The sequence below is a fragment of the Helicoverpa armigera genome, chromosome 1 (assembly GCF_030705265.1).
Source record: "Helicoverpa armigera isolate CAAS_96S chromosome 1, ASM3070526v1, whole genome shotgun sequence".
Lineage (NCBI taxonomy): Eukaryota > Metazoa > Arthropoda > Insecta > Lepidoptera > Noctuidae > Helicoverpa > Helicoverpa armigera.
The window spans coordinates 5,857,993-5,930,081 of record NC_087120.1 but is presented as its reverse complement, the minus strand read 5'-3'; the positions used below and the strand labels follow the sequence as shown (position 1 = coordinate 5,930,081).

The 72,089-nt window shown below is 35.9% G+C and overlaps 4 protein-coding genes across 6 annotated transcripts; 2 read left to right on the top strand and 2 right to left on the bottom strand.

Annotated features, from left to right (window-relative positions):
• The first annotated feature begins 24,886 nt into the window (after positions 1-24,886).
• LOC110377808 (tyrosine 3-monooxygenase) lies at positions 24,887-31,987 on the top strand. Its single transcript, XM_021336826.3, has 8 exons — positions 24,887-25,158; positions 28,633-28,744; positions 29,056-29,169; positions 29,258-29,299; positions 29,384-30,203; positions 30,798-30,924; positions 31,115-31,344; positions 31,434-31,987. The coding sequence occupies exons 1-8, from the start codon at positions 25,093-25,095 to the stop codon at positions 31,606-31,608; spliced, it is 1,686 nt and encodes a 561-aa protein (XP_021192501.1). The 5' UTR covers positions 24,887-25,092; the 3' UTR covers positions 31,609-31,987.
• Positions 31,988-33,701: 1,714 nt separating this feature from the next.
• LOC110377809 (myosin-9) lies at positions 33,702-42,956 on the bottom strand. The gene is made up of 10 exons (XM_021336827.3): positions 42,660-42,956; positions 42,391-42,519; positions 42,106-42,177; positions 41,216-41,362; positions 40,610-40,741; positions 40,251-40,361; positions 37,064-37,216; positions 36,663-36,802; positions 34,911-35,160; positions 33,702-34,125 (listed from the first exon to the last, which is right to left on the bottom strand). Exons 1-10 carry the CDS (start codon positions 42,738-42,740, stop codon positions 33,958-33,960), a joined length of 1,383 nt encoding a protein of 460 aa, XP_021192502.1. The 5' UTR covers positions 42,741-42,956; the 3' UTR covers positions 33,702-33,957.
• Positions 42,957-43,506: 550 nt separating this feature from the next.
• Positions 43,507-63,804, top strand: LOC110377795 (endoplasmic reticulum mannosyl-oligosaccharide 1,2-alpha-mannosidase). 3 transcript variants are annotated; one of them, XM_049852466.2, is made up of 12 exons: positions 43,507-43,600; positions 44,161-44,357; positions 45,065-45,205; positions 46,684-46,789; positions 47,236-47,421; positions 47,853-48,001; positions 49,277-49,465; positions 51,836-52,023; positions 53,519-53,627; positions 57,949-58,128; positions 58,574-58,747; positions 59,225-63,804. In XM_049852466.2, exons 2-12 carry the CDS (start codon positions 44,202-44,204, stop codon positions 59,438-59,440), a joined length of 1,794 nt encoding a protein of 597 aa, XP_049708423.2. In that variant the 5' UTR covers positions 43,507-43,600; positions 44,161-44,201; the 3' UTR covers positions 59,441-63,804. The 3 variants fall into 3 exon arrangements, with proteins under 3 accessions (XP_049708423.2, XP_049708432.2, XP_049708418.2); XM_049852475.2 differs by having other exon boundaries at positions 43,541-43,771; positions 58,607-58,747; XM_049852461.2 differs by having other exon boundaries at positions 43,542-43,771.
• A 50-nt stretch (positions 63,805-63,854) lies between these two features.
• LOC110377794 (uncharacterized) lies at positions 63,855-70,091 on the bottom strand (the record flags this gene model as incomplete). Its single annotated transcript, XM_064036857.1, has 4 exons — positions 63,855-65,367; positions 66,259-66,466; positions 67,891-68,291; positions 69,921-70,091. Coding segments are annotated over 4 exons (1,038 nt in total), but the record flags the coding sequence as incomplete, so codon positions are not given.
• Positions 70,092-72,089: the final 1,998 nt, after the last annotated feature.

Here is a 72,089-nt window from a genome sequence, read left to right as displayed (position 1 = left end):
CTCAAAAGATATAAAGTCTGAAAATGCAATTAATATTTAAATTATTTTTTATTCTATTAAGTATTCGCAGAATTCACGTGTATAAGCAGTTTCTCATTGCCATTTAGAAGTAGGGGAATTTTATTTTTAGGGTTTTCTATGTAAGTTGTCGTATGTGTAACTTTAAACAAACGATAAACAAAATAATCATCCGTTTTGATCATTTTTAGATGATTCATACTTAAACCTATTCAATAATTGATGCAAGTAACCCCTATCGTTTTTCTATTAATTACACGAACAAAACACAAAAAATAATTGAACACACGTAAAATAGTTTACCTACTACATACGCTGCTGTAAGAGAACCAAATTCTAGGGTAAGCTCGCCGTTGTACATAAACTGTCTGTATTCTTTGTGTATTTCATATTATGTGTGCAATAAAGAATAATACCAATTAATTGAACAAACCAGACTTAACGAAATAACTTAAACCAGTTTATTAGCATTTAAGCCGCGGTTTAAAGAGCAGGTTAAGTTATTATAATTAATAATAATATCGTCAGTTATTTGCAACCGATAGTTTGTTTTGCAAGGCGATAGTTCAGATCTTAGATAAGTTCAAACATGTCATATGTACAAGGCTGTATGTTACGCATGTATGTTAGTCTACGCACACACTGCAAACTAAACAGTCGGCCGACTGTTGCTCCGGTGATTAGAATCTTTAGTTTTAAGAAAATCTTTAAAGTTTTTTAATCGGTCTGATACCAGACAAGTACTTGATTGTTGTTAAGTGTACATCCATTCATCATCATACTGATGTATGAGTATAACTAAACTATCGGCCGATTAAAAGTTTGTAGTATGCGGCTACTCTTACTAGTTATATGCATTGAAGTGTAAATTAAATCAGTGTGGGAACAGTAAGAGTTCTGCGGTTCTTAATGGTTTGTTTCAAGGTTCCGTAATGCCTTAGGCCTATCTCCCATTGATGTTATCAACTTTTCATTTGCACGACTGTGACGCAGGTTTGGGCAGAGTTTTGCAATGGTAAAATTTGAAAGGTGTTTAGTTATGTCCTGTTTTTTCAACAAATGCAAAAAACGTCTCATTTTAAAAATTAGTTACGAATATATATTTTGGTAATATTAAACCATAAACGAGTGATATTGTTAGTAAATGTATCGTAGCTTTTGAGACTCCGTACTTCAGACTACTTAAATTTCCGATAATTGCCTAGATGATTCAAATTGGTTCACACTTCATTTGAGCGTAAATCCAATCACAGTTTTTTTTCAGTCTGATTCCAACTGCATACTCGACCGATGCAATCTACGTACTGTCATTCATATCTCCATACTGGATGAAGAGCCCAATTAAATCATAAAGCGACTATTAGTGTGCAAACGCTCAAATCGTAGACCGGCGAATTGGTGTAATTTCTACAGCCTTAAAATCACCCTAATCTAAAATCTTTCTGATTTCTGACATTTACGCATATATTAGACATTTGAATAAAACTACGTTGACGTATTTTATCGCGGTTACATTTCTATTGGTCTGCCTGTGACATGGATGCTGTAAAGGATCCGAAACGTCGGATTAAATAATGTTATTATAACCTCGATAAAATCCGTAACAGTAGTTTTATTTAAAACCTTGCAGGATATAAATAAGTTATAGGTACCTACTCTAAACCAAGCAGAGGCCATTCACCCTTTTAAAGAATGCAGGCACAAGCTTTCAGCCTACTATTTTGTAAGAATATAGCGGATATTAGGTTACCGGGTAAACTCCCGATGCAAACTCAATAACCTCGGCCTATCAGAATGCTTTCAGTGCTTCCTAGAGCCTGAAGCGGTTCATGTTTATTGCAATTCCATTCTCAATATAAAGTGATCAGTATACCATCTTCAGGCAGTCATTTCATAGTGTTCTGAATTGCAGGTGTAAAAACAATAGGTGTACAATATGGTCCGGTATAGTATGGTAAGTATGGTCAATAAACCATGGTCCATATACCATGGTCCGTACCCTGCTCCAGGTGCTATAGTCAAGGTACCATGCAGAAGATAAGGCAAGTCTTCCTTCTTGATTTAAGTGTTTTTACCGACTTCTCAAAACGGAGGAGGTTGTCAGTTCGGATATTTTTTACAAGATGGTATGTCACTGTTTCAGTTTCAGCGCTTTATACCTATTCAAGATTTCATAATAAAATGAGCTTTCTTTAAAATAAAATAAACTGATATACTTACCTACTGTATTAAACTTACAGTGTAGCAACTATGAGGTAGCGAACAATAAATAAAGTGAGCGAATCTGAAAATATAGTCGAGTCATCACACGGAGTCATCATCACCTTCTGAGCCTTTTCCCAACTATGTTGAGGTCGGCTTCCAGTCTAACCGGATTCAGCTAAGTACCTACCAGTGTTTTACAAGTAGCGACTGCCTATCTGACCTCCTCTACCCAGTTACCCAGGCAACCCAATACGCCTTGGTTAGACTGGTGTCAAACTTACTGGCTTCTGACAACCCGTAACGACTGTCAAGGACAGCCGGGACCTACAGCTTAACGTATAAAATATAGTCGAATCATGGTCGGTAATTAGAGAATTTTGATGAAATAATTAATTAGTTTTCCCACGTGGCTTATTCCGTATTTTTTTGTCAATCGACACATACCGCAACGGTCACAAAATGAAAATTGTATGGTTTACGAAAGAAGTTTCCTTACTCCATACTTAAATGAATGTTTTCTTTTCATATGATTAATATTATGTAAGTTGAAAAAATAGGTAGGTATAGGTAGTAGGAGAAAAAATATTCTGAATTTAAGTAGCTAGCTATATCTACTGAAACAAACTTAGGGCTTTTTTATATATTTCTGGCTAAGATGTCTAAAAATACCATTGTAAAAAGCCTCTTCTGTCAATTAGCCGTCACTGTTACATAATTGTGTTACCATAACGACTATCTACTTTAATTTTTTTGTGTAGGCTGTACACCAGTTTGTCATTGAATAAGAGTACGTATATCTATTTATAGATTACTAATTGTAATGCAAAAACTTAATCAATTATTGACAAATTATATCGAGTGTTTTTTGTTTCAAGTAAAACTACATTTGTATAGTTTTGAATTCCATTGGAGGTACATACTTTATCAATGAAACCTCAGTATCTAAATGTTATTATGGGAATTCAATATATAAGTAGACACCCATCGAGTAAACTTTACTACAAAGAAACTAATCAGCTCTACTTTCCAAATATTGATAAAAACCCACATTTCCGAAACACGTTTGCAAATCGTTTTCTAGGTAGGTGCGGACCAGACAAACTGCTATAATTATTTTTTATACATAAAAAGAAACAAAAGCCTACCAAAGTTCCCAAGAACCGAACTAATTTGGAATAATACCTTAAGGTTTCACCCATTGCGGTTTGTACATTTATTTATTTATATTTCAAGGAAGTGTTTAGCAAAATTTTTTTTCGTCCTCTCAACCGCTTCTGATTTATTGCTTGGATTAAGAAAGCAGTATTTAAAGTATGTTCACGTGTGTATGGTACATGGACCATGGTTTATTGACCATACTTGTTGTTGCGAAAGATATGAAGGAGTGACAGGTGTCCGAGAACGATGTCGTAGATAGAGCGAAGTGGAGAAGACAAATTAGGAAAGCTGACCCGACCACCATGTGGGATAAATAGCTGAAGAAAGAGAGATTAAGAAAGCAGTCTTTAAAGTATGTTCAATAAACCATGGTACATGTACCATACTTGTTGTTGCGAAAGATATGAGACAGTGCCAGGTGTCTGAGAACGATGTCGTAGATAGAGCGAAGTGGAGAAGACAAATTAGGAAAGCTGACCACCACCATGTGGGATAAATAGCTTAATTTGCAGTGGACCACGGAAGAAGAAAAGATAGTGGAGGTGGTGGAAGGTAGGTCAGGCGCCTTCTTGTAGGTCAAGTAACGTAGAGAAACGTTTCTCGTTCCCCGAACACTCGCATGTTGGCGCGCTACTTTCTTTGGTTTTGCGTTATGACATCTCCGCAAGCCTTTTATTATCCATCATAGGATAGGTTAATAGGCTCCCGTTAATCAAAAACCATACATATTATCATAAAATATCACATTTAATGTTTGATGACATGCGGATGGAGCAGCTTCAATCAAAAGCTCATTCCGAAAGTTCCTTTGGGGAAAACCAAATGAAAAATTTAGCAGAAATCATTGAATTTAATTAATGGAATATTATATTATAGCAGTTTTAGCAAGAGGAGGTAGGGACCTAGGTAGGGGAGGGTTGAGGGCAACAGACACGTAATTTTCTTTTATTATATTTATTAAGGAACTGCATGTTATTATTCTGAAATGATTTCCAGCAGGAGTCCAATTGAAGTAGTATTTTCAACAGGAATATTATAGGTTTATTTGACCTGAAAATAAAGGCATGAACCTATATCATTGCTATCTACATGAATTTAGTAAAAACTTTCCAATAATAATCACTGGTTTACAATTAGATACCATATAGTTAAACATGAACTTTACTGTGAACTTCGAAGCCATAAAAAGGAACGGAAAATTTGGCTCTAATTAAGTATGATTCGAATTTTACGAAAAAAAACGAAAGTTTATAAAAAGGTCGGAAAAAATATCGAAAGATTTTTTAATTGCTTTAAAGTGTGGCCAAATATTATACAATTTACATATTAGACCTCTTGTTTTTGCCTTTATAGAATCTTGATTGATTCGCACACGACACTACTTATCGCCGACTGTTCATGGTGATAACTGGACACTTGAAATTACATAATATCTAGGTATTATGCAAAACAAAAATGGAATTAAATGCTTTCCTCGGATAATACCTAATGAAAACCGAAACCAACCATTCCGGTCCAGACAGGAAATATCACAACAAAACATTTAAATAAATAAATGTTTAGACAAATTAACAACAAAATAATTGCGTTAACGGACACGATTCCTCTGCAAAAAGCTGAGTGATCAATCATCCAAACATTTGAATTGATAGAATTAGTGTAAACATTAAAATATTTTTGTTTCTTTTTCGTAAATATATATATTTATTTACCGCACACTAGAAACTTTTTGTTGGTCAACAGTTTTTACTATGAAGATGAATGGAAGTACATACGAAACAACGATCAGTTATTTGTCCGGTTTCAGACCGCCTTAATACTTTTTATTGAATTCGCAATTTTCTAATCATTTTTTTTTACAACCATGGACCTAGAGTGAGCCGACTGTTTAATCTGTAGAGTGCGCGTAGGCTCTCTGTAGAGGTTTTTACCGCCTAGGCAGCACCCAGGCAATTAAAAAATATTTCCCAGAATCTCCATAATGTCATGTGATATATGTTTCTGTTTATGCATAGGTATCAGAAAAGGCAAATTAAATATCTTCAATAATTTATGTTTAAGATATTACGAAAATTCTGTAACTGTCCTATGCTGGGAACTCAACAAGGCTTGAATTATGTTCAATAGGTAAAACCAATGCAATTAGAAGAACTTGCTAGAGTCAATTAACTTAATTATTACAAGTCGTTGTTAAGAATTAATAACTGACTAATCCTGTAATTATGGGATTAGGCAGAGAAGCTCGTGGGTAAGTAACAGCCGCGTGGGGCGAGTGATCATAAGGTAAGCAATGCTTGACACCGTTGCTCCGTAAATGGATGAACATCGATATAGTTATCGGCACGGATATTGAGCCCTGACCTTCACCTGCGCAGAAGCGATTTATTGGTTTATTGCCTTATGTGTACAGTGCGCAAAGCGATCCCCACTCTTCCGCCGAGAGCTCAATATCCGTGCTGGTAGCTATACCATGACGATTTCGCTCAGTTTCGGAAACTTCACCTTAATTCGGAGAGTCCCGACTGTCATTTAATCATCTTTGTAAGTCGTTACGGGTGTTAATAATTTTATTTATTTTTTCTTCTCGACAGTATGTATTTGACTACTAATTCTTTAGGTACGTGTTTTTTTCTCAGAAATATTTTATCGTCACCTGAACATACAAAAAAATAAATAGGTTACTAGAGCATCTACATAACCTACTTACATACAAACTTTTTTGTTTTCAAAATGCGAAAAAAATGTACCTATAAAAAAACAAAATTTAAAACAACCGTAACTTTATTATCATATTATAGAATTTTATGTTACTACCTACAAGGTCTAAGCTGTAATAGCGATGAGTCACAATTAATAGCTTAGTATTTTATAATTAATAAAAACTTGGCAAGCGTGGTCTGTTAGCGTATTATTGGAGATCCACAAAAATGTGGAAAATACATTTGATAACGAACTCATTATAAATATTTGTAAGTATTCTTAATTACATAATGACTGGGGCCTAGAGCTATTTTTTAAATTGCTATAAAGCAAGCATAAGACTTAAAGTCAATGGCTAAAGTTTAAAAATTATCATAAAATATACTAATAGAATCTAATAATCCTATTAGAATAGAAGATTGACCATATAACTCTTAAAAGGCCCATTGACGAAAGCTACTAAAGCTTTATCTGGATGCGTGGAATAGTTCCAGGGGAATGCCGATAAAACCGCTTGCTGAAGCTCAGAAAATTGAATGAAATGATGATGGTTTTCTGAGTATACAGAACCCTATTATATGTTAATATTGTAGTATCATGTACCGACATCGTGGTTACTATAGGAGGCCCGCTACACATCCATCATCATACCGTGTTACGTTATATTAATTATTATTGTACCTATTCAATTATTATTATGTAAATAATACGAAGATATGTTATCTACAGTCACGGACAAAAACGTTGGCACCTATTTAACAAATTCATGCATATGTATTTACAGCGATCATTATGATGGTGTCGACAATAATTGTAACATGAATTGATCATTCGTACTTAATATTTACATGCATTTTAAATGGCAATATAATCGCCTATTCATTATGTAAGATATTTAATTAGATTCAAAATGTAATTTAATACTTCTGTTGTGTCTGTTGTAGTAAAAACACTTTTGAAGGCAGGCAGATGATAGAAATTATAAGATCGTCATTTGTTTTCTCATTGATCTCCACAGATACCTGTTGGAAGCGACCTGTATCCAGCGTCTTCCAGCGACCTTTATAAGGACGTCTGTCCACCTTGTTGGTGGACGTCCTACGCTGCGCTTGCCAGTCCGTGGTCTCCACTCCAGCACTTTTCGGCCCCATCGGCCATCTGCTCTACGAGCAATATGGCCTGCCCATTGCCAATTCAACTTGCTAATCCGGTAGGCTATATCGGTGTCTTTAGTTCGTCTACGGATCTTCTCATTTCGGATCCGATCACGTCAAGTAAATAACCTGATATCTTACACGCGAGTATGTCAATAAACTTTTCATAAAACCTTTTTTACCATAGCCCCTTTTTGTAAACTTCAATGAAAATACTACACAATCGTAAACTGTTACTAATTTAACACAATGCAATGTTCAGATTAACGCAAAAAATGTTTAGAATCTTTTTTTTTTGCGGATTGTGTTCATTTTGAATAGGATAGGCTTTGTTAACAATAGGTTTATTTTTAGTTATTTTTATGTATGGGAATACAAATAAAACTGTTATTTACAGAACTGTTGTATAATTTAAACGGTATTCTTTTGTTTTTCAGAAGCCGATCTTCGACGGATTGAAGACCTTTAAAATACAAAGAAACAAAATTAGGAATAGATTTTATGAGGCAAAGAAAATATTTGTCTTAAGTATCACTAGTATATATTAACAAAAAGAAAAGTACCCATGTACACGACATAGTAGTACGTAGTACGACTAATTATTTTCGTAACACAAAACTATTATATGCCTTTCTCTCACACGTACCTTAAGGTTTTTTTTTTTTATAATAACAATGTAGACCGTAATTAACAATATTATAAAGTTGAGGTCAAGTGAGCCATATTTCAGTCAATATCAGACCCTATCTGGGTTACGTTGACACTTATAATTTATTCACAACGTATGTGGAGTATTTATTAGATTAAGGACAAGCTACCTTGACTTTACATTAGATAATATTTTTCACTAGCTGATCCTGCCAACTTCGTATCGTTTTAACCTTCCCTGGAACTCTACAAACATTTTAAAACCAAAATGAGGCAAATCGGTCCAGCCATTCTCGAGTTTTAGTCAGACTAACGAACAGCAATTCATTTTTATATATAAGATTATCTACTTCATCCTACTGAATTAATTCTTGTTCCGTGACAAAGTGTAACCAGGAATAGTTAATTGTGAACTTTAAGACCATATAATATACATTCAGGAAATATTAAATCCTTTATCCTTTTTCGTAAAAACTATGAAAGACCCACATACCTATTAGGTACGAGGAATGTTCGAGAACTTCTATTTTTAAAGAGATGATTTAAAGCTTTTATTTTAATTGCATAAGACTGCTCGAGTGTAGTATGCCACTATTAGGCAAAGGTCTTCCTGTAACTTTCCATATTTTTTCGGCTTGATGTCTGCTTATTTGAATATACTTAAATATATTAAATACAACTGTTTTACTTCTTCTACCAATTCACAAGTAATTGGATTGCCCACTTCATCATAATATTACTCTTATATCTGGCAAAAACATTAAGCCTCGTGTGCTTAACAAAAAAAAACTTGTACCTAAAGTTGTCTTTAACAGCTTACCGTATTGTTTTACGTAAAACGTGCTCTAGTTAAATGTGTAGCAGTCACAACTCGCTGCCCTTGACAGTCTGAACTAATTCGCGACACCACGTGTCGAGCAAATGTATGACTTACAATCATTAATAGTGTATTAGTTTGAAAGGCGTATAGGCATTTGTAGTATCAACGTTTTCTTATATCTAACTGCCTTGTTGGTCTAGCTGTTGCAAGCGCGGCTGCTGAGCACGAGGTCTCGGGATCGATTCCCGAGTCGGGCTGAAAACGCAATTCAACAGGTGAATTTGATCATAGAAGAAAAATATCCATTCTGAGATCTTACTTGCTAAATCATACCTACCACCTTGCTCGTTCGTCATTCATGACAGGTAAAAATATTAGCTACCTACTAATGAATGCGTCAACACAGCGTCAAAACTCTTCATGACTGAGTTATCGAATTGGGCTAGTCCCAGACACAACAAAAACTTACTAATATTACAAATATCTATTTATAAAGTACTGAGGCGAAACCACAAACAATTTTATAATTGTACAAAATAGACTAAGTAGGTAATGTAAGGTCCGGTTTCAGAGACCGAATTGGAAAATACGATGTTACATTACACCATGTTTTACAGTTTGGTGTAAGACTTTGTTTGTTGTGTCAATGACCTTGTTGACCTTTGGGAGACTCCATGTAACTGATACCGTTCATGGGTTTCTCTCATTCGATGATCAACATTTTCTTTCGTCGCTGCAGTAGAAGAAGAATATTTTGTTAACTCCCTATTTAGGAAAAACCTCTTTTGTTTTTTCTTTGTTTTTCAGCAGTACAGCAATGATTTGTTTTTATGCCAGCATCCCCCAAAAATTTGCAGAGTGTAGTCCTTATTTTTGTTAGATTTTCTCCTTTCGGTTGAGAGCTTATAGTAAAGTGGAACGGCCAGTGGATTGATATACGTATATTATTTTCTAAAAAACTAATGTAAACAGATTATGTCAATAGTTGGCTGTAGTGTTAGTAATTATTACCTATGCAAACAAGACTAATGGGTTTATTTAAAGTTAGCTGTTATACATTACAAGCTAATAGTTCCTTTAACAAAAAGGTAAATTGCATGCAGCGGAATGTCCGCGCTTATCGTTTCAGATAAATGAACCGGTACAGTAAGTATTTAAGAAATGCACTAAAATATTACGCTAAAGACGGCGATCGTCGAAGAGATTAGAATAAATTTAATTATTTTAATAAGTAATGCGTTGATCTAGGATTCGCAAAACAAGATTTGACGAAATTCTACTAGACTGGTGAGGTGTTAAATATCAGAGTATTCGTGGTTTAACTTTTGTTTTAGACGGTTTATACGGCATCCTGACACCATTTTAATCAGCTCGTGCTTCAAGGAGAACACGCAGAGTTAGAAAGTAGCAACTAAGTTCCTATGAGCAATCATTACATATGTGCACCCGTACATATTCTCCTAGAATAACTTCTGACTAGCAGCCGTTAGCGGTAGACTATTAAGTTGATTGATTTTAATAATAATAGACAAGACATGTTCCATTCATGTTCAAAATTCCGAGAATCGAGAAATAAATGAACCGCTACTACGAATACGCTGAACAAAGACTAATATCATTAGAATGATTCAGATCGTTTGTGGAAGAAAATCCCACTGAGCGCCACTTCCCGACAACCTTCTGTTACGATACCTAATTACACGGCAAATAGAACAAATTCACTTCGATTCTTTTTAGAGCGATTCACGGTATCGATAACAAAAAATCGAGACGTTTTTTTTTTTAGGTTTTCTGCTTAAATCGATAAGTAAGACGATGTTAATTGATGTGTAACTGGATATTTTGGTGATGTTTTTAGATATTATTCATTTCGATTGTGCTAAAATTTATTTGATTTATTTTTCGTGAAGTTTAAAAGGTGATATAGTGTTGAATTGCAATTTCCAGCAGTAAAAAAATATATATGAGCACCGCAGACATTGATGACTCCTCAGAAACACAAACATAAGATTTGTCCTGTTTGTTTTAATAACTTGGTACTTACAGTTGTGGTTGCGGTTTGGTGAAAATTCTAGTAAATAATAATATGTAGGAATGTTATTATGTTTATCATTTCTAGCGAGAGAAGAGTCATCATCATCTTCCGAGCCTTTTTCCCAACTACGTTATGGTCAGTTTCCAGTCTAACCGAATGCAGCTAAGTACCACTGTTTCAAAAGGAGCGACTGCCCTGCTAGACCTCCTCAACCTAGTTACCCGGGCAACCCAATGCCGCTTGGTTAGGCTGGTGTCAGACTTGCTGGCTACTGATTACCCGTAACGACTGCCAAGTATGTTCAATGACAGCCAAGACCTACAGTTTCACGTGCGAAACACAGTCATTGGTGTCCAAGATATACTTAGAAAGTACATAGGCACTAACTTAGAAAAGTTGCATTGGTCTTGTCTGACCTGGAATCGAACCCATCATACTTGAGAGATCGGTACTTTATCCAATGGGCCACCACGACTAACTAATAGATTATTACCGGACGTAAAAACGGTTCAAGTACTAACCAATTGATTCATAAGATAAGCTAATCAACACCTTTGTTTAACAAACTACTCGTTCAAGATGTAATCACGCGAACTACTAATGCGTTGTTCATTAACGACCGATCCCAATATGCTATCCGTTGCTTTGATTATTAGGATTGAACCATCCTTGGCAGTCGTTACGGGTAGTCAGAAGCCAGCAAGTCTGACGCCAGTCTAATCTTGATTAGGTACCCGGGTAACTGGGTTGAGGAGGTCTGATAGGCAGTCGCTTCTTGTAAAGCACTGGTACTCAGCTGAATCCGGTTAGACTGGAAGCCGACCCCAACATAGTTGGGAAAAGGCTCGGGAGATGATGATGATGATGCTTTGCTTATTAGGGATTGGAACTTGACATTGCTTGCATGCGGCTAATGTTAAATTGGTATATCTCTAGTAACCAAGTCAAAATATAGAATACTGAATACGGCCTTAGGAGGAAATAATTATTTTATTCATTGAACGTAATAATTAAAAGGGCCGATACATACATTTATTTATGTTATATAGGCTAATATTTTATTTCCGCGATTATTTCCGTCCTGTTTTATATTAACATTTAAATCTATTATTTTTATAGTTTTATCTACGTAAATCTTGATACTGGCAGTTAATTAGTCAATTTGTATGGAAAAATGTTAAGTATCTATTTAAACCAGATATATCCAGAAATGTCCTGTTTTTCATTAGTGTTAATTATTAAAGATTATCATTATTTTTGTATAAGGAATAATTTGAGCCTTTAATATGACCAAATAAGACATAACATTATCAGATCGTATAATTTTTCCACTAATGTAATTATATGCAACTTGTAAAACAAAACAAAAGAAGCCTAGTCTATAGCAAATAATTATTATGTTCAGAATTATCATTATTGAAAATCACAAAGCATCTTCAAGTGTACCTATGTCTATCAATCACAATTATATTAAATATTACATATAAATAGTCAATTACGTCACATTAAATAACAAACTTATTATCGGAGTCTTATTTAATACCACTTATCAATACTAATATTATAAAGTAGCAAAAAATAATTTTTGTTTGTAAGTTTGTTATGGATTTCAATTAACTCAAAAACGACTGGATTGATCTAAAAAAAATCTTTCATCATTAAAAAGCTACATTATCTGCGAGTATCATAGGTCATATATATTATCCCAATACAGGCAGCAGTTGCTACGGGTCGCGGGTGAAACAGCGGGAAAACGGCTATGTAGTTATTTACTTAATACAGCTTCATAATAATTACATAAAACTTTATTGAACTTGACCGGATAGATATTAAATCAATAGTAGCCACAACTAACGGAAAATGAAGGACAAACGTATAAAAACGAATGATCATAATACAGTAATTATAATAAAATAACTATTATTTTATAATATGTATGTAGTTTTAATCATATTTCGACAATGAGTGGCAGAATTTTAGATGTATTTTTTTATGTATTTTATGTATTACTTTAAATAGTAAAAACTTTATTTTGAAATAGAACAGATAAGATGAAACTTTAATTTAAGTTGCTTTAATTGTAAAGATTGACGCAATTTAACACGTTTAAAAAAAGCTGTGTTTTGTTATAAGCAATGATATTTACAGTGTCTAATTTTAAGTTACTATCTAACTAAACAAACACTGTTTGCAATATTAATTTCTGTTTGAATACAACAGTATCTATTAAAATATAGGTATTTTTTATACGACAAAATATGATTCAATGTTCATCTTTTTTCGTGCTCAAATTTGAGGAAACGGTGATTGTTTTACCCATTCTTGTCATTACATCAATGAAATAAGACGTACTATTTCTCACAGTAGTACATTATGAAAAAAACAACAGTAATTTATAAATATTGCCTTCATAAACTTTTTATTAAGTCCTATGATATCACCTCGGATTATTTTGCGCAGCTATTCAGCGGCTCTGTGAAGTAAATTAAATGAACATTATAACAATAGCAAAAACTTCTAGAACGATCGTCGCAATGACACTTGCATGGAGATCACAAAATTCTGCTAAGTCTTAAAAACTTATGACCTATAACTATGGATTTCAATAACCGATCCATCAGTGGTTTTGTCTAAGGAGTGGCTAAGGAACTTTTTTTTGTAGAGCTACTCTCTTGACGAGTAACGTAGGCTTTATTTTATCTCGGGACGGGCAGTAGTTTCCAATAGGGAAACGGCTAGTAATTTATATAAAGCTTATGTCAAAATTCAACCTCCAATAGCAAAACAACGGATAGATAGCTTATTAAATTCCTCAGTAAAAAGAAAAAAATGAACTAGATTGATTTCAAGGCGTGGTTGTATTCTGTAATCAGTTACATTTTAAAATACCGTGCGAAAATTAGGGCGGTTCTATAATTTTGCGTGTTACGGGCCATTGTTAAGGCATGTTCGTGACATTTCTGTAGCCTTGTAAAACGACGATACCGATAACCTATCGTGGCTTTCTGATTTTCATTACAATTGAGAGATTAACGAGGTAATAAATAATTTATGCTTCTAGCTTTAGTCAATTTATTCAGTCTCGATGATTATAGTTCGTGAAAAAAATTGCTGGTATATAGGTCGTGTTTTAATCGAAGACATTGATTCAAAGCATGTTTATATTGTCGTTTTTATTTTAGGGGAGGATTGTCCGTTCTCACCGGCTAGGCATGCGGGTTGCTGAAGATCGAGGATGACAAACCTTGGGGCAGGCTTTTGTCCAGCATGCTGCGAAAGACTTTGGATTCCTGCACACCCCTCCGCCTCTCCCCAGGAGGAGGAAGTCCACGAGGACGACTAGTCAAATGATAATGCATGAGTATATGGCAATTAATAAAAATAACATAATGAGTTTTTTTTTCTGTTCACTTCTGTTTTTACGTACAATGAGTAAACTCAGATTTCCAGGCATACGTAGATAGTATTCAGGAATTGCAGTATGTTATGTGAAAGAAATTAAACTGTCTCTTTGTTTTTACAAATGAAGAAATTAAATAAAACTATGTATATTGGTAAGTGTATGTGTAGGTATAACACACATGGTGCTTAGTTTTGTCTACAGATTAAAATAGCACATTGTTTGAAAGTTCTCATGAAAAAGAAATCTATTTGTCTACTTTTGAAACAACATACACACGAACATAGTTACTATACATACGGATAAGTCATTTATTTTTTTAAAATAAGCATAATATATACGGACTAAGTCTGTGTCTGGAAAAAAACTGAAATCTTCAGTTTTTTTGCTAAATAAGGTGAATAAATGAAAAGTCTTCTAGAGGGACACGGCTTCACAAGGGAGCATTTTAAAAAATAGAAGAAGAATCGGTTGAGGTTCAGAAATGTAATGTCCTCAAAATTCATCTAAGCGTTAGAGTCCGAAGCACCAAAATTTCGTCCTACGTAAGTAAACCTTGCAAAAAAAAAGTGCCGAAAAAAATAGGTCGGATAATCTAGACGTAATTGTTTGAAAGTAAACGTGCAAATTGAGCTATTTGGGGCTTACTCACGCTTTCGGCCATTGAATGCACTTCCTATTCGGCTGGCAGGCTCACATTGCCGTGGGTTATTGACCCACAAACAACACATACGCTTCACATGATTATTATTTTGTTATTTTAACTGTCACACGTGCTCGTTTGGATTATGTGTTTCGTAAGCTTGTTATGCTAAAAATAAAGGGATACACAAACGTTTTTGTGATGTTGACAGCTGTCAAAGGACGATGGGCGTTTTGGTACCCTGTCCAACAGTGTTGATTCTAGTACCATTGCGTAGGTCTTGGCAAGGCAAAAAATGTTTACTATGACGACTAGTCCCAAATCCTTGTCCATTTCGCGTGACATCGACTAATAGACTGTGTAATGTTCAATGAAATCGGTCCAGGCGTCTTTGAGAAATCGAGTAACAAACATAAAAAAAAATACAGCCGAATTGAGAACCTCCTCCTTTTTTTGAAGTCGGTTGAAAATCATCAACGTAGATGTAGTTCTTAAATCCAACTGTATTGAATAAAAATTGGTAAAGTAACAAAAAAACAGGAATTTGGCCTTCTTAGAATGTTTGCCTGCCGACTGCTTTAAAAAAAGGACCTAGCAAACCTTTGCAGTTCACGCAGAACTAGCTTATGTATTTGATGAAAGTCTTTCAGTATCTTCAATCAATTATAGTTGAAAAGTCAGGAGACGATGTTTATATAGTACATACTACGACTCAATCTTGCTCCTCAAGAGTTGCTGAGATAATTATGAATTTCTGCTTAAAAAAAGATGAATAGAAATGTTTTGAACTTTTGTCAAATCAGATGACGATTGTGTTTCCGTAGTATGACTCCATAGACTATTACAACCTTTAGATTATAACAGAGTATATCTCAAACAATGTAAGATGTCTAATTAACTAAACTATACGACGACTACACGAAAATATGGTCAGACTATAAGTAGTTCTCTTTTTGAAAGTCTAGCCATCCACTCTGGCTGTTTCATCCGTTGCTTCAAGTATCTGTATATAGCTGAAAATCACATGGAAATCTGTTCAATAGTTTTACCATTCATCACGATGGACTCGCAGACGCGGTGGAGAACTTTTTAGTAAGTATAGAATGAAAAGTATTATCAATACCCCTTATTTATGCCTTCAATGAAACTTCATGTACTAAATATCTTAAGTTACGGTAAAATATAGAGCACTCTCCTAGATTGTAGTGGAAATGACTGCCTAGGGCCCACTAAGAGTATATCTTATAACATAAGAGACTGATTATTACTCGATGTGATGCATACTGAAAATTGCTTTTAAAATAGTATGAATCTTTTTAGAATATTCAAAAGTAAACTTGATGTAAATACCTGCGTAATTCCCCAGGTGAGCTTTTATTTTTGTTTATTTTGCAACCCACACCTTTCCAATAATGTTTCTTCTATACTATATACTATATAATATTATAAAGAGAAAACTTTGTTTGTTTGTTTGTTTGGTTGTAATGGATAAACTCAAAAACTACTGGACCAATTTTAAATATTCTCAATCAATTTTATTCACCATTAGAAAGCTATATTATCTGCGAGTAACATTAAGGCTATATTTTATCCCGGTGCGGGCAGCAGCTCCCACGGTACGCGGGTGAAACCGCGGGAAAACGGCTAGTTTTTAATATAATTAGCGGATTTGATCGCGAAAAAAGATCCCGACGAATTGAGAACCTCCTCCTTTTTGGGAAGTTAAAATAAGTCGGTTAAAATAAGTATTAGACCGATATTGTTATTTTTTAGAAACGCTGACGAATAAACTTTGGTAAGTATATATGTCATATTAAGGGTGGGTTTAACTATCAGGTCGATAACTGTAACGATAACTAAACCATCAAATTAGATTTTAATTATACATTACATTAAAATAAGAACTTCTTGATTTAATTTATGAAAAAGCCATTGAAATATAAAAAGAAAAAGCTCGCCACTTAAGCATGTATGTAGACATCAGCTCGAAACTTAAGCAAATATCGTAGGTATAAGATAAAAACTATATATTCATCGCTATATGGTAGCCGTCTGTCGATCAGTCTATCTGATACAGCAGCTGTGTATTATACATATGTTAAATGCAAATATTATGCACACCATAAAAATTCATTGAATTAATGGTTTTATAAAAGGGTTCTGCAGCACTTATTATATAAAAAATAATGTTTATTAGTTAGTTAGGCAAAACCAGAAATACCTACTCGGACCTGAAATTTAACTTGACGTTACTTTAACTTTTGCTTTTGATGAAGAAACTGGCCGTTAGTGGTATAATAATGCTGCGGGTTGTTCGAAAGAGATACCGCGGCCCTGGTACATAAAAGGCCTATGACGGAACACGACGATTTTATTCAGTAAGAGTCTGACACTCCCTCACCGCTGCTAACCCACAGCGGGAGGGGTCATTTGATGATTTTACGTCGCTAAAAAAAAAAAAAAAAGTGGTATAATAATAATCTAGGTATCAGTTTATTAAAATCAACAGTTGTAGAGCTTTGCGGTAGGTACAACTTCAATTTACATACTACGTAGGTACATTATTACGTACGCCCACCGACATAAGTAATAAATTAACGTTTTGTCTTACATTTGCACAGAACACTAAAAAAATATTATTCATGTTTTTCCATGGGCGTAATTTCTGTAGATACCTGGCAACCGGCAATACAAATCATAAATAAAATATAATTGCGAACAATCATGAAGTATGTACTATAATAACATTTGTTGCATAGTTATAGTAACATGAATTATTGATGATATCTGTCAACCTTGGCGAGTCACACCATATACACATAATTAGTTCTATCAGGCATATACGATGCCGAAAAAGAATTATCCGCTCGAATTATATAAGATTTAGTAAGTAGTGTAAAGAACCCTCGCAATTTTCGTTGAAAGGAGTTAAAATGTGCAATTGTTAGGATAGAAGAAATGTCGACACTGTCAAAGTTCAAAGAACTTATTCACTAAACATCTATAACGCCTATAAGCTAACAAAGAAATTACTACATAATAGGTAACTGGTTTCAGTTTATGATGCCCACTAAACACAATAATGAAAGAGTAGGTACCTATGTGCTACCAACTCTATAAACGTCGTGTTTATTTTTGAAATGGCGTAAGTACAACCGTGTCCCACACCTTTTTTTTTATCATCATCAATCATCAAATGACCCCTCCCGCTGTGGGTTAGCAGCGGTGAGGGAGTGTCAGACTCTTACTGACTAAAAACCGTCGTGTTCCGTCATAGGCCTTATATGTACCAGGGTCGCGGTATCTCTTTCGAACAACCCGCAGCAACCGTGTCACACACCTTCAGAACAAAAGTTAAATTCGGATAGAAGGTTAACGAGTAATAATAATTAAGTTAACGAATAAGCTTAGTTTACGCACGTAAGACATTAGCCCGACTTAGCGAACCGGACTTCAGAAGTCCGACTTCCGTAAAGACATATTGCTTGTTACATAAAATAGCCACATTATTGATACGAGAAAAAATACACGACCTAGAGAATCATTAGTCATATCATGTCACTGTATTGTTACCTACAGGTCTTGTCTGATTGTCTATACTATAAACTTATCAATAAAGATATATAATTACCTACTTGATTGTACAGTAAAGGCTCCGAATCTACTTGACGAAAAATCTGTCACTATAAGAAGTACCTACTCTCTACTCCCGCCTGATACAGGTTTAACCGCTTAAGTATGTCCGGGTTCGGGAAATCTCTCCTAGGAGACGCGGGTGAGCCCGCAGAAACAGATGGTTAAATACTAACCTAACGGACCTGCTGGATTAATTATGAAATAAGCTGTACCTTTCTACTCGTCTGTGTGTACATAAACTGTTAAATAAATAATGAACAAAAAGTATGTACTGTGTGTACTTCATCCGAAATATAAACCAGTTCAATCTTAGTGAAAATTATGTCGGTCCATTGAATCCGTAACGTGTTCTAAGCTATACTTAGACTTAGATGAAGTTCTCGCAGACGACAATAGAATTGTTACATCAGCAGCTTGTATGCGTCGACTGCACTTTGGAAAGATAAAAATACTTTCTTGGAATTATTTACTGCAGCAATGTCTATGCGAAAATAACTGTATCTGTCTGGCGGTCGAGCTTTCATGTCAAAACTAATTTGAATGTTTGGTACTCAGTTGGCGCAGAGCCTGAGTAAGGCCATAGGGTAGCTTTACCCTATATCGTGAAGTAGTGTGCTTAGGATGTGGGTGTAACCAAGGGGAGCAGCTAACTGGAGTATAGAAAAGATATGGGTAACATTTATGACCAACCGAATAATATAAAAAAAACACACACATAATCACCATTTTTTTTTGTATAGACTTGTATATTTTTGTGGTAAGTAAAAAAAACACCAAACGGACTGTCCATCTTAGGACACCTTTTTACAGGAACATCTAAAAATTATATAAGAATATTTATTACAGAAACTTTCTGAATATTACAAATAATAAAATATTGAACAAACAAATTTTCTCAGTTTTATTTTCTTGCAAAGGACTTCAGGTCATAACCCGATCCACATTTAAAGTGAATTTTCCTCAGCACAAGAAGTTCAATAATAAATATTAGTAGGAGTAGCTTATCGAACACGATGGAGTGAAACCTCATTACTTGCAGCCTAACACGATTTAAAAACAATTTCGAGCTGCGTCACAATAAAAGTGAGGGAATACACTATGGGAATCCCGAATCGGGATCACCGAGTTTTATGTGCACTTAAATTAACAGCAAACATAAGGGAATACTTATGTATGGTGTGATAGTTACACCAATCCGCATTGAGCAAGCGTGGTGATTAATGCCCAATCCTTCTCCGTGTGAGAGGAGGCCTGTGCCCAGCAGTGGGATGATAAAAAGGCTGTAACAGTAACAGGTGCCTTAATTATAAGAGGTCGCTTCTTAATGCCATCTGAATATATCTTAATCTGACGATTACGACGACTGCTTTTTTTTCTCTCTTATGCTTTCGATAATCGCAAGTTCTAAGAACTGTCTTATAAAATTCTAGGTTCCGCCAGCGGCTTCGCCCGCGTGGTGTGTTGATAAAAAGTAGCCTATGTTAATCCAGGGTATCACCTATCTACATACCAAATTTCAACCAAATCGGTCCAGCCGTTTTTGCGTTAAAGAATAACAAACATACATCCATACATTCTCACCAACTTTCACATTTATAATATTAGTAGGATAGTAGGATATTAGTAGGATTATAAAATCAAAAGTTTGAAAGGATGTATGTAATTGTATGAGTGTCACAATGTCTGTAGAGGTAAATTAGCTAAAAAGAGACACGAATTTGACATTACTTGTCTGGGGTTCATGTCAAAATTCAATCTCTTCTGAGAAATTGAAGATAGATTATCGAAATCTATAATTAGCCTAAAATGGGGTAAACACACGTATAAAAATCTTAACTTATGATTTGAATGCAATGCGGTAAATCTTAAAGAAGTTCCATTAACCAAGCCCTGAACCCACGCAGGTACTGACTCACTATTGTTTTACTTTTATGAAGGAAAATCACAAGGCTTTCAAAGAACTGTTATATGCATCAGTGAGTAGCAGTTTTCCTTCTAAATAACCTAATTAAGAATAATTGTAGCCTTAGCGAACTATCGCTTCTTTCTTTAGAATTCGTGCACTAGAAAATCATTAAATTCCAATGGTAACTGAAAGGTATTTATGATAAGCTATCTTGATTATTGAAGAGCTGCTATATTTGCATACCTAATTATTATTTTGATTGTAAACGACACTCTGTATATGAGTTTGTACATTAGTCTACTTAATATAGCTTATATATCAGAATAGGCAACTTTTATCTATATGTGGGAAATATTCTTAAACGTGGGTGAAACCGCGGGCGGAAGCCACAAATAAATACCTAACATATTGTTATTATGACCAGGAAAAATCATAAGCCTATCTAACAATTAATTTATACCATATAAGATCAATCACTGATAAAGGAATTACTATGATTTATAGGAACCGGAAACTTATGTAAATAGAATTTTATAATTAAAGAGTTTGCAAACATAGTGGACCTTCAAGTACAATACTTTTAGATTAAACTGATACTGGTTGTTTACGTTGTCTTAGGAATGTAATTTGTCATTAAATCAAAGCACAGTTTACATCAGAAAGCTGTAATAACAACCTTTGATAAATTTTAATATTCTTTCATTGTTCCAGTTTTTTACAACCAAGATTTGTTGGTTTTCATCTTCATGTACGTAACGAAAATCTTTTATTTTCAGATAAAAAAAAATCTTATTTTTGTATCCATTTAAGGAAATAGAAACATCGCTTTTCAAACAGATCAACAAATCGCAATGCATTCATATAGGAACCTACACTAATTTAGCGTTTAATAACAAACGAAGAGGAAAACAAGAAAAATAAAAACATAGTGAGCATACGATGACATGTAACAATAATATTATCCTGACGTAGGAGAGCAAACATTTACTTATCGCAAATCGCACTTTCGCAGCCGCTTTGCGAATGACGCACTATGTGACGTAGACATATAGTCATTTTACCTCTGTGTACCGTACGGTCTCGAGCGGCCCGAGGGATTCCCCAACCAATCACTCACTAAACTTTCTGTTTAGTTTTTACCCACATGCAAACCCTCCCTGCAACGTGGGAAAACCAATTTTAATGCATAACTACTTCTTAATAGTTACGTTCATCGTTTAGTCCATTTTCACAGGCAACAAAGAGACACTCATTAAACTCAAAGGTTACGCACATAATAAAAATTAAAAATGTATGCATTCGCAATTATATACGTACTTCCGTTAATTAAACAAGTAGGTAGCTGTTAAGGTGAATAAGCCAGAGGTTGATCGTTGAAGAAATTGTCGAGTTATGACGTAACGGGGATTTTGCAAATAATACCCGACCTGCTCAAAATAAGGACATTGAACCGAAACCAAGCCATTAGAGCTCCGTGAATTACACAACTGCGATAATGAATAATAATTAGGCCGTACTTAAAAAATGAAAGGTTTGTTTCTAAAAATAGTTAACCTAGACCTCCCCTAGAGTAAGGCTGCGTTCTGAAAACAAACGTTTCGCATTTTGCAGCAGTCGCCAACGTTTCAACATAAACAGAACGAGCCAAATCTTTGTTTATTTGCAATCGCTGATTATAATAACTAAATTGGATTCGAGCAAAACTATTGCAAATATTTAGACAGCCGTCATAATGGGAATTTGTTGATTTGCTAACATAAGCGTCATAACTCACCTAATGGAATAACCTAATCGATTAAAAAAAATCGTAACACCTCACTAGAATTACCGGTATCCGGTGCGGCCTTCTAATTTTAATAAATCGATCTTGTGTGACGTAAAGACATGTTTTGGCATTGGCCGGTGTCGCGCAGTGTGTCACTCGCCTAATGGCGGTATTTGTCGATTATCGTGGTTTTTGTGATTTACCTTGGGTCTGTCATTAATTAAGTCGATTCTCCCACTCTGTGGTTACCGATGATTCTCTCATTGTACATTCTGATTGGATATTTTCTTGTTGCAATTTATAACATTTCCATTATGACTCGATATTGAAGTGATGTTTATATTATGCCGTGTAACATTTACAAACACGAAAATGTCCAAAAATATTTCAATTTTTAATTTTGGCACAGCAAGACTCGTTTGATCACTTCATTAAAGTTTTATAAGATGCAATTTTTATGCATAAGTAGTATATAATATATATATATTTTTGTCAAAGGAATTGGGGGTCTTTTTGAAACTCGTAGATTTTTCCTTTTTTCGAATATTATAGTTTAAAGCCGTTTTATAAGTGAACAATGTTGTTGTTATGAAATATCGTAAATTAATTGTAAGGAGGGCAAGGAGACGCGAAATTTCTTTGTATCTAAGTTTAATAAGTAATTGTCGAGCTATTTTTATACAATAGTTTATATTCAATAAGCGATCACGGCAATAGAGTACCTGTCCTAAACGTGACACGCGTTATCATTTTGTTAAAATATTTCAATATGTATAGAATAAAAATATCCTGTCAAAGAGAGAACTTTGGAGAGCATTAAGAATTCAATGAGATGATGCTGATTGAATCAAAACGTACCTATACCACAAATATGATGAAACTGAAAGTACTTTACAATTGTACTTTTGATAAGATAGTATAAAACAATTATATTTAAAAAAGAAGCTTAGAAGCTGTACATTTCAGATTATATTCCGCCCCCAACACCACGACAAATGTGCTTTTAAGACTTATATGAAAACAAAGTAAATAAATAATGTAAGACCCTGACCGGAAGAACCTGGATGCAGGTCGTCTCCAACAGGTATCTGTGGAGATCTAAAGGGGAGGCCTATGTTCAGCAGTGGACGTCCTATGGCTGAGATGATGATGATGATGAAATAATGTAATGTATTTTACAACCAAACTACCTTCCACCAGCGATGTCACCTACTCAAGTTCGTCGAGCGGCAACAACGTCCTCGATAAAGGGGAATAATCTGATTCTGAAAGAATGTTTCAAATTGGTTTAGCTGATCCCGAGATATATGAGTGTTCAAGCAAACAAACAATCAAGGAACCAACTTTTCAGCAATATAATATTAGTAAAGAAAACCAACATAAGGCTCATTGATATCAAAATAAATTAAGTAGTTCCATCATAATGAACACTTTTGTAGACCTAACTGTTCACGTTATAAAAAAAAGAAATGAGCTACAAAGTAAATATTTACATTAGGCACTCACCACGCGACCTTGTACGAAACCAAACGTAAATCATAGCAAACCAAGTCAATAAATTAATAATGATATGTTTCTATTAACAGCTGTTATGCTTTAATTAGTCTAATCGCAATGCCGGGTATCTTTTTTCTTTATTAAAATATCAAAATTAATCATATGTAAGCATTATTAAACAGGTTCTGTATTTTGAATTTGAGCACTTAATGCGATGTAAGTATTATGCAACGAAAATTATGTAGTTTTAATAAGATTAACGCTAGACTTCGTCTTTTATTACCTACTTAAACTTTAACACGTAGGTAATTCAAATAAGCTACAATTTCAATTCAATAAATCCAATAAGGATAAATTAAATGAGTCACACTTATATCAAAATAAAATACACCAAAATCACTCCAAAAGATCTCAAAAGATTGTTTATCAAAACATTTTAACTAGTTGGAAATTATCGTGAAACCATGTGGCGGTAACTTATACGTCTATTAAATGGTAATTAATATAAATTCATCTCGTGCGATAACGTGACCACAATGTTATCAGCAGCGTAACATCTTATCAGTGACGAAACTGGTCACACACACCATTGATGATGTCTAGTAGCTATGGAAAAAAATCTTGCAAAATCTCTGCGTGGCCAATTCGGCGGTTCCCGGGATAAGCGTAGCCCGTAGCCCGTAGCAAGTGGGGATCACTGGCCTACGTAATGCTACGCGTCATAGGTGAAACCTGTATCATATATGCTCATTCAAGTTTACCACTATGGAAAATCTCAACAGAGGTCATCAAAGTTCAAATGTCCTTAAACAAAAGAATTAGATTTATCGTAGCCAGGTATTAATTATAAATGTGAGAAAATATACTGTCTCTATGTAAACAAACATTCGTTTGATTTTCAAAACATTCAACTGGTTCCAAATGGTACAAGTTTATCTAAACGACCAAACTTAATGTCCTCTTATATTTTTTTATAAACTATTTCCCTTTTATGAACTTTATACTGTCACCGTATTATTTATTAAGTTGTTAAACATAGTGTTTTACTTCCGAGTTTAAAAGGCCATTTCCGAACAAGGATCAAAGGATGAAAATTGTTAGTTTTTTGGGGATGTGTGTTTGGGCCAGGCAGCAGTGATCATGTGACTGGGTGATGATGGATCTGATGATGCAGCCTCGCCGGGGGATGCCGGCGCGCGGCCGGGACGCGCGGGGCGCGGGCGGCGCGCGGGGCGCTCGTCATGACGCATGCGCGACGAAAGGCGCTGCGGGGTGGGAGGCGCGCGCCTAACACTATTTAAACTGTTCTTACGAACGGTCATCATGCATTGGTCTGTTTGCAATCCAAAGTTTAGTTAGCTATAGTAATACGACAGCTCGAGTCGCAGACAGACAGGCACAAAGCCCGTGGTCGAGACAAAAAGCTCTCGCAGACAATACGCTAGCTAATCGCGCAGTGAACCCTCGTTCAGGCCCTTCAAATACCAGTGGTGTGTCGTGAGAAGCCATGGCCGTCGCAGCTGCCCAGAAGAACCGTGAAATGTTCGCCATCAAGAAGTCGTACAGCATCGAGGTGAGGAGCTCGCGGCACCGGGCCTGGCCCGCCTGCAACGCGTTGCCAGCTCGTTTTATACTCTACTCATCTCACACTACACTCACTACTCTCATTCTCATTATCCTTCAGCTAAACTTTTCTCTCATCGTCCAAGGTCCAAGTCTTTTCATTGTTTTTAAATCAAACGGCCACAGAACAATAACAAAGCCATTATTTCAATTAAAACAGTTTGATTCGAAACAATCCAAAATATCACTCTGATTTACAGCCTTAAAAATTGCATCATTATGCAATATCGAATCTGATAATTTAGTGGAATTACTTTAATTCATTAATAAATCATAGTTAGTAATAATTGAGATGTCCTAAAAACTAACAATTAACTTAACCTTCTGACGGCCATATAAATAATAAAACGTACAGTTCGTAGATACAGCAATTCCTGTTTTAAATTAGTAACTTCAATGAATTAAACAAAGAAACCAATGTTAACCTTTTGTTTGAGTTTGCACGCGCAAATTATATTTTAACAATATAAAGTAACTTCAGTGTTTTATAAACTAGAGTTTGAAGAAGTGTTGATTTGCCAAAACTAATTTTAACAGTGCTTTTTTGAGGAATATCACAAAAATTTAATATTAAATATCAGTTTTAAAGTTTCAATAGAGATGTTAATCAGCTTGTCATAATAGTTATTGCCTACTTTTTATGTCAATTCGCCCTTGTACTACTCGGCAACAATGAACATGAATCTTGACGAACGAAGCAATTTTCCGACCATTTACACAAACATAGGTACATCATAAGAATAACTAAGTGCTTTTTATTTCATTGCTTTATCCATCTATTTACATTCGCAAAACTTTTAGTCGGCCCAGTGAGGAAATTAAATCGGTCATTAAATCTTTGACTATTAAACTGTCAGTTATTAAAGCCTGAGAATTGAACGGTTCTCATAACAAACAGACAGGCTATTTAAATAGTATTTAATAGACTGTTTATGTGACAAAAACACTTTCTCAGTGAAATCGCATCGTCGTGTGACAAATTGCGTAATATACACAACAATATGTTCTAAATAAGTCATTGTTCCACATAAGAGGAGTATTTACCCATTGCAACAAAAAACAACTCTAATCAATCTCTTCATTGTTTATTAGCAGATTAATTAGCATTGTGAATATGCAATGCGTCGTCAGGTCGTAATCGTTACCTCACGGCGGCTACTTTGTTTTAAATAATCACCTGTTGATTGTTTACCTTAGTTGAATGTTTCTACCGCGCTTTTACATCGTCCAAGTACATAAAGCTAAGCGAAATTTTGTTGCGAATTATATCAGAGTTTGTATGCGTTGAAAAGTAGTTCAGTTTTGTTCAATCATCTGCCTACAATCTCTGTTTGCATTGCGATAATTGGCAAATTAATGCTTGTTATTCTTGTTATACATTTTATTGCGCTTTGCGAGAAATAGGCCTATCCCTATGATGTTATTATTACCTTTATGATTGGTGGCTGAATGATTGTATTTCCTTGACCGTCGAAGGTCGGAATGCGAAGCGGTGCGACGCTCACCGACTCCGCTGCAATCAGCAGAGATCGTTAAAATTCTATCAAGTGACACGATGGCCACAATTAGCTTGTCACACCTGCTCTGATGCACTAAAATCGATGTTAGTCTACCTAGACAACACTAACAGCTCGATTTTTTTATTAAACTAGATTTGCACTCGATTCTCACTTAATGAGCCACCGTCACGCACAGCGCAGAGCCTAAGAGCTCAGTCTACAACAATCTCGAGGTCACTTAGGTATGCCCTTGACCAACGCTAGCTATTTGGTGCAATCAGATGTATCGTTCGAAGAGACTCATTATCAACTAGGCATTGTTTCGCATGTTATGGCCAAAAATACTTCCTTTCCGCATGTATCGAATATTCACTATGCATAATTATCGCTTTTGTTTATAAATCTTCCATCGAATCGCACAAAACAAGTTCGTGACTTAGATATCAAATCATTAATGGTACGATTGAGCTGAACACTCGTGCATGCCGAAACAATAAAATCCACAGATTGGATGTTCTGCAACGTCAAATTGATTAAGTGCTCATAGGTATAGAGTGCTTTGGAGGGTGGATACAGGTCGGCGGGCGGCGCACTCTGGCTTGGCTTAATTACCCGCCGACCGATTGGAATGGTGAAGTGGCCACTCGGGCACACCAAGGCTATATCAACCGGATTCCGACTCCTGTCCGCTCCAGTTAGGCGGACCTTTAAATTTACAATACAGCGCGCGACACCGTTTCCGCAATCTTGTAACACTTACTTACGCGTCGCCTTCTGTTTACTACTGTCACAGTCACACTAAATATGTTTCGGAACTCAGGAAAAAAGCTTTTAGGTCGCGCAATTACCGACTTCAGGGTAACAATAGTGAGTGATTAGCGCAACCCTTGACATACATAGTTAGGCCCGCACGGCCACTCTAGTGGAAAATGCTAGGTCTCGCCGCCCGCGCACTCGGCCAGCCAGCGCGTCAGCAGCTCCGCGACGCTACGCGACGGAAATTACGCGTCGCCGACATAACACAACAACACACGAGTTATGTCAACTTTACTGTAATACTACACTCCCGCCCTTACTGTGATCTAATCACTCATCTCTGGGTTTTTCAACGTACGATTCAGTAGTGACTAGAATTAGCTCAATGTAGTCATTAGTGAAACTCTGTCATCCATAGAGCCGTTTAAATTACGTATAAAGACGTGCAAATTAAATGTAGCATTGAGAATGAGCGCGAATTTCATACAATTAGCACCGTGGCTGGCTCGTCTTTGTTTCGCTCGAAGCTCTAAGTAAAGACATGAACGAGCGAGCGTCGCATTGTCACAGAATGACATCTTGTAGTCACAACTCTCAAGTGTATAATTGGCTCCATTTGAGCGCAGCCGACCAGAAAGTCGCGTTCCTTTGAAAGATTTCAGTCGCACGACTTCGCATCCGGGGCGACGCGCAAGCCGGGTATAATGGGAGCACTTTACACCCGGCCACACTCAGGAAATAAGCTTACGAACTTCGTAAAAGCAATTCCTGCTCTCACATGAAATATAATGCGATGTGACCGCTTTATATTTATAAGGATTTAGAAGATCAAACTGTTTTAGAGGCGAGTCCTTTGTGCTCGCTCGCTGGAGTGGAGACGTTTTCTCACCCACGCGTCAGCATTTTAAGTGTTTTCTTTAGAACGAAAGTTATAAATAAAAATAGAGTACTATTGAAAACTCGATTCGATGGCAACATACTATTGAAGAAAACTTGTCAAGTTTCCGATTAGAATAAATTGCTTTAAGAATTAATGAAGTCCGATAACTCTGGGCCTATCAACACAAATCATCATTTTCATTTACGAATCATTTCATTCACACACTAGACACAAAACAGAATTTGTGAAGAAATACAATGATAATTAATGTTTTATTGTTTTGTTATAGAACGGTTATCCGTCTCGTCGCCGCTCGCTCGTAGACGACGCCAGGTTCGAAACCCTGGTTGTAAAACAGACCAAACAAAGCGTTTTGGAAGAGGCTCGCGCCCGAGCCAATGGTAAGTGCCCCTAAGCACATAATATAGGATCATCGGCAATACATCACGTCAGTGCAGAGAACCAATTTCGCAATTACAATTTTTTATGATCACACGAGCTCTTACTGGATATCATTGTAAGCGAGTGCGCTTTTGAAACCGTAATAAAGTCACCGTGATAAAAGTATAATGTTGATATTCATGAACGGTCGACGAAATTGCGGCGAAATCAAACTGGTCATTTCACTTATCGTTTATTATTATTTTTTCTTTCCCTTCAATTTAGTTGTTTTATTTTTGGTTTTTCATATAATTTTTCTTCTTTAATTTAGACTCTGGCTTGGAATCCGATTTTATCCAAGACGGGATTCATATTGGCAATGGTGACAACTCCCCGACTGTCGAAGATGGCACCCAACAAGACGATACTAAGAATGGTCACCTCGGTAATTTGTTTTTTTATTATTTCAATCGTTTGATTTTCATTTATTTTTATTTTGTTTCTTATTTTTCTTTTATTTTTATTACTTTTAGCTGATGCTGATATCGGTGATGACGCCGGAAAAACGGACGAGGGTCAGTATTTTACACGGTTTTGTTTATAACGACCGCTAATAATCTTTTAAGTATCAAATTGTGCAATGTGTAATGTCTTTACAGATTATACTCTGACCGAAGAGGAGGTGATCCTGCAGAACGCTGCGAGTGAGTCTCCCGAGGCAGAGCAGGCGATCCAACAAGCCGCGCTGCTACTGCGCATGCGAGATGGAATGGGCTCTCTAGCGCGCATCCTCAAGACCATCGACAACTACAAGGGATGCGTGCAGCATCTCGAAACCCGTCCGTCCCAACTCTCCGGTGTCCAGTTTGATGCTCTCGTGAAAGTTAGCATGTCCCGCATCAACTTGCTGCAACTTATCAGATCTCTTCGTCAGTCAACATCCTTCGCTGGAGTTAACCTCGTTTCCGAGAACAACATCTCAAGCAAAACCCCGTGGTTCCCTCGCCACGCCTCAGATCTGGATAACTGCAATCACCTCATGACCAAATATGAACCTGAATTGGATATGAACCATCCTGGTTTCGCTGACAAGGACTACAGGGAGCGCAGGAAGCAAATCGCTGAGATCGCTTTCGCGTACAAATACGGAGACCCAATCCCATCCATCAGCTACAAGGAAACCGAAAACGCGACCTGGCAGCGAGTGTTCAACACTGTGTTGGACCTCATGCCTAAACACGCCTGCAAGGAGTACAAAATTGCTTTTGGCAAGCTCCAAGCGGCGAACATCTTCGTGCCCCAGCACATTCCTCAGCTCGAGGACGTGAGCAACTTCCTCCGCAAGCACACCGGCTTCACGCTCCGCCCCGCTGCGGGTCTGCTCACCGCCCGCGACTTCCTCGCCTCCCTGGCCTTCCGAGTCTTCCAGTCTACTCAATACGTACGCCACGCCAACTCTCCCTTCCACACCCCTGAACCGTAAGTACCATTCACTTTCATTTCACTACATTGACTCCCGATGACCATAATTTACATATTTTACAATTATTATTATCACGGAACAAAGTATCGGATACGAATATGTCCGAAACGTTAATTAGTGATAATTAAAATAACTTTAAAAGTTATTACCTTGACGCGTCTCTTTGCGGAAATATTACGCAAGAAGTCCTTGTTCTTGTTATGTAAATTGAACTAAATCTAAAACTTTGTATAAAAACTGAATATTAATTCCGGTTTTTTACTTGCAAGTTCTATGTAAGTAATAAGTAGGTACTTATTATGTGGGTGTTCACATATTCGCCGTCCTTGAACATAAAACAATTTGCGAGTCCGAAGAGAGGACGGCAGCGGCGTAGTGGCGTGATGGAACTGTAACTTTGTTAAATTGGATTGCTCGCTTATTATATAACTGGGTTACACTTTACGATGAATACAACCCAAGGCTTCACAGTCAATACATCTAAGCATATCCAGTTCCTGCAACTGCCCAGTACCCTTTCGGATTATCGTTTGATTATTACAACATAAAGATGTCAACGGATCATAAATCAAATATTTGTATCTTTGCAGCGATTGTATCCACGAGCTCCTTGGACACATCCCACTCTTGGCCGACCCCAGCTTCGCTCAATTCTCTCAGGAGATTGGACTTGCATCTCTTGGCGCCTCGGACTCCGAAATCGAAAAGCTCTCTACTGTAAGTTTCGACTCTGGAGGCAAATAATAACAGTCTGAATACTTATCATTACTTATTACATTTTATTTATGCCAATGCGAATATGTAAATTTTGTGAATGGGCCCAGCTGTTGCGAAATGTATCTTAACAGTGTTGCTGCATTAATACGCCCGATGGCGGTACATTATAAACGATGTTGTCTTTGCTCAGGTGTACTGGTTCACCGTTGAATTCGGACTGTGCAAGGAGAACCAACAGCTGAAGGCGTACGGTGCCGCTCTCTTGTCCTCAATCGGCGAGCTACTGCACGCCCTCAGTGACAAGCCGGAACTGAGACCCTTCGAGCCCGCGTCCACCTCTGTGCAGCCCTACCAGGACCAGGAATACCAACCTATCTATTACGTAGCCGAAAGTTTCGAAGATGCCAAAGACAAGTTCAGGTAACTTGCAACACTTTATAGAACATACTTATTATTTATACTCGTACTTTTCTCAAGTTCAAGTGCTAATACATACGTTCTTTCAACAGACGCTGGGTGTCGACCATGTCGCGACCCTTCGAGGTGCGCTTCAACCCTCACACGGAGCGCGTCGAGGTGCTGGACTCCGTGGACAAGCTGGAGACGCTGATCTGGCAGCTCAACACTGAGATGCTGCACCTCACCAACGCCGTCAAGAAGCTCAAGGACACTCAATTCGAGTAAACAGCCTACCCGTAGTACACTTCAATGGTTCATTGCACGCGGCCTCGCCGCATACTGTATAGCTAGTGATATAATAGATGTAAGACTGTTGTTGGCGTCTGTGGAGCGTATGTGTGAGTGATTGTGAAAACCATCCGATGGTACTTCGTTGAATTCCTTTTTGTACCTTACTGTATTATTTATTATGCCAGCTTATTGCCCGGGTCTCGAAAACTGCACGGAACTCCCGATTGCCCATTTACGGAGCCTGTGTGCGTTTCTCGAGACCTATACTATTATTAGAATTAATTTATAATTTAATGAAACACAAATAAATAAAAAATGGAGCACCAAAAATATATAAAAATGAATCATAAAATAAATATGCGTTTGCGTGGAATACGATGTTTTATTTAATAACCTGACAAATTGTCTATTGATACCAAAGCCTCTCACTTCACTTAAATCTTTTGACCATTTAATTTCCATTCAATTCAATATAACTACCACAACTCAAGTAAATAGCTTGCACTTCGAAATTAAAATTCTATTCATCTTCACATCATTTGAATACAATACAATTCATCTTATTAATTTCTGCCGCAAGCTTATACCAGACATTTATTGGAATCAGATTTAAAAGACAATTTAAAAGCAAAATTAAATAAATATAGGTAAGTAAAGGCACGGAGCAATCAGTAAAAGCGGCGGGCTTGTCGGAGCACACCTGTAATAAGATTTGTTGGGCCCTCCGAGGAATACGATCGCAACTCCTCGAACCTAATCGGATTGTCAGAAAGAGAACATTAATTGACTTTTAAGACACTAGGAAGTCCAGAATTATTTTTAAAAGGTATTGAAATAAAATCTCTTGTACATACTTCCTTCCTTATAATTAGCACAGATCTTTTAGAGGTAATGCTCATATTCGCACCCCTTTATTGACTCTCAATAAGCTTCGAATAACATGCGTGCGACTACTGGAATTTAATACAACCATTAAAGGCCTAGATTCTGCCTTATTTATAATTTTAACTCGCGTGAAGGTTATTCATTCTTGTCAACGACGAGCCAACCTGTTTATATTTCTGTTGAATAAATACTTTCGGGATGAACGATTTCTAGTTATGTATTTTTTTAATCCAAAATTGTTTTTGTAACTACAATGACAATACGACGTTTATCATAGATCGTTCGTGAGGTCCTGTTATGGGGCATTACATTTTCAAACAGCTATGTGAAATTAGGTCATAGCAAGGATATTTTGATACCGGAATAAAGTACTTATTCCTGTGAAATAATCAAGCAACGACTAATCTAAAATCACGGGCATATTGCCATCTAGCCTTACAATATCTCTACTCTATATTTCCTTAGTACCGCAAGTCGTAAAAACATATCTTTTACTACAAAACCTGGTAGTGCGTCAATAACAAGGGTATAGGGAAACTCTTGAAATGTAAAAAAACCTTAATACAGATACAACATGTAGCGTGGTTGGTACGTTGACATTAAACGAGTCAAGTGGAGAGGTACGGCCTCAAATCGAGCAAGGGCGCAGGCCGGCCGCTCGAACAAAGCAGGCTTGTATGACCGACGACCATTGCGTACGCAATATGCAACTAATATTTTGCACGCTTTTGTTAAACGCGTGCGAATACGAGACCAGTATTCCTGTTTTACAACTGTTTTGCCACCTGATGTTTGCTTTTTTTTCAGTAGTCGTTTATTATGAGTGTCAGAGATAATAGTATGTTCTTGCTAAATAAGTATGTTATTTACTCGTGTGCTATAGGGAACGAACCTATTATTCCATTTTTTTTTGCAAGGGTCGAGTTCTCTTGAATAGTAGGTAAACAACGTAATAAGGAAAGTTCCTGAAGACTCAGAATTAATGAAGCGATTAAATCTCATGAATCATTGTGTACTCTTATCAAGTAACGCATTTTGTCATACTATTGTTATTACTCAACCAGATATCATGAACCACAACTAAACTACCGATTTTTTTCACTACCTATAATTTGTAAAGGTAGCTACTGATAAATGGCAAGGAAACTTTTACTTACAATTACGGCCAGGTAAAGGTTATCAAATAAAACAATCAGTAGGCTACCTCAGACACAAGAAAGGTTTATTAGACACAAAGGCATAGACGTCGAATTTTTTTATACATTTTTTTGTTGCAAAATGATAACAGTATGACGTTTTCACTTTTCATACCCGTTATGAAAATAGTCAATCTTTTTAGCAGTTCGGTGTTCGAATTTTAAAAGACTTTCCTATTTTTTTTAAACGCTTTTATTATGTAATTTCTGTATTACAAGAATACAGAATAAGTTGTGTTATAAAATAGGAATCTCAATGTTATTATGTTGTGATCTTGTTTAGTTCTGTTATTTCTTCGTTGTCAGCAAGGATGACTGTATAGCTGTTTTTCAATGAAGTTACTTGATTTTGGAGAGCCCGAAGTCTAATTTCCACTAATTCGAAATTTTCTTGAAGATTATTTATTTGAATCTGCATACGCTGGCGGATCTGAAAATAAATAATAAATACATCGGCAATATTAACCCCAAAAATACGCAAAACGGAATAGATCTACGTTTTCCTTTCTCATACAAAGCATCCCATGTAGGACCTCCAAAAAAACTTGTCAGCCTTCGCTCAGTCAGGACAAATCAGAATCGGCACTCCTATATTAAGTTATCATGACGGCTAAAAATGCCACCAATCATTAAGTGCCCTGCCTATTTAATTAAGTTTTACGGGTATTCTAAAGCATTAGTTTAGGTATATCTACCCACTTAATGAATATTTTAACATAAACTAATTACATTATAAATTAATCAAATAAAAAGTGCGCAGTTTTCAAAGTTCGACAATGACGTATGTGTGCCAAATTCTATTTTAAGATTTGTCAAACAAGTGTGGGTAAACGGCATTCTTTTGAATAATTAAGCTAGATTATTCGCTGCTCCTGAAACTTAAGATTTTTCAAGAAGACTACGGAATGTTAGACTAGAAAGATGAACACGGGGCCGAGAAAAAATATAAAAACTATAAAGCTCTTTGAAACAACAAGACTGAAATGTTATGGTGACACAAACGAGTATCACGCCTGAAAGATATCCTCTAAAATGAACTGCAATTCTCTGGCAATCCAAACCACTCACTCAAAACTTATGACTACAAAGTATGCGCATGACCAACAGGCACAAAAACGAAAAGAGATACCTGGGCAGTACTCACGAAAGATCTTCAGCTACCACACAATATACAACCTCATTTCGCAATCTCTACAAAGACAATACTCAACTTACCTCGTCCCTTTCCTTCTGACAGGCCCGGCAATGGGCTCGACTCTGTATTAACTGTCTTTCGAGCTCCGATATCTGGGTCTGCAAGTATCTGCGCATGGAATCAGCCCTCTCTTTACATCGACCAAGTGATCTGCTGCTTTCAATTCTCATTTCTTCTAAATCCTTGAGCAACTGAGCACATTCGTTAGCCTTCTCCTTGTATCTGATCTCTTGTTGTGTCAACTTTTCTTCTACTCTCAGTGATTTGCATCTAAGGAATTGAAGGTGACAATGTAAATATGCCGTTCTAGCTACTTTTTACCGTTTCATTGGTGTCCTGAGAGAATTTTACGTGCTTGGATAAAAAGTAGCCTAGTTATCTTTGACTATATTTTGATAGTCATAAGTTGGTTTACTGACCTAGCCTAACAAATTAATAAACTGACATTCACATATCATTGTACTAACTGCCAGCGGTTCCATTCGTGTCTAGATAAAATTACTTCCTGTGCATAGACAAAAGTAGTTAAAAATAGCCTATAATTTAGGCATGTTATTATTTCTGCCAAGTTTCAACCAAGTTCATTCAATAGCTTTTGCTTGAAAGAATAACAGACCTTTACTACACATACGTACTTACATACAAACTTTCACGATCATAGTATTAATAGGATAAAGTAAGATTAAGATTTAATTCGAAAGTATCCTTAAGCGGCAGGTAGAAGCGCTCATAGCAATTAACGTGCAGGTACATATCCGATCCGGGGTGTTCCCTACGACCAGTTTTAAGGGAACCCGATGTAGACAGGTAAAATTATAGACACCGCACCAAATAATTAATGTTGCAAGTGATTCAACATCTTTTAAACTGATTTTTATCGAGAACTCTGCTGGATATAGTAATAATATTATAAATGCTCAATCAGTTTGCGATGCGATCACGTCTAAACAACTGAACCACTTAATTTTCAGCCTAAAGAATGAGAAAGGGTATTGGCTTTTTATCCGGGTGTGAAAAGCAGTTCTTTCGGAACGCTCATCAGGCGTCTAACTGGTTGCAAGGGAACCAATTATTTCCTAGGGATGCAAATTAGTTTATAAATGCAGCTTTTAATTCCAAAACCCAGCAAGCAAGAAAACTTATAATTAAGTAGTCAAATCAATTACCTAGTCATACAAAGGAAATGACGATATATGAACATAAAACGCACAACAAGATACGCGAAGGAAATTTCTATGAAACTGCATTATCTTAACAAATAAACTATAATTATTCCGAGGTTGATTTTGAAGGTCCGGTATGACATAACTGCTGTCATTAATAATGATTGTATTTATTACCTTATGCATAAAAATTGCACAATGGCGATTTCAATGCCTGAGGTATTATCTAAGACCTCTTATTCAATTATGGGAAAATGTTGTGGAGAGAAATAAAGAAAATTTATAAGAAACTTTTCCGAATACACGTATACATATTTACTGTTTAATACCTTTTGTAAAAGTAAAAGTAACAGTATATATCTGTCGCGCTTTCACGCCTAAATTAATATACTAATAAAATACAGTCTAGACTTTCAGAGTCGGAGAAAGGATGTAGGCTACTTTTAATCCAGGTGCGAGAAATACCTGGTTCCCTTCGGACTTCGGGTAAAACCGTGGGTAACAGCTAAAATAAACTAACGTATTGAACTTATGTAACACCATCTATTTAAATACATTCTTACGGACCATTCTGTAAAAACGATTTAATAAATTCTTGGTCATACTTACTTGTAATCATCTAAATTTTTGGACATTTCCTCAATTTCCCGTGTTTTATCTTCCAGTGCTGCCTTTAGTAATTTATTCTCATCGACGAGTTTGGTTTTTTCGACTTTTTCTTGGTTCAAATTATTCACAGCAACGACTAACTGCAAGCGTAAGTTTTATAAAACCTCTAGGCGCATGTATTCAAGTCATTCTTGCATTTACGATTATAAATCGAGACTGAACTTGAAATTCTAGAGAAATGTCGTCAAGAAATTCTATTGAAAGCAACATGGTTTCAGGACAATCTGAGCATCCAAAAATGTAGCAAGAATATCCGGCCGGGCCGCTGGCTCTTTCTATATTAAGTTAGGGGACTCTTAGTTAGGGGACACTTACATAAATACGTACAATAATATACAAACCTTTTCTTTGACTCTGTGCAACTCATTAGAAAGTTGCTGGGAACTGTCTTCAGCCAGTCGTTGCAATTGTTTCGCCTCCTGTAGTTGTATCTGAGCTCCTTTTAGCAAGTCGGGTAGAGGAGCTAGTTCCTGTAACTTCTCTTGGAACTGCATCTACGTGCACAGATGTATCATTCAACTTCTGTAAGCTATCTAACATTAGCTTCGTATAAATTATGGCAAAAAACGATCGAAATTCGTTTTCAAAATTCGATCTCTAATCGAAAACAAAGGAATGGATTGGTTATAGTAATCCACAGTAGGCAGGTAGGTACATTTGTTATACAGAGGTAGTTCAACAGTGAGCTAATACCATCTTTACCTAGAATCCTAGATGGATATGAACAAAAAATACCAAATTGTAATTCAAACAAACAACTGGAACTAAAAATCTTCGAAAACTTCTAGAACATTCTATAATCTAAATACGAGTTTCAAGGGGTATAATGTGTAAACCGGATCAACACGACGTTGTACTCTCTCATACTGAAGAGATCTGTTAATATTAAGAGCGTGTACGTCAACCGCGCGCCATTTGGCCTAAAATGGTACTTTTCAAACCACTGTTTCTCAGTAACTACTTATCCTATAACTATGTTATTTTTTAATAACGCAAGGTAATTTCACTGTCTATATAGTTAATTGAACATAAATTTCAATTTGTGTAGTTTAAATACTTAAAACCCCTATAACGTAACAGATGTTTTATAAAATTCCCGTTCAGCGTCTATTTCGAAGCTTAAATTCATGTGAAAACAGTGGCAAATCTAATCATATTTATTTTTTTACTCATAGACGAAATCCCCATGCCTATAGTTAGTTGAAATTATTTTTTGATTTAGGTCTCTATCTTTCAGAAAAAAATATTTTAACAATGTGAAAAATTGTGAATTTCAAATGCTTTTTTTACCTATCTATCTTACTTAATTTAATATAACAATTATTTACTATAGTAATATAACTCTTTCTTTAAAACATAAACTTTATATTATAATTTAATCTCTCGTTTTTATTTTTTTATAAATTATTTAAAAACTACTATAAAACGCTGCACGCGAGTCAACTCAAACCAGACCGCCGCAAGGCTTCACAGAGAGAGGACGTGTCGCTCCGTCACATCGCGTAGGGTGAATAACCTCTGCCGTGGATACCGAGAATAGAGTACATTTCAAGCGCGACCAACAAATCTTGATACATTACTATTTTATTTAAAGCTCAATTTTGAAGCATATTTTTTTTATCGATTGAGTTGAAATTTTGTTTGAATGTTCAGTTTTAATGACAATGTATGATTCTATATCCAATATGGCGGTATACCCAAGATGGAGAAAAAAATGTTTTTAATGCATTCCTACGATATGGGTATCAAATGAAAGGGCTTGCTATGAATAACTCGAAAAAAAATGTGTCGCGAGTCTAAATCCAATATGCCGGACTCCTTAGGCTAGAAATCACTTATTGCAGATGTCTGTTACCAATCGAGCTATAATTTTTTTTTTTCATTTTGGATGTACCCAAATTTTGACTTTTGATCTCGAATAACTTTTGAAGCATATAGGATCGATAACTTAAAACTTTATTTGCAATGGTAAACCCAAGCTCTTCACCAATATTTGGCTTTCCGGCAATTGTTGTTATTTGACCACAATTTTTCGGTCTGGATGGACTGGACCATTCATATAAACAATCAATTTTTCAAATCGGTCCAGGCGTCTTTGAGAAATCGAGAACAATCAAATTGAGAACAATCACAAAACAATCTAATTGAAACCTCCTCCTTTCTTTTTTTGAAATCGGTTAAAATACAGAAACTCTTAACATTGTCATTAATCATCAGTCGACTATTTAGTACTGTTGAAAGTTGTATGTAATATACAGAAAGTCCTCAAAATCAAGGTTTTCATAGGTGCCCGACTTTTTTGCAAAAGAGTGTAAGTATTAACGACTTATTTTCATGCTTTTATATTTTAGACATCCATAGACTTACACTATTTTCCCGCTATTAACTATTTACTAAATAATATATTTTTTGTTCTACCAATTTCACTCGAAAGGATCAAAATGGTTTGTGTGACTATACGTGAAGTATGATAGGCACGCACACAGCCGCGACGCTAGTCTGCGCGGTTTTTTGCGTTGAATTACCTAAAGTTGACATCGCGCGCCGAGCGTACACGCTCTTAATCACCTTCCGCATACGTAACAACTGCAAATGGAGTTGACCTTCCACAATAATAATATGCGATGTAAGGGTTGCTGCAAATTAACCCCTGTTTTTAGGGTTCCGTACCCGTAGGGTAAAACTGGACCCTATTGTTTTCGCTCCTCTGTCCGTCCATCCGTCCGTCCGTCTGTCACCAGGCTGTATCTCATGAACCGTGATAGTTAGAGAGTTGAAATTTTCACAGATGATGTATATCTGTTGACGCTATAACAACAAATACTGAAAACTAGAATACAATAAATATTTTGGGGGGTTCCCATACAACAAACGTCATTTTTTATAAATAATAGTACGGAACCCTTAGTGCGCGAGTCGGACTTTCACTTGGCCGGTTTTTTCGAACATCTGCTTAAGTAGGTACATTGCAAATGTTTCGATTCACCCCTATAGATTTAAAGATCGACCCCTTCCTTGCGCGTAATTTATGCATCTTTTTTTACTAGGTCGTAAAAGTCAAGTTTGTGAATTGAAAGAGGGAAATCTTATGGACTGTTTTTATAATATTTTAGGTAATTATTAATAACCAAGTTCGTTGATTCTGCTATAGGCTTTATTTTACTTATGTGACTGTTGTGAGTAAATAAAAATAAATAGAAAGCTACTTACAAGTTTTTTCGAAGTACCCACATACATAAGTAATTACGATGATATCAAAAATAATATAAATAGTTAATGTCCAATATTGCACATATTGAATTCATTGAATATTGTTATACATTTCCATACAATAAAATCAGAACAAAATAAATATTAGTAACCAGGTACCCAACCTGAGGTTGCAAAAGCGCCATCTATGTTTACACAAAGGAACTACGTACAAACATCTACATTCTATTACCTCTAGTTGTTACACTAACTTTAGCTAGATGGCGCTGCGGATGCTCACGGCTAATGGTGACCAAAAAATCGTATTTTATAATTTACCTTCATCTTCTGTATTTCTATCTGTATTTGATCAGACACTTGTTTGTTATCGAACTCTATTATGTCTAACTGACGCTTGAGCTCCTCTACCTGCTGTTGAGCTTGAAGATACTGGATATTCACATTAAAATGCGGATTAGTATTTGCATCTACCTACATTATTGTATTATATTGAGTGGAACCCCATATAATTATATTATATGGGGAATTACATAAGGAAGTACATAGGGACTACTTAAGGGCAAGGAGTTCATAAGCCTGCAATGGCCTACACCTAGCTGTGACCGGTTAAACCTAGGTGTAGCCGCAATTTGGTCGTTACCGTAACATATCTGAATAAAATCTTCAACGAAGCTCACCTTCATGCGATACTCCTGCAATTGCTCAGTTTTCTCCACCAAAGTAATTTTTAACTCTTCCGTTTCCTCCCTCATATCCCTGACCTGAGTTTTCAGAACTGTCATTTCCTCATCGGAATGTTTTTTCGTTTCCTATTGTCATGATAAAAATACAATGCTCAGTAGGTATTTAGAGACTGTTATTTACGCTACTGTATAGAACAATTAAATAGGAATCTTCCTAACTGATTAATTGGCGTGGAAAACTTGGTTTTGTAATTAGATACCTACAATGATGAATGAGCCCTAAGACTGTTCTCGAATAGTGCTAGCTGTTGTGTCTTGATTAAAAACTGATTGCATAACATCATCATCTTTTCCAACCACGTTGGGGTCAGCCGACCCCAACGTGGTTGGAAAAGATGATGATGTTATACTGGAAGCCTCCAGTCTTACCGGATGCAGCTGAGTAACAGGGTTTTACAAGGAGCGACTGCCTATCTGACCTCCTCAACCGAGTTACCCCAGCAATACCCCAATGCCCCTAGGTAAGACTGGTTCGTTGCCAGACTTACTGGCTTCCTGTACACTGGGACTTGACGAGAGTTGAACGGGCAAAATAGGTACCTTTATTTCAGCAATCATCCCAGAGCAGCAGATGTTATTGAGCTTTAATTCTAGGTCTTTCAGTTTAGCCTCATATTTTTCTCGCTGGAATCGCTCTTCATCTGCTGCATTTTTGGCTCTGATTAATTCCTCCCGAAGCTTTGCAATCTACGAGAATGAAAAGATTTGGAGGCAATAAGTCAAATTGTCGAAATTCCAAACACTTTTTTGGAATATGACTAAATATTTCAAGTAACGGGCAAAAAATTCTAACAAAATTTAAGAAAAATTTAAACAACATGTTTATTCTAAAACGGCGATAAGTCAAAAATCAAAATCAAAATCTTTTTATTTCACATAGGCCTTTGCAGGCACCTATGAAACGTCAAATTAGTTGCACGGTTCCAAAAAGTTGGTCTCATGGAGAAGAGCCGGCAAGAAACTCCATAGACACTCTTTTTAAAAAGTAATATAGTCACAGTACAAACAGTCTATTACATAACAATAGTATGCTCACAGAATTATACAATGCAAAAAAGTCGTTTAATTGCCAGGGAAGCCACACATGGAGAGATGAGTTATCGCCATATAATATCTTTATCGTCAACAAAGTCTTGAATTTTATAATAAGCTTTTTTAATTAGGGTGGATTTTAAAGTGTTCTTAAATTTTATATCCGTGAGATCGGTTACACACTTAGGCAGCTTGTTGTAAAAACGGACACAATTCCCTAAGTAGATTTCAATAAAAGTGTTCCTCGCGTGCCCATCGTTTTGTGTGAAACCGTGCCTGATAAAAGTAGGTACCAATATGTATAGACACTCGCTATTAAAATAATGAAAAGAGAGAGAAACCTAATGGTCGAAAGCAGAAAGTTCATGAGATATAAGTTGGTATAGGCAGATACATACTTCTGGAAATTTTGAGTAATTTTCTTCATTCGACGTATTGGTAGTTCCCAGTTTGAGCACGTCTTCAGGATCCTAAAATTCAATACATTGCGCAGTTATTACTTTACATACATCTACACTCGCTTTCTGAGACTGAAGATAAGTATTAATTCGGTCTATTATTCCCTTACAAATTAATAATGCAAGATTCTGCAGTTGCAAATGCTCGTCATTGCTCAATAACTAGTGAAGGCGCTACACTACTAAAACCAATGAAACAAGTAGGTACTCAAGATAATAACTTACTATAGCACGAACTGATTCAACTCCTTTAGACTGTTTACGAGTGAATAAATCCATTCTGTCTCTTTTGATTGCCGCTAATTCCATCTGAATCTCTTTTACTTCTCCTTCCATGTCCCCCAACTTTTTTTGCTATGAAAAATGTGAATCATCAATAAAGCTCAATCGACCATAATACCTACTTAAAGCGAACATGATTATGCAACATTTTTACAAAATTCATGATGCCTCAATCGTCATTTAAAATTATAAAAAATACACATTCTACGTACTAAAATCGATGCTTCTTCAGTATACTCAACATTTTCTGAGGTCTTCCCTTTGGTAAACGGCCAGAAATCTGATTGAGGCATTAACACTATTAAATGTTTAAAAGGATCCGGTAAAATATCCAATATTAATTTATGGACTATGTAACAGACTGGGTATAATGAGCACTTGTTTCCAAAAAGTATATTATGATTATGAAGCAAAATATTACGAAATTAAATTAACTATACAAAATAATCACAACTACCAAGAATCTTTTAGGAAATGTCAACTATAAATCTTCATTTTGTAAAAAATGGCCAGAGCTTCTGAATAGCTGTATTCAATAATACCTACACAAGGAGTATCAATGCAAGTAGGTCGTACATTTTTCGAAAGGGCTTTCCCTCGTTTCGCATGTGTAGGTACAGAACGTGGCGTAGGTACGTACGAGCTTTGTTGGTTTTGATTCAAGGTGTGTGAGGTAAGATATTTATTTTAGTTTATCTTGAGTTGGAATGCCTTTAGCAAACGTGATTGATACACGCTCAACTCTTCTTGGTGTGATAGGCCTGTGTGCCCTGTAGTGGAGCGATAAAAAGGCTGATTCTGATGCATGCAACATTGTTAAGACATTTTAGACACACCAATTTGATAATTGAAATTTGATCAAGAATATTTGAGCAATTGTTCCTATTGTGAAAATATTAAAATATACACGAAGATGTGTTTGGTAGTTTTTGTTTTGAAAATATTAAAATTTTCATATTTTGCGATGTTTTATCTGTGCTTTTGTCTATGACGACAAGTGACAACTTTGACGTTCTATTCGGTTCAGTGGTTTCGTTCCTCTCATCTGCCAATCCAATGCATCTGCCCTGTGGCTCATTCATTCACTTTGATTTGTTCTGTCATCTGTATGTGCTGTGGCCGCTGTGGCTGTGATCTCGATCTGTGCGATCTGGTACTTGTTCTTGCACTTCGTTTTTTATTGCGATTTTTATCTCGGAATTTATATTCCACAAAAATTATGTATGTACATATAACGTAATGTTAATGAAGTGTAGTGTTTTGAATTGTGAGAACGTGATTTTTGCGAAAATGCTGCATGCCAGTTCATTTGGCACTCTTTTATGTAAGAACAATAATTTTAAAATATTTGAAGCATTTGAAAATGGCATTGTCCTTTTATACTTTGCGGACGTGGAACTATCTATTGTATACAAATAAGCTTTTAAATATTGAGCTACCAAAATCTGTGTGATCACTAAAAATAAGTAAAGATCCTACATGCCAGTGAAATTGTAAATTCTGTGCTACTTTTTAATAACACTGTTATTTTTTTGTGTTCCACTTACCGGCTTCAATTACGATTATTTTGTGTCGTACGATTACAATATATTTTTTGTTTATAACACATACGTAAATGAGCAAACATGCTTCTAACGAAATCATCATTTTTTTTTAAATCCTGCGAAACTATATCGACATTCTTCTGATTCCAATTATTTTGTTTTCATTCAGAAACAAAACATGTTATAAATATAATGCACAAGTGAAAAGACATGAAATCCACCATGGATATGAAGATAGACTTTAATGAGGCTGGCCAGCCCCCTATAGTTCCTCAACCCAGTATTGGCAAGTGGAGTTTGAAGAGTGACACCTCCGTGCTGATCACAGACCAACAGCAGAGTGGGTCACATAGGAAAATTATTAGGGTAAGTAATTAAATTAGTCATTCAAATTTTATACTACTTATTTTGGTCTGGCTTCTAATACATGAACTCAAGATGCCCTGTGACTACAAAAACAACAAAGACTACAGTTTGTTTCATCATCATCTCAGCCGTAGGACTTCCACTGCTGAACATAGGCCTCCCCCTTACATCTCCACAGATACCTGTTTGTTTAGGTTTACACTATTATGAAAAGAACAAATTCACCCATTTTTTGTCCATGTATTGAACAAGGTGACAATGGGATTGATAAAAGCTATGCTCCCAACATATTATATAAAAAACTTTCTTAATTCGTTCATTAATTAGATTAACTAGATTTTACTGTGATAGCAGATTACTTTTGCAGAAAAATGTTTTGCTAGTACCAGGTGTTGGCTTTAATTAATACCTAATTGCCAAATAAAATAATGTTCTTCATGCATTTGTTGTTTACAATGATCTGATGATTCTTAGCTTTTCATTGGCCCAATATTTTCAGGATAATTATGATTTTATTTTGTTTACCTTGAGTTATTTAAAGACATGTTTTTGTCCGTGTTGTTACAACCACCATTTTTTTAACCACTCCCTAGACACAAACCTACTGAGGAATTATTTACATTCATCCATTTAAAAAAAAAACAAAAATAAAAAGTAACAAACCTTTTTCGTAGCAATAGCATGTTCAAAATGTTTTTTTTTTTCAGAGATGGAATCGCCTCTCAAGACTGCAACGTTCCATAGTTTATGCCCTATTTGTTATAGCAGCTACTATCCTAGCTATGTTTTATATCTCAAGAATGTCTGCTGCTAATGTAAATAAGATTAATCATAGTGAATTAGCACAAGTAAGTATTTCTAATTTGTTAATTATTCTTTTTAAGTAGCTTTGTTTCCGTTCCTCTTCCTTGTACTAAAAGTCTATTATGTTGTGATAAGACAAGCATGTTTTCTTCAGTATATCTTATCCTGGATAAAATATAGCATCCCGGAGATGAGTAGATCCATGACAGGGATCAGTTATATCAAAGCCTGAACAACACACACTAACAAAAACTTTTGCCTCACTTTTTCTTGGTGAGTGACTAATTAAGGACACAAATATTGTAATTATCATGCTTCTATTACAGTTTATTTGTGTCAAAAGGAAAATTAATTTGTCTCTTGTTTGTTATGCTACAAAACTATATTAATAACCAAATCATACAATAAATATACCTTTTCATTTGTTATAATAAAAATTATTATACAATACAATTAATATAATGTAAGTTTAATTTAATTATTTTGTTATAAACAAAGAAAATCTTTATTAAAAAATAATGCTTTACATATATTGCAGTTACAGTACTTTGTCTTTTTATGGCCACTTAAAAATAGATGTCCTTTAAGTTTTTATAACTACCAACAGCCTAGTGGCCTAGCTAATAAAGTAATTGTTAATCTGATTTATTTTTTATTCATTTTGTTCCAATAATTCTACGTACAACTGAAGAGTAGTACAAAACTTTATCCGATAAAAAATCCAGTTAACTGTAAATGAATAAAAATTACATTGACAAAGGTGACTGACCTTTTAGCTTACAACATGTTATTTAAAAAGTATGTGTATGTTTAGTAAAAGAACAAAAATACTCTTGTTGGTCCAGCAGAATGTTCGCAACTCATTTCCTGCCGTAACAAACTATTATCATGATAGCATTGTGCGTTTTCCACGTAGATAACTAAATAAGTACTTGTACCAGTAGCTTACTGTATAGAGTTACCAGATAATGTTTATCTAAATAATTGTTGTTCCCCGTTTTGATTTCAGATAATGTTATATTGAATTATTACTGTGTTATACGATGATAATGTACTTATCAATATGGGTGTTAATTATTTGATAGGTAGCAATTTCATTCGCTTATCAAGTGCTCGAATACTTTTTTTTCTGTTCGTTTTTTGGTGTTTCGGTTTTATTTGTTTTTTTTATTACATTCGGAAAAACACATTCTTCAAAAGATTGATTAGTTAGATAATGAATTTATTTAGTGCACACTGTCTTAAAATTGTAGGAACTCGTCTGTACCGTACCTAGCTTGTTTTATCCTGTTCACTTCATAAAGAGTGTAGTCCCGCTGACAGTTTCACTCTCGTCCCTTGGGAACTACGTCGCCCACCTAAGTAATCTTGTAATCTTCCTCGAGAAGTATACTGTCTAAAATCGATCCCGTAGTTCCTAAGATTAGCGCCTTCAAACAAACTGTTTAGTATAGATTTATGAAGATGAAGGTCCTACTTGTTGCTATTTAAAAAATGAATTAAGAAGAACTTATTGTTTTAGGAAACTCTTAAGAATGTGTCTCTAGTCAATGAGCAAGCATCAGAACAAGTTGTTCCGAGGAAGACTGCCGTAGATTTCGAGAAGCGAGAACGACCCATCTTTACAGGTATTGTATTGTAGCATTTGTAGCTAGGTCTAATTGGCCGTGCGATTGCTGATAAGCATGTAATAATAAACCATAGCTTTGTTTGCGCTACAGTCATGTTTCATGTTTCGACGTCATTTGTGCGCACGATAAGGTTTTTTTAGCTCATGTTTTCGACTGGTACTTTGAACTGAATCGTTGAATTATTCGTCTTGTTTGTTTGTACTTGAGACTTGAGATCTCGAAATTCATTGATGAGTAGCTCAAATAATAATATGGATGATGCTACTACCAGGACTGTCTTTTGTTGAGAATATTGTTAAATATGTGATTAGTGACATTGGAATAATTTCCTGGAATAAATGATTATTTAAATTAGAAACTTTGCAGTTCTTCCACTCTATTGCAAACGTACTAATATTATAGGGTAAAAAACTTGTTTAATAACATATATTTACTTCTTGTAGGACCTATAAACGCCCGACAATATGCCGTAGTGGAGAGCTTCAAGCACGCATGGCGTGGTTATAAGAAGCATGCTTGGGGCCACGACAATTTGAAACCGGTGTCAGGCATGGCTTTCGACTGGTTTTCTCTCGGTCTCACCATCGTGGATTCTCTGGATACAGCCTATATTATGGGACTGAAAAATGGTAAGTTATTCTAAATGCGATTGGAGATTTTATTCGTGGCTTGTTGAAACAGACAAAATTTTAAGAACATTGATGATGTGTTTTTAAGACAAGCAAGTCGATTTTTAGTAGCATTACTTATTGTTAAATAGATTCACTCTAGGCTGTGCGCATACAACAAAGTCTAGATAGAGCCAGATAAAATAAAACACGTTGTTTGTCGCCTCTTACATATTTTGGTACTTTATCCTTGTTTTTAGTATTTTTGTTATTATAGCAATAATAATAATGCATCAACTAAGAAAGTTTCAACTGTCTCGCTATCACTGTTCATGAGATACAGCCTGGTAACGTAGAGACAGCAAAGTCTTAGTCGAACCCGTTTTTCTCTTTGGGTACAGGACCCTAAAAATTAATGTACATTTGTCAAAATTTGAATGTTTTGTCTCCAGAATTTGAGGAAGGCAAACAGTGGATTCAAGAGGAGCTGGTCTTCACAAAGAGCAAGGATGTGAACTTCTTCGAGGTCACCATCAGAGTTCTGGGCGGTTTGCTGTCTTGCTATCATTTCTCTCAAGACCGCATGTTTCTTACCAAAGCTGTGAGTTTATAAATGATTAGCTGTTTTCACGTCTACCGTAGGAGCTACTGCCCGTATTAGGATAAAATATAGCCTATGTTAGTCGGGAAGAGTGTGGTTTTTCAACAGTGAATTTTTCAAATCGGCTCAGTAAACACGGTGCATTTAGGGTACAAACAAACAAATATTTCTTCTCTTTTATATTAGTTTAGATAACATAACTATATTTAATTTGTAAATAATAAGTTGAAAACAACACTTTTACACGTCAAATTTTCTTCGAAAGTTGAAGTCGTTATTTCCTATCCAACTAAGACATAGTGAAACAAACTTAATGTTTTTTGCCTTACCTATCAATTAACCAGTCGTTTTTTGTTGGCAATGACCGGTTTGGCTGTCAGGAGCGACAGTGCTTGCAATCTGTTATTTTCTAGCTGCATCTATAATTATTATGGTACGTTAACCGTGGGTATTACCCACACGACAGGGCATTTACTCTGACAAGACTTATGTACATGTGTCCAGAGTTTTTTCTCTCTAAATTGTCACTCAGACATAATTGGCACTTGAATATTACTTATATCTCTAGACGTCATTAAAATTAATTTGATGAGTTTAAATATAATCATGGAGGATAAAATGACGAGCGGAGATGTCATAACGGAAAATCTCCGAAGAAAGAAGGTCGCTAAAATGGGTTTCGAGGGAAAAGGAAAGCTCCTGTATCCACCCTTACACGCCTTCTTTGGAACAAACCCATTTTTTGGTAATACTAAAAATTGTTGACAGATGTCGCAAAGAACCCGAATGCCTCGTTCGTTAACTCGTAGCTGATCATTTTGGTCACACTTACCGTATGTCCTTGACCTAGAAGAACGCGCCTGACCTACCCGCCTTATGTCATCTCTGCTCATTTTTCGTTGCTCCGTGGATATCTATGTTAATATTATGAAGCTGAAGTTTGTTTGTTTGCTTGAACGCGCTAATCTCGGGAAATACTGGTCCGATATGAAAAATTATTTCAGATAATTATTTCATTTATCGAGGAAGGCTTATAGGCTACTTTTTATCCAGAGGTTTCCACGAGATGTGGGTGAAATCACTGACAGAAGCTTGCATGTAATATGTACTTTTCACCAATTAAAGACAAAGATCATTTATTTGCAAAAACACTGGTACATAAAAATACATTTCTATGATGCATATTATGAGGTCTTCAATATTTCGGTTTGACCCAACATGTTTTACCAGTACTGGTGTAAAACTACTAAAACCTCATCCAATATGAACATTCAGATTGATCTCGGAGACCGGCTGATGGCAGCATTCTCATCACCCTCGGGCATTCCATATTCGGACGTGAATCTCGGCGAGAGGACCGCTCATGCGCCCGAGTGGTCACACTACAGTACCACGGCCGAAGTCACTACGGTACAACTAGAGTTCAGAGAACTTGCGAGAGCCAGCAACAATCCTGGGTTTGAGGTGAGTCAGCTATCCTTTTTTTTATGGGAAATATTCAAATGACTTCTTCCGCTGTGGGTTAGCAGCGGTGAGGGAGTGTCAGACTCTTACTGACTAAAACCCTCGTGTTCCTTCGTAGTGTATCAGGGCCGCGGTAACTCTTTAGAACAATCCCGCAGCCCTGGCAAGAATAAGCTATCCTGTCTCTATGGTATTCATTATGTAAATCATCTTAAAATAATGTCGTTATGATAGAAAATAACTCAATGGGAGTCTTGGAGAAATGGCACTACTTTACATCGCTTTCAGGGACCTCACACCAGTGAGCAACAATTCCGAATTTATACGTGCATCTGTATCTTAATATTCACATTGTGAATACGTTGCTGGTGAGATGAAGGCAGATACTTCAAACTTCAAATGATATAAGAGCATGTAAGAAGAAAACATGCTGTGCATCTAAACATTCACTTAAATCAATTGAACGATATAAGGGTTCAGTAGATTCAATTCTAAATTGAGTAAATGCTACCATTAACAATTGAACCACTGTTATGCTAACTTGTTCGTAGTAAATGTCGTAACAGTGCGTCATACGACAAAAGCATTCTGATCGAATTAACTTCGTAGAATGAAATGCGTCACACATTCTCATCTCGAATGTAAACTAACTTGAATGGGTGACATTAGTCAGGGAACTTATGGCCAGTTTCCCCCGGTTACTGATAAATTCAGATAAACTAAAACTTTTGATTTCACAGACAATATCTGACAGATAGAGTGAACTATCAGATAACTAATTGACACTTTATCGGTAACCAGACTGAGCTTAAAAAGTTTTAGTAATAAAAAAAAAACTTTTAAGTTAAACGGTTTTATCTTATGTGCACTGAAAACTAGAAAATAAAAAAACTGTTACTTACCTATAAACCTACATAGGTGGTCCCGGTCATATTAGACTAAAATAAAAACGTGGGGCCCATTACCTAACTATTGCTGTAATACTTTCTTCTAGAGGTATAATAGGTGTAGATTTCTACTTACTATAATCGTAACTGGAGATTTTGACAATCAATAATCAGCCGTAGCAGCTTCACCAGCGAACGCCGAGCTCACGATCTACCAAAGTATAAAGATATGCTTTGCCATAGGTAGGATTTCAGAGGGCCCCCACGTTTTTATTTTAGTCTAATATGACCGGGACCACCTATGTAGGTTTATAGGTAAGTAACAGTTTTTTTATTTTCTAGTTTTCAGTGCACATAAGATAAAACCGTTTAACTTAAAAGTTTTTTTACCGATTTTTTATTTTCTAGTTTTTAGTATTTAATGAAAATGTCTACCGAATATTCCTCATTCGACCTATATATGGGTCAGCAGCGGTGAGGGAGTGCCAGACTCTTACTGACTAAAAACCGTTGTGTTTCGTCGTAGGCCTTTTATGTACCAGGACAATCCCGCAGCCCAGGCAGGCCTTGGCCCTGTTGGGCCCCGCTGGGGTTGCTGACAGTATTCTACTTGAGTAGCCCTTTCATTTGATACCCATATTGAGGGGGTTGTGGAAAAAATATATAATCCGCCATTTTGTACCGGCGGCCATCTTGGATTTACAATGTTATTGATATTAGTATATTGTATTGTCATCGGAATTAAAGGTGTGTACCAAATTTCAGATCAATCTGACAACAGCAAGGTACTTAAATTTGAATTACTAAATTTGACCCAAGAATAAATAATAAAACAAACAGGGTAAGCTAAATAAAACCGTTTAAAAAATATGCTTGCTTTTACCAACTGTTGGCTCCAAGTCTTATCTACATTTATGTTTCCAAATCAGCGTGATATCATGATTTCTAGCTACTTGTCCACAAAGTGTCTCAGGGGTCAAGTAACAACCTCATTAGGTGCTTGACTCAATGACACTTACGCTCGAACGATGTACTTGGGCGTTATCGACTAAACAGCCGAGTAAGATTTTTTGGGTGCAGACATTAAAAACTCCTTCACATTCCCGTATCTAAGCGTAAGGCTGTTTAAATCATGTTTGAGTACAATAGAGTAAAATATATGAAGTATTGCTGTATGGAGTGAACATACTCTAGCTAGCTGGTTCCCGAGGTTTCAACCATATTCTATCTTAAGCTATCTTGTACCAAGGTTTCTATTACCTGGACCTGTAAAATCAATACTATCTTGCTAGGCTTCACAGCCCTGGACAAAGTAAGCTGTAGACAAAACCCGAGTGTGATCAATAAGTTTCATCTATCTATATTAGTCGAATCGCTTACGAATGATGCTCGAACAAATGGGATTTATTTTTTTTCTTTCATACATCAAATGACCTATTTCTATGCTAAATTATATACTTACAACCTTTATCTTTATCTTCAGGATGCAGCGGCAGCCGTATCTGAGAAAATACACCACTTACCGAAAAAGCATGGTTTGGTGCCGATCTTCATAAATCCGAACACCGGCCATTTTCTGCCTCACGCGACCATCACCCTCGGAGCCAGAGGAGACAGCTATTACGAGTACCTGCTCAAACAGTGGCTGCAAACTGGCAAGACTGTTAACTAGTGAGTATTAAAAAAAGAAACAAAAACTAAAAGAGGTTACAATCAAGTACTAGGAACTTCCATTTTTAAAGTGTGCCTTTACAAGACCCTACAATGCGCTATTTGAAATAAGAACTGTGGATTTCAATTACTGATCTATCCGTTGTGTTGCGATTGGATTTTGAATTTGACTTTAACTTGATAAAAATTATGTCAAATTGATAGCTATGTTCAAATGACATTTTTAATGGTAATCCTGCTTTGTTCTTTTTGCTCAAGCATTTTGTAATATGTGCCTTTTGAAGCTATGCGTTATTATTTTATTTCCTTACATCATCTAGGATATTTATAACTACCAAGTTCAGAAGTAACGTTAATTATATAGTACCTATATATGATGATGATGATGATGTCCTCCAAGCCGATTATCGGCTACGGCGGCTGTTCTCATGTAAGGAGATTAGCCAACTACGCAGGACATATTATAGTGCACGAGCATTTGCGCAGACACAGGTGCACTCACTATTCCTTAACTCTCATAGCCCGATGGGACGGTAACCCGACACGACCGGAGAGAGATCAGGCGCAGGACCGACATTTACGTGCTCTCCGATGCACGGGTGTATCAATCACCAGCTTCCAGGCTCCGGGCTGCTTTGTGAAAGTCTTCTAAAACCCACAAAGCGATTTCGGCCCGACTCGGGAATCGAACCCGAGACCTCGTGCTCAGCAGCCGCAATTGCGACAGCTAGACCAACGAGGCATGCCAGTACCTATATATAGAAATTATATTACCTACATCACAGACAGTCCTAACTTTATTTATTGAAATATTGGTTACTTTAATTTACCGTTGCTACGCGCCTCTGCTCATTTGAATATCTATATTTATCTTGTCAGTGAAGACCACATCAAAATAAGTTGACGGTGAAATAACTTGTGCTGTTTTTGTCTATCGACTTTGCGAAAATATCAATACTTAAATAATATATGCGCAACACTCGTATTTTTTGTCGAATCAATTGATAGTTCGAGGTTAATGACCTTTGCGGCTATAAACATTTGTTTTAGTATATTATAATGTTGAATAAATGATTAAGCCTTGCAATAATAATGTACAGTCATAGCGAATGTTACTTTAGCTGCTCTCAATTCTATGTGGGTTTCAATTAAGATTAATTAGCCTTTTAAAAGGTCAATCAAGTCGTTGTATGTTGCAACTATGCAAGCGAATTAAATAGTGATTCCTCGAGCTATTTCGAATGTAATAATAATATGTTTATTTAACTTATAAGTGTCACCGGAAAATAAAAAGACTCGTAAGTTGATCAATTTTCTAGGTAGTTGATCAACTCTCGGAAAATTGATCAACTTACGAGTCTTGTTATTTTCCGGTAACATAAACATATTCCTAAAATAGTAATGACTTTTGATTTCATGAAACAGAATATCGTTTTAAAGTTTTGGAAAACAATAATTGTGTTATTTCAGGCATATTTGTTTACATTGTTTACAGTTTACTAGACGACTATATGACTGCCATAGAGGGTGTTCGCAATTTCCTGGCGAAACGATCATCTCCTAACAAGCATTTGTTTATCGGCGAACTGTCAGCCGGATCCGAGGTGAGATGTCAAATACTATTTATTTTTTATATTATATTCTTTTATAATTAAATGTACTCTTAGTAGGTGGAGTGTAGTGGGTCGTGAATAAGTCAAAGCCACGTGGAGCAATCCATTACAAAGTTAAGAGACTTGGTGCTATCGGCCCGTCGGACTCTCCTGATGACTTCCTCCATGTTTCGAAAGGCACGATAAATTGGTCCCGGCTGTTATTCGGACATCATTCGTCGCTGATGTCCGCCGCGGCGGCTGTTCTAATATAAGTTGATCAGCCAACTACGCACGACATATCATAGTGTACAAGCTTTTGCTTGAACACAGGTGCACTCACTATTTATTCACTCTCATAGCCCGATGGGACGTCAAACCCACACGACCGGAGATCAGGCGCAGGACCGACATTTAAGTACTCTCCAATGCACGGGTGTATCAATCACCAACTTCTAGGTTCCGGGCTGGTTTGTGATAAGAAGCAAATTAAAGAATGTGATAGATCGCTGCTTTTTACAAAATCTAACTCCTATACCTACACCGAACATAATGTTTAATCATGATGATAATAATTTCTAATCCCGATAAAACCAATTAAAACATATCTTATCTAAGATTATTTGCAAAGTAACAACAAACAAATAAATATTAAAGATATGTATGCGTTTTTTGGATTTTTATCATGGACTTAGTTTAACAATGCGTATACAGATAGTTTATCTATCAATGATAAGTGGCTATCGTCGAATACTATTACGTGAGGGATATCAATATTGTAAAAATATAATCTATTAAGATTAAGAAGTATTATTACTAGGACCACCGTAAGGTGTGAAGCGATAATATTTATAAGAAACGACCTTCTGATTACTTATCTGTATTTACTATAATATGATAGAGAGGTAACATCTTTTGTTAAGCTCCGAAACTACTGAACCGATTGGATAAATTCTTCCATCGTGGTGGCGACTGGTTCGAATATTACATTGATCTTGAAAAATATTGACACAGCTATTGAACCCCACTTGACACTTGAGAACATATAACTCAATTCACAATAAGTAATGCCTACTATTTGCACGCTCTTATAAAAATATATTGTTGACACAACATACAGTAATGCAATACTACTCTGTTTATTGAACACTTAGAATTTAAAATCAGCCAATTTGTATTATTAAATGTCTCGGGTTCTACCTATCATCATCATTGCATCAATTGCCGTCCACTTCTGAACTTAGACCTCCCACAACGAAAGCTAACCATCTTTACCTAATTTAATCGTTATTGGTTCAGTCAAAACGAGTCATCATCTCCCGAGCTTTTTCCCAACTATGTTGGGGTCGGCTTCCAGTCTAACCGGATGCAGCTGAGTACCAGTGCTTTACAAGGAGCGACTGCCTATCTGACCTCCTCAACCCGGAGTTACCCGGGCAACCCAATACTCCTTGATACGACTCAGTTGTTTCAGTGAAAACGAGAACCTAACATTAATGAGGATCCATATTAATAACCGTCGTGTAGCGGTCTTATCGCGTTAATAGTTAATTAAATACTTTTGGTACCCAGATAAATTCGATAATAATCAGGAAAATACAGTGACTAATTGGTAATTCGTGACCGATAAAACACGTTATCTACTCACGATTTCAAACAACTTTCCCAAAGAAACATTTTTTAGGTATATTCATTAGTTATACGTGTATATGACACATCTGAAATCTGTTGTAAGTAGACCGCTATGTTTGGTAGTTTACGTAAGTAGAGCCAAGTTTGATAGTTCCTTTACGATAAATTCAAATATCTCAAACACCTCGGAGCCCATTCAGCGAGCTCAAATAGATTATAACAACATTTTGTAATAACACACATTCCATAAAACAAAACAGGTGAAATGTGCCTGATTCACAAAGGCACCCATAGCTGTCTTTGGAAAACACTTCTAAACTCTATTGTCCCATAAAATATAAATATCGAAATTACTTTATTCAAGGTCTCTGCACACAGCGGGGGCGGCGCGGCGGGACGGGACGGGACGGCGACGCGATACTGAGCAGTTGTAATGTACTAGATATTACGGAGGCCGCCACACAGAGCCGTCCCGCTCGACGCGTAGTGACGCGACGCTCTAGTACATTGTGTCGCGTCGCCGTCCCGTCCCGCCGCGCCGCGCCCGCTGTGTGTGCAGAGACCATTAAACCCACCAGACAAGCTTTACAGAACAGCTCTGTTAGTTTTGAATCTGGTGTGAAAAACTCACTTGGAGTTAGACACCAAGGGACTGTCTTTCAAATAAGTCTTCAATACGCCTTGCCTTCCTATATAAACTCTTTTGCAAAAAAAACGGGCACCAATGCGAAATCTTAGTTTTAAGGACTTTATGTGTATTTCAAAGGGTTTTAATGATTGTATTATGTTTCTAGCATCAAAAGAGTTAGCCGAGCATGCGTGAGAGTGTATTCTAAATTTGAATTTTGGACAATTGCTAAGAAATTGGTTAAACCTTGTTTTGGACTAATTGCTGGCAGAAAGTTCGTCGGTGTTTTGAAAAGTTTTTGAAGTGATTTTCAGAAAAATGATAATGCACTTTTAATTAATGATTAATGTACTTTTTTGTTAGATCAAAACATTTTGAAAAACTATGCGTATTTGATAAAATTTTCACCTGCTCTAAATGGGCTATACTGATGATTGATGGCAATGTTAAGAGTTTCGGTATTTTAGTGTAAAGCGTTCTTCTGTTAAGATATTGTACCCAAGTGTTTTAAAATATCGCTTTTTCATTAACAAACACTATTTGGAAGAGTATCAGTACCTTGGGCTGCGACAAAACAAATTTGAAGTAAGCAGTGCCGATCACAACCCGTCTCCTATCGGACTTTGACATTTAAAAAATACCAAATTTTGTGATAATTGTTAAAATTAACCACATGAAAAATGATGAAGAGGGTTAAAGCTATCTAAAAAGTCAAATTATTGCCTCGTTGAAGCTCTCGATAACTCCATAGGTATCGGGTTACTAAACGACGATTTAGCTGAAAGGGAATCAAGAATTCAAAATTATTGGCCGAACGTATGTTTCTTAAGAATTGAGCAGCTAGCCAATTATTGTTATGATTTAAGCAGGAAAGTGCTGAAGATGCCAGAAAATCTCGGTGTAGGCAAGTTTATTTAATAAAATATCTGTGGGATGAAAACACGCTATTTGAACGCTCAGACTCATAGATCTTCAGAGGTCTACGGAGTTTCCCAAGAGACGAGGTTGTTTAAAAATCAGTAATTACGAGACCTTAAGACCTCGTGCTCACAGCCTACGCGCTATTTTCTGTATTTTGTAGAATTTCAAGACTTTTAAAAATGTGAAAGTCCTATAGGAGACGAGTTGTGATGGGCACTGCTTACTTTAAATTTGTTTTATCGCAGCCAAAGGTACTGATACTCTTCTAAATAGTGTTTATTAATGAAAAAGCGATATTTTAGAACACGTGGGTACAATATCTAAACAATAGAAACGGTTTACACTAAAATACCGAAACTCTTAACATTGCCATCCATCATCAATATAGCCCATTTAGAACAGGTGAAAATTTTATCAAATACGCATAGTTTTTCAAAAATGTTTTGATCTAACAAAAAAGTACATTAATCAATCATTAAAAGTGCATTATCATTTTTCTGAAAATCACTTCAAAAACTTTTCAAAACACCGACGAACTTTCTGCCAGCAATTAGTCCAAAACAAGGTTCAACCAATTTCTTAGCAATTGTACAAAATTAAAATTTAGAATACACTCTCACGCATGCTCGGCTAACTCTTTTGATGCTAGAAACATACTACAATCATAAAAACCCTTTGAAATACACGTAAAGTCCTTAAAACTAAGATTTCGCATAGGTGCCCGTTTTTTTTGCAAAAGAGTGTACTTTTTGCATACGGCATATCAACTTCAGGTGTTGTGTCACCAACATTTGACTTAATGATACAATTATTTTGACTATTTTTTCTGACCTAAATGGCCGTCGCTCTAGCTTCAATTTTTAACTGCACAGCTGATTCTGCCGATCAAAACATTTCAGTATTCTGCAAACTTATTCATTATTCAATTCAACTATTCTGCCCACGGTTTCACCCGCATCCCGTGGGAACCTCTGCACAAACCCTGATAAATAGTCACCCATAGCCTTCCTCAATAAATATGCTATCTAACACTGAAATAATTTTTCAAGTAAGAACTGTAGTTCCTGAGATTACGCGTTCAAGCAAGCAAACAAAATATCCAACAGTAACAGTAAATTATTTAATAATAATAACTTGTATTTACATTTTCAGGCATTCAACCCTAAAATGGACCACCTGACCTGTTTCCTGCCAGGCACGTTGGCATTAGGCCATGCCAACGGACTCCCGGATTGGCACATGACGATGGCTGAGGAATTACTGTACACCTGCTATTTGACCTACGCAGCGCATCCTACGTTCCTGGCGCCTGAGATCACTCATTTTTATATGGTAGGTATTTTATAATGATGAATGTCCATCGCTATATACATATAAATAGACCAATGCTATGTTTGTCTAGAAAGAGGCAGTCTTATTATGGGCCCTGACCACTTACCTACTCAAAGTGCTAGCCGTTTTCCCATGTCCCGTACGAATTACTGCAAGTAGCGCGATAAAATATAGCCTATGTAACTCGGGAAGAGTGTAGCAGTGGCAGAATTTTTCAAATCGGTTCAGCAGTTTTGGTGCCTGAAGAGTACAAACAAACAAATGTTTCCTCTTTATTGTAAGAGTATCTAGATATAATGAATTTAAATAACAGAATTATTTATTTATTTATTTTCAGTTTTGAGTTAAGCTTTGATTTTGAAAACTTTGAAAAATATGACCTTTTTTTATTTTATTTCTGTTTATTTTGTTTTTGTTTATTATGTTTTTTTTTCGCTTTTCCTAGGATAATATAGCAGCTCCCAAAAATGCTCCTCAGGCAAGCGTGGCTGAAGATATGTACACCAAAGCGGCAGATTCGCACTCCTTGCTGCGTCCAGAATTTGTTGAAAGTCTATGGTACATGTACCAGATAACTGGCAACACAACGTATCAAGATTGGGGCTGGCAGATATATCAGGTAAAGTCATAAAAACAAAACATGTCATAACGTGCTCAGGGCAACAACTCGTACGATGTAACTTTTGTTTTTTTAACATTTACATGCTAGGCTTTACCAATGTGGACTGCCACATTGGTAAAGCCTAGCATGTATTGAATTGAAATGGTAGAAGTCCGAATAAATCGTATCTTTATAATAAATTCTTACATTTACCAACTCATGCCGGTAAATCTTAGGTTTACTGGAAAAACTTAGGATTTACCATAGTTCGGGATTTTACAGTAACATATACACAAGAAATAAATAAAACTTTATACTTTCTAAAACTTCAGAAACGACTTTATTTATCATGTATAAGTATATGTAGGTGATAAATAAAGTCCATGTTCTATTAGGTAGAAGCTCAATTTTAAGTATAAAATAATTGAAATATATTTTATATTTCGAATGTAATTATTTCTGAAACAAATTAAGTGTTAAATCTAAATTTTTCAGGGCTTCGAAAAATACGCTAAAGTGCCGAACGGCTACACGTCATTAGCCAACGTGAAAGTCGAGAAACCAGTGCAACGTGACATGATGGAATCGTTCTTCTTATCGGAGACTCTTAAATATCTGTACTTACTGTTCAGTGATGACCGATTCACGATAGACCTGAATAAGTACGTTATTAACTCGGAAGCACATCCTCTGCCTATTCACAAAAACTAGAAGTCATATTACTGCTTTATGTACAGTTCTGGACGTTTGGCTGTGTTCTGCTGAAGTTCGCTTCTATGACTAGTGAAATCTAGTGAAAGATGGTCAACATGGCCAATAGTTTTTGCTCTTTTTTCTTTCTTTTTGAAAGTTCTCTATTTAAATCACCCTGTTCGTGTTTCTTTTATTTGTTCACTACAAAACGTCTACAGAACTGTACATGAACTGCAAGTTTAAATATACATCCATTTTGGATTGAATTTTAAAAGAATGATGCGTTATTCGCAAAATCTTTTGATATGAGGTCTGGACTGAGACCCATTTTGTACTTAATGGGTATTTTTTCTTAGATAATAGTAATAGTAGTGCAATTCCACAGTATATTAATGTGTCATGGATAAAGGTATCTGATTATACCTGTAGATCAGTATAAAGTTGTATCTGTACATTTATGTTATGCCATATACATTTATTTACTACATGTATCTCTGTAACTACAGTACTTCGTATAGTACTATCGTTTTGGTATTTTATGAAGGTTGACCGAAGGACTTTGTATTAAGCTAAAATATGTTATTGTATAGTAATTCTATTTATATTTGTGTATAAAAGATATACCGATAGGCATTTACATTTTAAGTCTTTTTGAGTCGCAGTTAAAACTGGGTATTATAATGAATGGTATTCGAATTAATTGCACAATATCTCGTATTTAATCATAGTAGTATTTATTAGCTGCATTTTATAACTTAATACTGATTCAAGAATGGAATGTTGTCATCCCTCATACTCATAAGCAACTAAAGTTAATACATAGATATTTAATTCCTAATATTACTTCATAAGTACTTACTTAAATGTAACGAATTTATAAATGTTTTTATATACGCAAAGTTAGAAAATTAATGAATTTCACTCATACAATTTGATAAGAAACCAACACATATTTTCTGCAATTCTTCCATTAATATAGTTTGAATGAAACTTTTTGGCAGATTATATTTTGACGGGACCAAGGTTGAGGTGATTATTACGCTAGGTATATTTTGTAACCAAGGATATTATATAATTTCTTCTATGTACAGACGGCGTCTTGAACATGACCACTCTAAGGTACTCAAGATATTAGACCTTGCTATAATATTTGAGTACCCTAAATGTCCATCTTTATAACGCTGACTGTAAACCATGTTCACATTATTCCAAGTTTGTTAATTATTATTTTGGGTTCAAATTATCTATCAGAAATCTTGTGTTTTTAATGTGAACATTGAATCGATATATTTATAGCCTTATTTCATAAACAAAAATGAATCTCATACAACATTTTCGCTGCTTTATCTTTTTTTATATAAATAGGTACTTTGGCTAATGGTCCTTAGGTAATAAAATAAAACGTATATGGAATATATTATATTATTTGTTTTTAGTTAGTAAATATTTCACTCGAGTCATTATCATATTTTTGTTATGAAAATTATAATATTTATAACAATTTTAAATTATACTTACTTAAGATATTATAGGAATAATTAGCCGAATGTGTAAAGTGTAATGGCTGTGGCTGAATCTCGGATAGCCTGAAATAACCGATGTTAAGTTCAAATATGCATTATGTATTCACTTGGTGGAAGGGTGGAACGGGATTACATAAAATATAATTTCATGACTAGATTTCAGAAAAGCTCTTGTTTTTTTAAGAATTAAATAATAACTTGAAATGTTTCCGTCCTTGGTATTTACTCTATACTAATAATTTTCTTGTTATTTCTTACATTCTGCACTGCTATTTACAGTTATATGTTGATCCTAGTGTACCTATATTAGAACTTTCTAGAGACTACCATAAAATTAAAGCCCGTCAAGAGCGAATAGGTCCCGTTAAACTGCTTGAATCAAATTTTAGCAGCGAATAAATTGAATCTTGAGAGATAGCTTAGCGCAAAATACGTAGCTTTATTTTATTGCATAATGACGTGCACGTGCACACATGACGCGTAAATTAATGCAATTATGTTATATATTTATATTTTTGCCACATTTCCTATGCAATAAATTGTGCATAAATGCGGTAGTGGTAACTTCAGCTTCTGACGATCTATAATACCTACCTATTATTACTCTATTGCTCACAACATCAATGCACTGCTTATTGAAATACATACCAGAAAACCCAAGATCCCGGAAGTGAATAAAGACCGAAAAAATATACAAGCTTCGTCTTTATAGTAGTTAGGTACCTCCGGTAGATAGATATTATTTAAAATACAAGTACAGTGAGTACTACTTTAATGAATAATTGCTCTAAATGTGTGCAATAAATTCTAGTAGAAACATTAAATAATATATAATTTTTGTTTAATTTATTAAACACGTTTTTTAACTCATTTTGTGTTGTTGTTTTTGTCACATTTGCCAAATTAATGTAGCTATCATATCATAATAAATATTTGCTATAATTCATAAGAATAAGGGAAGGTTTGATAACAAATGATAGGCATGAAGGTTGCTAGCAAATTCAGTCGAGATGATGCGTCTTATCAGCCCAGTAATTATAAAGATAAATAGATATAAACGTTAAATTATCACATCTCTTTAGTAACAATGCATACACACAATTAAAATACATTCTTGTTAGATAGCGTAGTTTTAAGTACTTAAAGAATGTCGTAGGTGTACTTTATTGGGGTTTAGTTTAATTTAATTAAAGTTTGTTGTTCTTCCTTGTTACAATCTTGTCGCTGAGAGGCACCATTTAACTATGAGCGAACTATTTTCAGTTTTCAAATCGGCGATTTGACTAATGCAAGTTCCCAACTTGTTATGATTTGGTTGTCGTTGTAGTTAAATGATCCAACTCTTCCTAAGAGTTATCAATTTACGTCTTAATACTTTGTTCTTTCTATTGTAAGTTTATTTTTCTTAGGAAACAAATTGAGTAGACAACATTCACTGTTTATTATCATATTTTCAACACGGTTGTTGTTTTGAGAAACAACAGATGATGTAATTATTTAAGCAATTCGAAGACAATAGTACCTATTCTATACTCTTTATATAAATTAGAGATGACTGGAGTAAAAATCATCATATATTTAAATGGTGTTTGCATTCAATGGTTTGTCATTATGATCTGATCAGTAAAATGGCAAGTTGGTAACTATCAGTATCTTTATATTTATTTAAAATTATTATGTTTTTGTAAATCATCATAAGTATATTTTATTGTATTTGTTTAACTAATTGATGAAGCGTATAATTTTTTTATTAAATTAACGTTTTGATCAATATGTGTGCACTAAAATTTACATAGTATTTGGGTGTTCGTATACTAATATCGGAATTTTAATTGAATGAACCGCAGCTATAGAATACCAAAATCCTTTTAGTAACAAGATTGTACTTTTTCCGGTTACTGTTAAAGTCTCTGATAGCCTATCCGGAACTTGTCTGACAGATAAACTCTAGCTTCTGGTTTCACATGTACCAACAGCATTATTTAGCAGAAATTCTAAGCAGCTTGGCAGATAGCATTAACTGTCAGGTAACTAATTGACAATAGTGAAACCAGGCCCTAGTCTGATGTAAATTCAGTGCGCATGGTAATATGCAGAAACGTTCCAACCCACTGTACGCGTAAATGCGTAACTTGAATTTGAGATATAAGCATTTACGCGTTTCAGTTGTATTCTTTTTTATTCTAACTAGTAAAGGTACTAGAGGTTTTATTGTTGAATTATATTGAGTTTAGATAACCATATGCTAAATTTTAGGCTGTTCAATCACAATAACTCGATTTCGGGTGACTTGTGGGTTGGAACGTTTCTGCATAACTACGTCCAAATGTAGTAAATTGTAATTTAATAATCAGTTACCAATTAAAATTAGTGATAAGTTACCAAATATTCTTCGGATCTTCCTGAAATTATGGATACGATAAAAATGCTTCTGAAAATGTGATGAAACCTTGTCAAAGTAACTGACAAAATAAAATGTAAGTTGCATAGGATAGGTACGTTGTACAATAAGTGTATTGTTTTGCAAGATTAAAATAATCATTGAACATTACAGTGCCTTTCATCCAAAGGTTGGGCACCATATGATTTTTTCTCTATTAAAGTCGTTCAGTGATCTGTAACTATAGAGTTGAAACATTTTGCAAATCAAATATTTGTGTTGCTTTGTTTAACTTAAGTACTTACAGCAAAGAACAAATGACTTATTAAGTTTTGAGGCTGGGTTTTATTAATAGTGACTATAATGCATTTATATCTACATAGTAAACACTACATCAAACTCGCAGTTTTAAAAGTTGATCTACTACATATTGGTTGTAATAAATGTACCTACCATTAATAATTTTTGTTTTATTCCCTTGTCACGAAAACAGAGGTAACTTACTAGTTTAAGGTCAAGTGAAACAAAATTAGGTTTCAAGTTAATTTTTATTGGTTGTACAAATGTGTACACTTCATATAAATACATATTTTAAAAATCTACAGTCTATTACTACACCAAGTACAGGCTCCCCTTCTGGACGGAGTCTGTTCCCCTTGTAATAGTTGACAAAATATAAAGTCAAAAATAAAGCTATAAATGATACACTTGGTAAATTCATAATAAGAAAGAACTAAAAATAGTGGCATTGTGGCTCTTACAACAAGTGTACAATACTTGTGCCCTAATTAGGAGCTAGTCTAGTGGTACCCACTACTAAGGCAAATGCTAGAGCTAAAACTTGATACATGTAACAAGTTAATTGCATATGTAGGAATATTGCCTTCAAATTAAATATTCACTAAATATTCCTCCATACATGGAGTTTTAATAATATGACATATTTTATCTTATATTAAATATGGAAGAAGTTCCTTTTCCCTTCAATTTCTGGATAGCATAGATCATACAAATCGAGCGTTAAGAAGATTATTCCGTAAAAAGAGATTGGCACAGTTATATTATGAAAAATAAAAAGTTCCTAACAACACGTTCAAATGTGAAGAGATTCAACTTGCAGACTAGCCATTTTATAACAAGGTCTGTTGGATAAATTTGTGTTGTTTATTTATTATATAAATGAGTGCATAATTCACACATTTACCTTATGGTTTTAAAAGTAAACCTAAAATCATTAAATTTTACTTCACTATTACACAACCTTTATGTTATCCAAAGGTAGATTGAATATACAGTCTTTGTGCTATTCATTGTAAACTTTAAATTATATTTCTAAATGTATCGTATTTTTTTCATTGCTATGTATGAAGGTCTTATTGTAGTTAATTTATAGAACTAATAATACAAAAATATATTTGTTACTTATCACATACTTGGAACAGGTTGGAATGGACATTTTTTTTTGACTAAGTTAAATCTTGGCAGGTTATTTCAGTATTTATAGCATTGAGTCACTTCATATAATTTCATGTTACAAAAACAGTCATGGTTCCTCACAAAATAATCTACACTATAAATAAAAATTTAGATGCTAGTTTCAATACCATTTTTAGCAAAATACATTCTATATGCAAATAGAAAATTTACTGTCAACACTGTGAAATAAAATACATGTTTCACAATGTGTTGAAAAAATTGATTAATATTATAGATCACATGAGATATGTGGTTTTAAAAAAATAGTTTTATATTCTACATGAGCATAGTTTTAACCTAGATGTACCTTACATGAGGACACAGTCACAACACTGGATTGTGTAGTACAGACACTTGATGCCGCAATCTTCTTCCTCAACCGTGGATGCAGTTGACCTGGCTTTGTGCGGAGGCGGAGGTCTTAAATACACACTGTCAACCTTATCTCCAAATTTCTCAGCATCTTTATCTGGCTTTTCAGATTTGTTTGCTACTTTTTCATTGTCAAGATAGTCATCCTTTATGTCGCTCTTGAACTCTTTGTTGTTTGTGTCTCCAGCCCCTTCCTGTAATTACACAACAACAGTATGTACTTAGAACTTAGTCAAGTTCAGAAAGTGTTAAAAGAGTAACTACCACAGAGGAGATGCCTTCAAGAAGATAAGTTAGGTGCCTTCTTGTAGACCAATGTAATGTACGATAGGCATGACCCCACCAACTAGAACTAACAAAGTCTTCCTTGTCAAATCAAAAACAATCTATCAAAGATTGGTCCTGATTGGTGATTTTATTTGAAGATAATGTGCTGCTTCCAAAAAAACAGGTTCTAAAAATTTCTTATGAGGTTTTGTGTTATGACATCACCACTGGTCATTTGGTTAGTGTGTAGCAAAGGGTGTGCAAGGCTTTTGGGACTTAGAAAATTTTTCATAAAAAATGAAAATTTCTGAAAATGTCTAGTTTTTCATTTCTATCGTATAGAATACTTAAAAATAAGACGAAAACCATCTGGGCACCTTTTGCCTGGGACCAACGGTTCACCTGAAAATGAGCACTGAAGGTCATTGTAAACAAAGGCAAAGTCGACGGAGCCCCGCTGCGCGGGGCTCCTACTTCTGGGTGGTTTAAAAAAAAATAAGACCCCGCCATCCCCTTCGAACCTAACCTGTCCGAGTCGGGGTTGCCCTAAGTCGAGATTGCCAGTCGACGGAGCCCTGCTACGCGGGGCTCCTTGGTCCTAGACAAAAAGTGCCCAGATGGTTTTCGTCTTATTTTTAGGTATTCTATACGATAGATATGAAAAACTAGACATTTTCTGAAATTTTCATTTTTTATGAAAAATTTTCTAAGTCCCAAAAGCCTTGCACACCCTTTGCTACACTCCAACCGGTCATTTTGTTCTCTATGGTAACTCCTATAACAGTACTGTAGAAATAATCATATTATTGTACACTTACCTTACCATCTTCTTTGCTGTCATGTCTTATAAACTCCTGTTTTTCTTCAGCATTCCCTGTACTGTCAGATGGTACGTCAGAAGCACCCACTGCTGTTCCAGCTGCTGCTATACTTGCAATAGGTACTTTAGTCCGATCTGGCATTAGTAAATCTGTCTCCTCTTCTTTCTTCTTGTGTGGTTGGAAATCAGGTGAATCTCCAGACATACTTAAAAGAAGAATTTTTGCGATTAAATAAGCAAGTAGTGAAACTGAGCTCCAGTGCTAACGCGACTGTACTACCGAGGCTTACGGGTGCCGGCAGATTAAATTACATTTCACGATAATCCGCACACATTGTCACACAATTGTGTGTTGCTTCACAATTAATAATGTAAACAACACTTGATAAATGATGACTGCAGTTACATGTAAACAACATCCAATTACTTGGTTTACCTTACTACAGCAGTTTCTATTTGTTCCCCAGACAATCGACGCCATGTGCTAATGATAGTTTCAAAATTGTTGTTTTCTTGCATCTCGGCGTGTCATAAACATAGACTGACAAAAAAGTTTTACTTTTGTTAACAACAACAAATGCGATTTATTGACGGTATTATAAGCCCTCGGATATTGTCAGAGCGTATTGTATTGATGGGATTTAGCGAGCTTATCTTATATTATAGACACAAAGAATTATATCAAATACTTTCAATAATAGTTTGAGAAGTTTAAAAAAAGAAGTATTTTACTTCGACTAACTCTTCAATCTACAACGATGGATGAGTGGTGTCGAAACATGGAACTAAACCTAATGTCATGCAGACATGCATTGTCTCTGCTTATTGTCAGTGGTTACGAAACGTCATTGATAATGATACCAAGTATTTAATCTCGCCTTTTTTAGGGGTATTCTATGTATTAAAAATCAAGTACAAATTAATTATTTTAGCTTTAAAGGCACTTTTTTGTCCATAAACGTTATACAACATGTAACTTAATTAACGCACATCCTGAAATTAGTTTGTTCAGAATCGTTTACTGAATCGATTTATATAATTTTTAATATAGGTATTTTTTTTTCCAAAAATAATTAAAACTACGGAAATTATTGTCATATTAACCCTGTACAGTCAAAACAAATTCAAATAGACCGTAACTCAAAGTAATAAGACTTCGTGTATTGTCGGCTTTTTCCGTAGTTTCGTTATGTTGTGTCGAGTCGAGCGGCGCGCGGCGCGATATTTGCGTGCGTAGTAGTTGACCAAAAAGTTCTCCAAGAATTGGTATAACTAATTTAGTAAATAACAATGCATAAACATGTTTAATTAAAAATCCAGTGTGTGTATTATGATCATAACATAATATTCTAATTAGGGTGTTTGAGGGTGTGCGTTAATTACGTTACATGTTGTATATTAACTTAGGTAAACTATTTAAAAAAAATAACCATTTCATATTTAAAATCCAGTCGTCGCATCTACCTTAACAGATTTTTGTCAATCTCTGTCTCTCGACTAAAGACATCATATTATTTCGTACCAGTAATTGTCAACTTATTACTGTCATGCGAATTTTATTGATAAAAATAATAATTAATAGTTCATATTTTAGATTACTCATTTGATACGGATGTACATAGATACTTACTATCTATACATTGATGGCGATCTTTCGTATTTTCCTTTCGGGTATGTGTCATTGGTTCCACTGTAAACGACATCTTTTTTCTTATTTTTTCTAGTAGGTATCCATATTATTCCAAAGCCAGTTTTATTACTTTTACTTTTGGGTGAACTAAACGATGACAAGCCGTAGTTTTTCGATGAGCTGGCTCCAAAACCGGATGACTTTCCACTAGAACCAGAACCAAGTCCACTTGGAAGTTTTGGTGTTGAACTAGATGATTTGCTACTGACTGGAGACTTGCCAAATCCGCTGGAACTGCTTTTGCCGAAACCTCCAGCTCCACTTTTTCCATAAGAACCGGCCCCACTTTTACCTGTAGGACCGGCTCCAAGCTTCTTACTTATCGGTGCCAGGTTGCTGACCTAAACAAAGAGCATTATATCACAAACAATCAATACTCGAACCAAAGCTCAAGAGCTGTCTTAAACACTCTTCAAACCTAAAGATAACAATACCAGTGTACAATATTAAAGAAAAGTTGTATATGAAATTAAAATGTTCTTTTTTTAAACTGACGATACACCACTATAACAAAAATCTGTGCTTGCAAAATTGCACAAGATAATGACTCGTTGAAGATTATAATAACCTTTTTAATTTATGTTTCTTTTCTAGGTAACTGTAACACAAGAAATTTTCCCTGGCAGATTACCATTTACCTGGCAATCTTTCTTTCGTAAAGACAAATCTTTTTTTTTGTGATACTTCACTAGATATTTTTAGGGCAGAATCATTGACAACATTACTTATTCATCATTAATCTGAGACAATATCGCATCAATAAACAACACTAGAATTTAATAATCTGTGGTAAGTATATACGCTTTTTCTTTTCGGTGTAGGTACCCACACGGCGATAAAAGTTAAATAGTTAACTGTCTTGTGTTTTTTTTTAGTTTAGGCTTGTTGCCGACTGAATACGAAAAAATTACCAAGTTTTTATGTCATTGTTTGCTATCATGAAGCCCGTATTACATATAGAAGTTCTTAAAAAGCCGAGCAGTCATCTACTTAAGGATGAAGTTCTTGAACTTGTACGACCGTTTGTGATGGATTGTGTAGTGCTAAGCCCTAGCACAGATTATCATACATTAGCTTCATTTGATTATTATCCGATTTTAAAAGAACATGTGCTTGTGATTCGTTGTTGCGAGACCGAAACTGATGCTCCGGTTATAGCGGGCGAAGCAGAACTTATATTTTATGTTTACAAATTGAACCGTTCCGGAGTCGAAACACCAGAAGCAGGAACACATACCTGTGAAGAGACTGGTGAAGAATTCGCTATTTCGCACATACGGACATTGCCTAGTGAAGATTTCCACGGATTGTGGGAGTCGCTTATTTTCGATAACCAAATAAAGCAGGACATTGTCCGCTTTGTGGAAGCGGCGTTCGAGTTCACCGACCACGATTCAGATTCGAACATTGCAGGGTGGAACCGAGTGGTACTGTTCCATGGACCTGCAGGTAGTGGGAAGACGAGCTTGTGTCGAGCGCTTGCACAAAAATTATCGATTCGTCTCGCTGACCGTTTTTCACAAACGCGCTTAATCGAGATAAATGCACATGCTCTCGTCTCAACGTGGTTCGCAGAAAGCGGAAAATCCGTATCGCGCCTGTTGGAGCAGCTCAGGGAGATGATGGAAGACCCACGGATGCTGGTGTGCGTGCTGGTAGACGAGGTGGAATCGCTGGCGTGTACACGCCAGGCCTCACCGTCAGGAGAAGAGCCTTCCGACTCGAGACGCGCTGTTAACGCGCTACTCACGCAGCTGGACCGGCTGCGACACCGGCCTAACGCTCTCGTGCTTACCACGTCTAAGGTGACGGATGCGATCGACGTGGCATTCGTGGACCGCGCCGATATCAAGCAGTTGATCGGCCCGCCGTCCGCGAGTGCTGCATACGCGATTCTACGCAGCTGCTGCTGCGAGCTTATGACCCGTGGCCTGTTGGCGCCGCGCGAGCCCCTGTTTGAGCTGTATTACCTGGAGGCAGTGCGTTTTACAGTCATGGAGCCGCTGAAGACCAGCCTGCGCCTGTGGAACGTCGCTTGCGAAGCCGCGCGACGTGGGTTGTCGGGTCGCGAGCTGCGCCGCCTTCCGTTCCTCGCGTACGCGTGGCACATGCGAGATGACAAGAGGCTGGTGGTTTTCATGAAGGCGTTAGCCGCGGCGGTAAGGGACAGCTTGTTTGATGTCGCGACACTGCACTGGAACTAGACTACGCCGCGCCGATGCAGCGCTCATCCCGGTGAATTCTGGGACTCCTTTTCTGACCGACGATTCCGACTTTCTCAACGATTCAGTTGTCATTTATTGATAGATCTTTAGTTAAAAGATTGATTATATTTTTTTCTTTTCTTTTCTTAGCCTGTAGGTACTGTCCCATTGCTGTGCAAAGGTTGATTATCATGTTTATTAAAAGTTTCTTGTAGTAAAAATAGCGTTTTTTATTTTTCAAATCCTGAACAAGTAGATACCTAAGTAAGAAATCTAAAACCACCACATCTAACTACCAAAGACTACAAAACCATAGTACTCACCCTACATAACTAACTCAATAACTCTTCTTATATTTATATAAAAATTAATTGCTGTTTGTTTATTAGTCTCACTACCTATACCTATAAAAGTCGAGAATGGCTGGACCGATTTAGCTTATTTTGGTTTTAAAATTTTATAGCCTCTAATTAATTATAATAGGATTTGATGATGACAAAGATTTCGATTTTTATATAAAATAACCAACCAATGACTCATTCATGTAACTGTGGATAAATAAACCTTTTATTTCTACCTATTAGGTATTATGTACTAGCTTCTGCCAGCGGTTTCACCCGCATCCCGTGGGAACTACTTCCCGTACCGGGATAAAAAGTAGCCTATAGCCTTCCTCGATAAATGGGCTATCTAACACTGAAAGAAACTTTCAAATCGGACCAGTAGTTCCTGAGATTAGCGCGTTCAAACAAACAAACTCTTCAGCTTTATAATATTAGTATAGATTATTATGTAAGTATTAATGAAGACTAATCTTTAACAGATTCGTCTTGGTTTGACAAGGAACCCGAACGCCTCGTTAGTTCTAGTAACTGATCACGTCTACCACTTATCCTATTAGATAGCTATCACGATTTTCGTTACTTGAGCTACAAGGCGCCCTAACCTACCTGTATTATGACATCTCCGCTCATTTTTTCTTGCTCCGTGGTTTAGAGTCTCAAGGTTCCGAAACCACTGAACGGATTTGAAAACTTCTGTCACTTTTAGGCAGATAGAATACCTATCTTCGTAACATAGGTACATAGGCTACATTTTGTCCGGGTAGGTACGGGAAGCGATTCCACCGGAACGCGGGTGAAACCGCGGGGAACTTATATTACGGTTATATAACACTGACTATCAGACCACGTATAGCAAATAAGTATTATGTACATACAAGTAGGTGGTAGTAACACTAGTACCTAACTATAATATATATACGTTGGGCAGGTGATTACCTTCATTATGTAGTTATTGATAAAAAATACTTCGCCGGCTATTCGCTTCGTAACTATCTAGGTATCAGTTTTACAACTGCCTAAGCAAAGCTAATAAAATATTTGTTGAATTGTACGTAAAATTAAACTGGAGTTCACTATTGTTTTTCCAGGAAAGTTGTAATTTATCTCTTAAATAGTCGACTACGTGTAAGTATCTACATTTCACAGGAGTGATTAATTTTAGTTTGAAACAAAGCCTGTGTTTGTTTCAAATATGTAGGTATGTCTTGTTATTGTTGATTTTTTCAGCGAATGTCGATAAGTCCTAAGATCATTAGAACCCGACAGGATATTGTTTCGGCGCTGCCTGCTCTATGCTCAGCCATTTTTGAAAACTCCAGTAACCGCACATAGGTTCATTAGGTAGGTAGGTACCTAGAGACCATATTAAAATTTAAGACTAGCAGCTAGACACACAAACCATCGCAAATAAAGTGCGACGAAATAAGATGGTAATTAGCATAACCATTTAAAAATTATCATAGATAGGAAATACACAACACAACGTCATACACATTCGCATGAGGAAAGCCGTGAACATATCAATGTAGGTACTTAATTATTAGCTCCTATAATTAACAGAAATAATTCACTACTTTATCAGATGACGCAT

Coding starts and splice junctions, on each gene's coding strand:
- LOC110377809 (XM_021336827.3), bottom strand. CDS start 42,740: ATGCCTCAATCAGATTTCTGGCCGTTTACCAAAGGGAAGACCTCAGAA. Junction 42,520..42,659: donor CTGAAGAAGCATCGATTTTA/GTACGTAGAATG, acceptor CATTTTTCATAG/CAAAAAAAGTTGGGGGACAT. Junction 34,126..34,910: donor GTCAGAAGGAAAGGGACGAG/GTAAGTTGAGTA, acceptor ATTTATTTTCAG/ATCCGCCAGCGTATGCAGAT.
- LOC110377795 (XM_049852466.2), top strand. CDS start 44,202: ATGAAATCCACCATGGATATGAAGATAGACTTTAATGAGGCTGGCCAG. Junction 58,129..58,573: donor AGATCACTCATTTTTATATG/GTAGGTATTTTA, acceptor CGCTTTTCCTAG/GATAATATAGCAGCTCCCAA. Junction 58,748..59,224: donor GGGGCTGGCAGATATATCAG/GTAAAGTCATAA, acceptor TAAATTTTTCAG/GGCTTCGAAAAATACGCTAA.
- LOC110377808 (XM_021336826.3), top strand. CDS start 25,093: ATGGCCGTCGCAGCTGCCCAGAAGAACCGTGAAATGTTCGCCATCAAG. Junction 28,745..29,055: donor GGCTCGCGCCCGAGCCAATG/GTAAGTGCCCCT, acceptor TCTTTAATTTAG/ACTCTGGCTTGGAATCCGAT. Junction 29,170..29,257: donor TACTAAGAATGGTCACCTCG/GTAATTTGTTTT, acceptor TATTACTTTTAG/CTGATGCTGATATCGGTGAT.